Source organism: Sarcophilus harrisii, chromosome 3 (genome assembly GCF_902635505.1).
Source record: "Sarcophilus harrisii chromosome 3, mSarHar1.11, whole genome shotgun sequence".
Classification (NCBI taxonomy): Eukaryota; Metazoa; Chordata; class Mammalia; order Dasyuromorphia; family Dasyuridae; genus Sarcophilus; species Sarcophilus harrisii.
In genome coordinates, this window is record NC_045428.1 from 331,941,571 (window position 1) to 332,013,659 (window position 72,089).

General features: G+C 34.3%; 1 protein-coding gene across 4 annotated transcripts; it reads right to left on the reverse strand.

Moving 5' to 3' along the window:
* Positions 1-3,715: 3,715 nt before the first annotated feature.
* INSIG2 (insulin induced gene 2) lies at positions 3,716-38,786 on the reverse strand. 4 transcript variants are annotated; one of them, XR_004233021.1, is made up of 7 exons: positions 38,751-38,786; positions 32,482-32,818; positions 24,543-24,667; positions 20,408-20,574; positions 20,114-20,213; positions 15,954-16,103; positions 3,716-6,409 (listed from the first exon to the last, which is right to left on the reverse strand). XR_004233021.1 is itself a non-coding variant. In XM_031959978.1 (6 exons), the coding sequence occupies exons 2-6, from the start codon at positions 32,723-32,725 to the stop codon at positions 16,086-16,088; spliced, it is 654 nt and encodes a 217-aa protein (XP_031815838.1). In that variant the 5' UTR covers positions 32,726-32,818; positions 38,751-38,786; the 3' UTR covers positions 14,978-16,085. The 4 variants fall into 4 exon arrangements, 3 of the variants coding, with proteins under 3 accessions (XP_031815838.1, XP_031815837.1, XP_003763845.1); XM_031959978.1 differs by lacking the exon at positions 3,716-6,409 and having other exon boundaries at positions 14,978-16,103; XM_031959977.1 differs by lacking the exons at positions 3,716-6,409; positions 15,954-16,103 and adding an exon at positions 16,614-19,154.
* Between the last annotated feature and the right edge of the window lie 33,303 nt (positions 38,787-72,089).

The following is a 72,089-nucleotide window of genomic DNA, read 5'->3' on the forward strand; positions in this document are numbered from 1 at the left end:
CATGCCTACTAGATATCTCTATCTGAATGTCCTCCAGAACCTCAAATTCAACATGCTTAAAACTAAATTTCTCTCTCCTCCTACACGCTATATTTCTCCTTATGGTTATCCTCACCCTCTTCTTAATCCATAAATCTTGTAATCTTAAAGCTATCTTTGACACTTTTTTTCTTTCTCACTTCTTATATAAAAATACTTGCAAAACTACTATTGTTTTAACCTCTAAAGTAGCTTTCAAATCTAACCCATCCTTTCTACAGACCCAGCTTCCCTAATCTAGCCTTTACCAAATCTATTATCTTGACCTTATAATTACCTTATATTAGTTCTTCTATTCTTGTCTGTTATCTCTCCAATTCATCCTCCAGGCTACTGTTTAAGTAACACCCTGATGAATGGATAAGATCAGTAGAAATTAAATAAATAAATATTCAGTGGGGATTGCTTACCAAATAAAGAATAAACTCCTGATGATACCATTCAAGACCCTTCCAATGCAGTTCCAACTACTATTATGTTGTGCTATAGCTATTAATATGTTTTATTCCAATGCTTTGTAAAAAAAAAAAGGGGGGGGAGGGGAGGGGGATGTGGTAGTAAATAACAACTTACTGGGAAAAAATATGCACAACACACATTTAAGTTTAATCTTTATGATTATTTTCCCAACATTTTCTTAAGTTTAGACAACCAACAAAACAATAAAGCAAGTCCTGATTTGTGACTTTAACCAGTTCTTGAGATACAAAAAAGCAATGCAAAATGCTCACACTGAAAATTAACAATTATCTCTCATAAGCTATTATTGGTATTATCATTACATACAATGAGGGAAGTGAGGATTTGAAGATACCACTGAAGTTACAAACTTGGATTGGTAGGATAGAGATACTCTACAGAGAAATAGCAAAGTCCAGAAAAAGGGTAGATTTGGAGGGAAAGATGAGTTCTTTTTTTAGATATATTGACTTTGACTTTTCTATACAATACCTAGCTCAAGATACCTGGGGATAGTTAGTGATACCAACTAGAGAGAGACTAGGGCTAGATATTTAGGGCTGGAATAATTACCTTAAGAAGATAAGTAGATGAAGAATCAGATATGGCAGCAGTGAAGGAGGCAGGAGAGGAAGAATATAAATATAATAATATAATACACATAAAAGAGGAAGGGGTGGTTTAAAATGATAAATAAGTGAAGAGAAAATGAGATCGACTTTAAAACGGTGGAATGGTGGATGGAGTATTGGACTTAAAACCAGAAAAATCTCAATTTGGATCCTTACTCAGATATTCACTGCTGTTTAACTCTAGGCAAATTATTTAAAATCTTGGTGTCTTTTTTCCCTCATATATAAAAAATTAGATTAGACTAGATGGTCTCTAAGGCCCCTTCCAGCTCTCAATCTATGATACTACATGGATTTTGTGGAAAAAATTTACCCCCCAGAGATGAATAATCCCACACAAAACTTTTTTTTTCTTTGACTCCCTATACATGCTGACTGCTCCAGCCAGAGGAGTATTTACTGCCTAAATCTGTTGTCTTGGTGCATTTATTCAAGTTGTTCCTTATGTAATGTGATTTTGCTTCCTGAGGCAGATTCCAAAGCCAGAAGACCAAGGATTCATTTGAACAGAAGCCTCAAGGTTAGGGGACCTTAAATTCACATTACATCATTCCCTTTGCCGGAAAAATCCTTCATCTGAACTCTTTCCTTTCTTCAAGATCTTGTCCAAGTGGCCCACACTCTGTTCAGTCTTCCACAACACCCCAACCTACAGTATCCTCTCCTTCTTCCAAACTCTAATAGCACTTATTGTCTGCACAACTCATTTGGAACTTATATATTGCCTTATACTGTGATCTTTTTATAGATAAAGCATGTCAATTTAACAAACTTTTGTAAAGTAACTACTAGGAACAGAACAATGTGATAGCCCCCTTTCCAGAAAATAACCTCTATCAAAGCAGATAACATGTCTAGGTACTACTTATACTCCCTATAGCACAGAAAAAGTTCTGCTCTCCTCCCTTCCTACCTTAGCTGTCTACTCATTTTGAAACTTTCTTCAGTGATACCACTACACATTTCTCAGATTGGCTAAAATGACAGGAAAAGATAATAATGAATGTTGGAGGGGATGTGGGAAAACTGGGACACTGATGCATTGTTGGTGGAGTAGTGAACGGATCCAACCATTCTGGAGAGCAGTTTGGAACTATCCTCAAAAAGTTATCCAACTGTACCTAACCTTTGATCCAGCAGTGCTACTACTCAGCTTATATCCCAAAGAGATCTCAAAGAAGGAAAAGGGACCATATGTGCAAGAATGTTTGTGGCAGCCCTCTTTGTAGTGGCCAGAAACTGGAAATTGCAGGGATGCCCAACAATTGAAGAATGGCTGAATAAATTGTGGTATATGAATGTTATGGAATATTATTGTTCTATAAAAAATAACCAGCAGGATGAATACAGAGAGGCTTGGGGAGACACACATGAACTGATGCTAAGTAAAATGAGCAGAGAATCAGGCGATCATTATATACAGCAACAAGACTATAAGATGATCAATTCTGATGGATGTGGCTCTCTTCAACAATGAGAGGCCAAATAAGTTCCAATTGATCTGGAATGAACAGAACCAGCTACATCCAGAGAAGGAACACTGGGAAATGAGTGTGGACCACAACATAACATTTCTACTCTTTCTGTTATTGTTTGCTTGCATTTTTGTTTTTTCTTCTCAGGTTATTTTTACCTTCTTTCTTTTTTTTTTTTTATTTAATAGCCTTTTATTTACAGGTTATATGTATGGGTAACTTTACAGCATTAACAATTGCCAAACCTCTTGTTCCAATTTTTCACCTCTTACCCCTCCACCCCCTCCCCCAGATGGCAGGATGACCAGTAGATGTTAAACATATTAAAATATAAATTAGATACACAATAAGTATACATGACCAAACCGTTATTTTGCTGTACAAAAAGAATCAGACTCTGAAATATTGTACAATTAGCTTGTGAAGGAAATAAAAAATGCAGGTGGGCATAAATATAGGGATTGGGAATTCAATGTAATGGTTTTTAGTCATCACCCAGAGTTCTTTCTCTGGGCGTAGCTGGTTCAGTTCATTACTGCTCCATTGGAAATGATTTGGTTGATCTCATTGCTGAGGATGGCCAGGTCCATCAGAATTGGTCATCATCTAGTATTGTTGTTGAAGCATATAATGATCTCCTGGTCCTGCTCATTTCACTCAGCATCAGTTCGTGTAAGTCTCTCCAGGCCTTTCTGAAATCATCCTGTTGGTCATTTCTTACAGAACAATAATATTCCATAATATTCATATATCACAATTTATTCAGCCATTCTCCAACTGATGGGCATCCACTCAGTTTCCAGTTTATAGCCACTACAAAGAGGGCTGCCACAAACATTCGTGCACATACGGGTCCCTTTCCCTTCTTTATGATCTCTTTGGGATATAAGCCCAGTATTTTTACCTTCTTTCTAAATCCAATCTTTCTTGTGCAACAAGATAACTGTATAAATATGTATACATATATTGTATTTAACATATGCTTTAATATATTTAACATGTACGGGACTACCTGCCATCTAGGGGAGGGGGTGGGGTGGAGGGGAAAAGTTGGGACATTAGTTTTTGCAAGCATCAATGTTGAAAAATTACCCATGCATATGTTTTGTATATAAAAAGCTATATTAAAAAAAAGGAAGCTTACCTCAGTGCCTGGAATCTTCTCATCCTGGAATATCTTTTTCCTTGGCAGGCCCACTTTTCCCATTGGAGAGTTCCTCCAAAGGATTTCATATTAAGGACAACCCAATGCATTTATTATTATTCTTCCTGCCTACTTTTAGATCATTTGGACTTTGCCCGACCCCATGCAAGTAATTTTTTCCCTCTCTGCTCCCTCCCCCACCACCTGCTTTTCAATTCCCTTTTGTGTATTGTCTTTTATTAGAATCTAACATCGCTGAGAATTGGGTCTATCTCTCTTTTTGTTTGTATCTCCAGAGCTTAAGTACAGTGTGTAGAACATAGCAAAGAGTACTTAAGAAGTAATTGAAGCCATTGCTGCCATTAGAAGTTTAGTGATAAGTTTGAGACTGAAAATATGTATATAGCACTTTAAAGTTTACAAAGGGCTTTACAAATTTATATCATTTTATAATTTTACTTAGAACATTAGACTAAGCCTAAAAAACTTCAAAAATTAAAACCAGTAAGAATCTTAAGAAGTAATGAATGTCTCTCCTTTCTGTTTCAGATTTCTGCTTGAGAGTATACCTGAAGAGGATGTGAGAATGGAATTCACCACCACACAAAACTACTACGTCCAAACCAATTTAGGAAAGAAATCTAAATGGCAAACAGAGTAATTTATATTTGACCCTAGGAATAAGGAACTTTTTTAATGGAGAGGAAGAAGCAGAAGGGTCAGAACTGTGTTTTAGGAATTGCCAAATTCTGAAATAAATCAAAGCTATAAGTTGAGGAATAAAATGTCCTTAATTGAGATAACAAAGTACTGACCTGCTATCTCACCCCCTCTCCCAGGGATGTCCAGTGTATTTCCCAACCAAAGAAATCCATAAAAAACTTTTTATACTTTTAGGAGAAGGTGAGGTGAAAGGTGAGGTAGCAAGTTCTGGTCATGAGATCTCAGTGGCCTTGGTAATTGGAACAAGGAAAGACATTTCATTCTGGCTGTTTTGCACTTCATGTCATGAATCCCAATAGAAAATGAAAAGAATATCAGGAACTGAAATCCAGCTGAGCTGGGATCCCCACAGGGGGTGAATGGTGGGGGATGGGTGGGAAGGTTAAGAAGCAGGGAGAAATATAGCAGGTATGATTTGGCTCAACTTAATCAGGAGTAAATATCTTAAGAGCAGGAATGTAAGGATATTACTGAAATTCTGATTTAACAAGGATCATTTTAGGGAGTAGCAGTACATATTACACTTGGTATTAACAATTTTCTGTCATAATACTCAAATTCTTTTATTCTGAAATTCTTCATTCTACCATAATTCTATCCTTGTGTATCTTTCCCATTCCCTTACTTCGGCCTTGAGCGCAGGACCTCAGGTGAATAACCCTCACCTATTATTCTCCAAGTTCATCCCCACTTTTCTGGGTTTTTTACACAGTTCTGAAATCATGGTCAACTATGTCAGTCATTCATTGATCTTTGAATCCCTTCCCCTTAACATTTCATCATTTCTACTGGGCCAGCTTTCAAACTGGGTGACTCTCATTATCTTTTGCAATCCTACTGAAGAAAGTCACAAAATGCATTGGGTAAGTCTGTTATAATTTCATTTTAACCTCAGGTTTAGTTGCTGCTTTTATTCATCTCTTTTAAATTCTATATCACATACCATGCTTCTTTCTGTTCCCTACAATCCCTTGTGATTAGAGTCCTGGGCTTGGGAGTCAGAAGACCTGAGTTCAAATTTTGCCTCAGATACTTACAGACTGTGTAACCATGATCAAGTCACTTAATCTCTCTCATCTTCAGTTACTTTATGTGTAAAACAAAGGGTTGAACTGAATGCCTCTAAGGTCCTTTCTAGCTATAAATCTATGATTCTATGAGCTTATGTTCTTTCCTCTTTCTCTTCCAATTGTAGCATACATATACTCTTAAATGAACTTACTTCCTACTTTCTTTCATCACCTCAAAAATGTCTGTCTTCATCTATAGTTTTGCCCAAGTGGCATTCTCACCAAGATTTCTTTCTCTACTTGTGTACCTTTGATCATTGACATTGGCTTGCAATCATCTATTTTCATATTTTCTTTCTAAAGGTTCAGATATGACTTCCTCCAAAGATGTTATCTAGCATTGAGAGGATGTCAAAAATATGCTGATATGTGTTTACAAGCCCTAACAAAACAACCAGTACAAATTTCATGGTGATGTCAAGGGGAAAAGCAGAATGAAATGATGCATGTAATAAAATACTATTTTATACAGCAATTTTAAAATAATATTCCCTTAGTCATTCAAAAAATTATAATTAAAATTGTTTAGAGTAACTCTGCCAAGTTTCATTCCATTTAATTTCTTTCATCTGCTGTCTCTCATAGAGCAAAGTCACAGTTGCTTCAACTATGAAAGCTTATTTTATCCCAAAATCTAGTTTTTAAAAAATTCAATGGATGTTCTGCTCTTTTCAGTTTTTGTTAGCCTAATTATATTGTTTCATATTCTTCAAGAGATTAAATATAACTCAGGCTAAGAACAAAAACATATCTTCAAATCCAATATGACTAACACACTACTATTTCCATAGTTTTCAGTAGGTCATTTGTATCCGTCAGTTCATTTGTGAAATTAATCCAAACATGAAATTTCCACATCACGTTAACCTGAAATATAAAATAGAATCTTTAAAGTCACAGTACTTAGATCTGAAAAGAGATTATTTAGCCTAATCTTTTCATTTTACAAATAAGGAAACTGAGGCCCAGAAAGGTTATATATCTTTCCTAAGGTTAGACGGGTACTAAGTGTCAGAACCAGGATTTGAATCCAAGTGCTTGATTTTCAAATACAACTTTTCTTCACTGTACTACACTGCCTCTGACAACTTGACTCTGTGCCATGCCCTTATACCACCATGGGATGATACTAAAAACCTCTCTTTTAGATGCACTAAAAAATAATAAAAAGTATTATTTTTTCAACCTATAACTATTTCCAAATTTTTCCCTTTAGGAAATGTATAGGTCAAAGGAAAAACAAAACAAAACTAATGCTTTGGGAAAATGGTAACCAAAATTTTTTAAAAATACTACTTTTCTATTATAGATTATTATTTTTTCCCATTCTGGTATGTTTCAGAGAGATCCCTTTAATTATTCCACTTAAAAGAGATGGTCAAGGAAGTAACTGGTTAGTTACTGTTATTAATATGAACTAATATTGTTATATGCCACTAAGAACAAAGAACGATAGTTGGTTCTATTTGAAGGAATAAATGTTAACATTCTCTCAAACATTCTCTCCCCAGTCTCTCTCCATATGTGTGTGTGTGTACACATATGTATGCACACACCCTTTAAATTGTCATGGGTTAGGGAGATGTCTGAGGCCATGTGAGAACTGTGTGAGTTTGAACCTTTTTTTTTCTAAGATAGAGATAATTGGATTTAGAATACTAAATTTGTTTTAATTGTTTCTGGTGGATGTTTCTAAAATACAAAATTATGTATTAATATTTTTTCAACAGCCTAAACAGCTTCATTTAGTAAACCCAATCCCCAAAACTTAGTTCAATAAACTGAAGCAATATAAAATATTTTAAAACCATTTTTGAGATGCTAACTTGTGTTTTTCTAGGAACCATCTAAAATTCTTTAGATCTCAAGTGTTCAATTCTCTTTTTTGAAAGTCACACCCTTTTCAAAAAGGACTTAAAGGTTTCTTGATATCTACTTTGTCTCATTTGTTCTTGATTTCTGTATAGCCCTTTGCCATTACTGACCATCTCTTTATCTTCTCCCTTGGCTTCCTCATGGTTCTCTTCTAATTTCTCTGGACTACTTTTTCTCTTTCTTTGATTTCTCTTTGTTTTATCACAAATATAAAGTGTAGAGGGCTGAAACTCCAAAAAGGTATGCTTGAATCAGACAAGAGAGCACTTAAGACTAATTACCTATTCAATGTGAGACAATAACTCTATTAGCATATGTTTGGATAAATGGTTCTTCTCACAGTTGGTGCTTGCTGAATGTTTGGTGTTAATCATAGGCAAGGATTGGAGTGTGGAGGGAGAGAGGCCAGAGGGCCTTGGCAGCAGGATGAGGAGGAGAGAAGTTGGTGACTCTGGACTCCAGAATCCAGGATTTTGCTTGGCTGTCTCCTTTACTTTTCCCACTAAAGACCAAGGACTTTACTTTATCCTGACTCTGGCTGACCCGAGACCTTCCAGGGAGCTAGTCCATACTTTACATAAAGGCATATCCTACAGCTGTCTTTGCCCCTCTTCTATGTTCTTTTTGTGCAAATCTATTCCCACTAATTTAACAATTATCTTTATACCAAACACAAATCTGTACAACCTGCCATAACTTTTTCCTCTGTATTTCTGATCAAATAACTTCTAGGTTACTAGACATCTCCACTGGGCTCATCTCAAACTAGACATATCCCAAACCAAGCAATTCATCTTTTCACCAACCTGACCTCCTCTCCCTTCAAAGATTCTGTTAAATCACCTCCATCTTCCCAGTCACCAAAATCTTGAATCACCTCTCAGTCACTCCTCTCCCTCATCTTCTCACATCAGACCTATTGCCCCTGCTCTTATCTCCATATTTATTGTTTCCCACTCCCATTAGAACCAACCTAATCTCAGGACCTTCAGTTCTAGACTATTACAGGAACTTCCTTGCTTACCTAGTCAGTTGTATATAAGATTGCTAATGATTTGTGGGGTTTTTTTTTCCTAATGGAGATCCAATTAAAAACAATAATACTAGGGGAGAGGTAGGTGATGCAGTGGATAGAGCGCCAGCCCTGAAACAAGGAGAACCTGAGTTCAAATTTGATCTCAGACACTTAACACTTCCTAGCTATGTGACCCTGGACAAATCACTTAACCCCAATTGCCTCAGCAAAAAAAATAAAATAAAATAACACTACCACTCACTTGCTCAGTTAACTAAGCAACAAGCATTTATTAAGTTCTTACTATATGACATGCCCTGTATTAGGTGCTAAGGATACAAATACAAGCAATGAAACAATCTTTACTTTAAATCTTTACTTTACGGAGAGAATTTTAAAAACACAGTAGAATGCTAGGTAGGTTGAGAGGAAGGACACCTAATAATAGTCTTCTCCCTCCCCCTCCATATTATCCCTTGATAATTAAAAATGGAAATCTGGATTAATTCAAGATGACTGTTTATCCAAGCAATCACATTTTAAAAATATTTTTCCAATTACATGTAAAGTCAAATTTCTATTTCTTTTTTAAAATGTTATGTTCCAAAGTCTCTTCTTCCCTCACCACCCCACTGAGAAGGCAATTTGATATAGATTATACATGGGCATTCATGCAAAACTTATTTCTATATTTTAGTGATGTTAAAAAACAACCACCACCACCACCACAGACAAAAAAAAAAAGATAAACTTAAAAAAAAAAAAGTATGCCTCAATCTGCATTTAGACTTCATCATCTTTCTTGGAGGTGGATAGCATTTTTTATCATGAGTTTTTCAGAATTGTCTTGGATCACTGTATTGCTTAAGAACACCCAAGTCATTCACAGTTGATATCGTACAATATTGCTTTTACTTTGTACAAGGATCTGCTAATTTCACTCTGAAATTGTTCATTGAAGTCTTTCTAGGTTTTTCTGAAGTCATTCTATTTGTCATTTCTTATAGCATAGTAGTATTCCATCAAAATCATATACCACAACTTGTTAAGCCATTCTCCTGTTGATTGGGTTTCCCTTCAAATTCTTTGTCATCACAAAAAAGATGCTATATTTTTACACAAAGGTCCTTTTCCTTTTGGTGGAAGTGGGGAGGTGGAGAATGGGAGGGGGGAGGCAATCTCATTGGGATACAGACCTAATATTGGTATTTCTGGGTCAATGGGTATGCACTTATGTAGCCCTTTGGATATAGTTCCAAATTGTCCTCCTGAACAGTTAGATTAGTTCACAACTCCACCAACAGTGTTTTTAGTGTCCCAATTTTCCCACATTTTCCACATCTGTCATATTGGCTAATCTGATAAGAGTGAGGTGATACCTCACAGTTGGTTTAATTTATATTTCTCTAACGAATAAGGGATTTAAAACATTTTTCTTGTCTATAAAGAGCTTTAGTTTTTTTCATCTGAAAATTTCCTGTTCATATTCTTTGGCCATTTATCAACCAGTTTCAATGACCTTAGCATGCTCTGTAAGTAATTTTCAGTACACTTCCCACCCCACTTATCATGTGCACTTGTTATAACCCCTTTCATGAAGTACTAATGTACTTGAGTTTGGTGTTATTTTTAGAGGCAATCCAATCCTAATCTCTCTAAAAATGCATTATTCTATAGACAAACTCTTTGAATATAGGGAGTCTAGTCTTCAGGCAACAAATAAATGAGCAATCTGTCATTGGGTCCATTTTCTTAAAAAAATTAAGTTTAAAAAGTTTTTATTTCTTTCCAGTTTAGCTGAATCTAACAGCTTGATAAATCTTGCTCTCAGGTGACTTGCTCTTCAAAAAAACAAAGGTCACTTCTATGACATGATAATTCATCAATATAGGCATTTAATGAAGGAATTCTTACATTAAGATAGTCTTAGAAAACTAGAAAAGAGAATGGAATAACAAAAATGCTAAAATACCTTCAAATAATCTTGATGTTCCCCTAATTTTGCTTGTTAAAAAATAATGCAAGTCTGAAAAAAAACATTCATTTTGAATGTAATTCAGTAGCAATAAAAGTCATGGTTGGGAGTGCATTCTGAAAATCATTGCACATACTGCAACAGTTTAAACACTTTCAGATTATTTTTCAATAAAGGCTAAACCCTTCTTCACAAAGAAAAAGTGTGATTGGTATCATATTGTATTTTTAAAATTACAATTATTATTGTACAACAATTTAAAGGATTTGTGAGAAGAGTATGACAAAGTTACACCTTAGCGAGATCAGAAAAAAACAGCAGTGAGTAGCTCGGTGGTGATGCTAGTAGAGAGCAACAGATCCCAGCAGAGATAAGTCCAATAAAAATTCCAGTTCAACAGAGAAAAGAATCCTCTGGACAATGATGTTACCTGAGGACAGAGATGGTTCTCTGAGGAAACAAAAGAATATTGGAGGCAAAAGAGTTAATCCAGTTGAGAAGCCATCTAGAAATAAGTTCTGGTTTCATGTGTCCTCTTTCCCACTGTAGTATCATGAATTCTCACATGCATGTACATGTAATGCATGTGCAAAGAAGTCTATTTTCTCTTATTTTTGCTGGGTTTTGCTTTGAAATCATGTGTCTGGTTGGCCTAATAAAAGAAACCCATTGATGAAGGCTTCAATGAGCCATGGTTTTGAGCAGATGCTAATTCACATGCATTCAAGAGCAGTCCAGTATTCATATACTTTATTCCACTCTATGAAATTTATCATCCAGTTCTACTAGGTTAACTTGCTATTCTTTGCACATAACATACCACCTGCAATCTCTGAACTTTTAATCCAGCTATTCCCTAGACCTAGAAATCTCTCTCCACAGTTCTACATCTTAGAATACCTAGCTTCCTTCATAATTCTGCTCAAAGATCACCTTTGTCAGACACCTTCCCCCAAGGTTACTTTCCATCTACTGTGTATGTCTTGTAGATAGGAAGTTATTTCTGTAGTGAGGGACTAGCCACTTGAGCCCAATCCTGAGTATGTGCAGGATGCTACTAATGCAATTCTGTGCATTGAAGAGGCTGGGGAGTCTGCTTCCAGGAGAATGAGAAAGACACATAATGAAAGTGCTCTGGAGAGGCTTAGAGCATGTTCTGTGGTGGGTATTCGGCTGTTAGTCACATGGTGAACAAGCCTGAATAACTGAAACTGGAGGGGCATTCAAAAGTCACTAGCTGGCCTCATCTCTTTGGTTTGACTTCTGCCAGCCTAGAGAGACAATAATGGAACGAGAGAGAGCTTGGGTCCTGCCTGTGTTAGGCAGATTTGTAGCCTGTGAAGATAGGTCTCCATTCTTGATTATGAATTTGTTTTTTCATTTTAAGAAAAAGAGAATGAAGTTGTGTTACAACCTTATGAGTTTCTTACATTAAATTCCCAATCCCTATATTTATGCACACATGCATTTTTGATTTCCTTCACAAGCTAATTGTACAATAAATAATTCAGAGTCTGATTCTTTTTGTACAGCAAAATAATGTTTTGGTCATGTATACTTATTGTGTATCTAAGTTATATTTTAATATATTTAACATCTACTGGTCATCCTGCCATCTAGGGGAGGGGGGGGGGGGGAAGAGGTGAAAAATTGGAACAAGAGGTTTGGCAGTTGTTAATGCTGTAAAGTTACCCATGTATAAATCCTGTAAATAAAAGGCTATTAAATAAAAAATAAATAAATAAATAAATAAAAAAACAACCTTATGAGTTTCAAAAGGTCCCAAAGTCTAGGCCAGGTTCTACAACTAGTTTTAAGATCCCAAAGAATGGCCTTCAAGAAACACAGCTCCACAGCCTTAGAGACAAGGGCTTCAGCAGCTTTGTGATATGTGGACATGAATCTGGTAAGACTAAGGCTATGTAGAAATAATGGGAAATCTGAGCCTACTCTCCCCAAGTAGGAGGTAATATAGGAAAATGTCACTAAAGAGGTGAGGGGAGAGACCATTTATACTTTAATTCTTACTACCTCTTAGAAAGAGATTTTTTTTTGTAAAAAAAAATATATATTAAACAAGGGGAATTGGTGGCTAACAGTGAGGAACATAGCTAGAATGAAAGATCAAGCTTATGGATTTAAAAGAAATTCTAAAACCTCAAAGGTATCTCCAAAATCTTGAAGAGGTCAGGAAAAGTATTTGAAACATTTCAAGGATTGTTTTTATCTCTTTATTTGTAATTCCAAAACTAAAGCAGTGCTCACAGCACTTAGCACCTGATTGAATGAAATTAAACAACTGCTCTTGTTTCTATAACATTTTATAATTTACTTTCCTCATAGTAGTCCTTCGAAGTAAATAGGGAATTGCCCGCATGTGACTTCTATGGACTTCTCAAATTTATAATATTCAATACAGACTTCTTAAAATGCCCTTTGCATACTCTTACCTTTCAGCCAAATTGAATTAGTGGTTTTCCAAATGCTATATCCCATCTCAAGCTGTTCTCCCACTTGGAATGCCCTTTCTCATCTCTGCCTCTCACAACCTTTCTCTTACCCCTTCCCCTACTCTCACTACTTGTTAATAGTCTCTCCTTCTTCAAAGGACCTTATATTTATTTCTCTGTGCATCTGCTGTATTCTCCTAGTAAAAGGGAAGCTCAAGGGCAGAAAGGTTTACATTTTGTAAACTCTTTTGCTCCAGAGTGCAATTGGTGTCCTGCATATAGCAGGTACTTAAAACAGTATTTTACAGGTGAAGACACAGACTTCAGAAGTTAAATGACTTCCTTAATCACACAGGCTTGTAAGTGGCAGACTTGAAATTCAAACCCAGGTCTTTTGTCCTAGCTACAGAACCTGGCCTAGACTTTGGGATCTTTTGAAACTCACAAGGTTGTAACCTTCATTGTAACCTTTTGTATCCAGCATCCTTACATTATGCCACAATATTGCTACCTTAAAAGTAATTATCAAAAAAAATTTTACACATAGTTTTCTATTATTTGGTGGACTTTTGTTACTATGAAATGAGAAGCAATTAAATAATATGTGTAGTAGCATGTTTTAAATGAACAAACATGCACATTTATGAAAGTATGAAGTTATTTGTTTTTTGAACAAGATGCTATACTTGATTCTAAAAATTGATTCTTCTGAAGCAAAAAATTAATCAATTAGTTTATAATCAATAATACACATATTCTAGTTAGATTTTTGTCAATATAGAATCTCCCAGTGTCACTGCTGAAGGACACTGTTGACATTATCCAGGATAGGGACATGTTGATAATTCTACTAATAATTGTTTTTACAGACATTTTTGGTCATAATTTAAACCTGAATTTTTTAATTTCACAAGTCAAATCTACACAGAAAATACTTCCAAATACATCCATAGTTAAGACAATGGTGATGATGTGTCACTTACTAGCTCTTTAAAGTCCTCTTTTGTGGATCTCCAAGTTTGTACAATGCAAAAAGGATTGTTTCAAGAGAGTATACTCTTATATCACAGTGGACAGTCATTTCAAGAAACTCTTCAGTTGAAATGGGAAGATTATAAAGAGAATAAAAATGAGCTTCAATCTGCAGCACAAAATTTCTAAGGTATAGTTTGTAAGCTGTCCTTCTAAAAGGAAATAGTATCACTATGTTGTTCTGCCCCCTCTTTGTCTACCCAATTATATATAATGATAAATCAGTCTCTGATGACATTCTTTTTGCTTAAGTTGTATGGAACAATTCTTTACCTAAAAGGGATATTTCGTGAACAAATCAACTTCACAGTGGCACAATGTGAATCTACTACTTTCAGATAAAAAAAGAAATTATTTTAGAACAACAACATCACTTACTGTGTGAGCATTCCCTTTAAAACCTCTAAACTTTTGGGAAGGACATAAAGCACTTAAAAATATCTCTGAGAAGGCAAGGTCAGAAACAAAGAGATCATAATAGGGCTAAGTTTATATTTCCTGTTATTATATATTTCTGTTATATTACAACAGAAAACAAACCCTTCACCACAAACTTTTCACTAAATGTTCAACCAGTGAAACACTGAAGAGGAAAAATTGCACACACACAGCCATCAGTTTTGACAAGAGGTCCATCAATAGCTAAGTCTTTTACAGCCACATCATTATCAATCTGATCTGCCATATCTGATGCTTGACAACATTGTCTTCCCAACTGTTGACATACACTGGAAAAGTCTATCTTGTAAATCACAAAGAAAGATGACAGGTTTCATAGATTTCATAAGTGCTGATAGGAAGAAAGGCAGAAAAGTATAGATATTTTTCTCTTGAATATGTTGCAGAAGAAAATGTGCCATTTGCACACAGTGAAAAGGTTTATGACAACTTCATATTAATATAGTACTTTGCAGGAAGAAAACAAGAATTTATTAAATGTCTACTATGTCTGACACTGTACTAAGTGTTTTACAAATATTATTTGATTCTTTCAACAACCCTGGAAAATAGGTGCTATTATTATTATTCCCATATTATAGTTGAGGAAATTAAGACAACTAGCAGCTAAATGTCTTGCCCAGGGTCATAAGGTTAGAGTCTGAGACTAGATTTGAACTCAGACCTTCCTGACTCCAAACACAAGTACTCTATGCACTACACCACTAAACTATCTATACATAAACAAATTTGATTCCTACAACTATCCTGTGAGACATTAAGCAATGCAAAGATTATCTCTATCTTACAGATGAGAGAACTGAAGCTCAGATAGATAACAATCTCCCCAAGGTAACATAGCTATAATAATGAATTCAATTGGATAACCAAATTCTTGCTGTAGTAGAGTGCTAAGTTATTTGAAATTACTCTAGTTCAGAAATGGTGAAGACTGGCTATTTTGTAATGAAGTGCCCAAAAGTGATATAAATGTGTCGAAGTAGAAACACATTTCTATTTGCATTTTGAAAGCAAGAGGATTTGAATTTGAGTATCAGCTCTGCCTCTTAGTATCTGTATAACTTTGGACAAGTCAACTTCTCTGGTCTGTTTCCTCACCTGCAAAATGAGGGAGTTGAACTAAATAGTTTTTGAAGTTCCTTCAGCTCTAAATTTTCCACCTCAATTCTATATTGGGATGACAGTTATCAGTTAAAACAATTTGTGAAATTGTATTAAGCACCTAGTATTGTGATGGAACTATTGGGGAAAAGACACTGACTACAAAAAAATTATACAGTTGATTATCTCAGTAACAATTTCTTGAAGAAAAAAAAAATTTCCTTTTCCCTCTATATAGTGCGATTAAAGGGTATCCCAAAAATCTCAGCACCATTTTAAGCCTCAGCTATTAAGGATTAAAACTGTACTAAAATTTTAGAATACTCCATTAAAGGTGTGCTATTTATTGAAAATGAAAGTGATTACTACAGAAAGGCAGGAGTACTAAATTATTCAGTGCAGGGAATTGTTTGTAACTAGATCAACAAAATAAAGATACACCATGGAAAGTTTTCTTATAGATAACCATTCTTGCAATGGTATCCCCTTTCAAAGGGTTCTTACCTGAAGTTAGTGTTGGGGTGGGAGAGAGGAAGAAAAACATTTATGCTCTCCTTATTAATGGAGAGTCAACAAATTCATTAGCAGAAGTCTCTCAGTAGGAATCTCCACAGCAGGAATCTCCCACCACAGGATTTAAAGGAATAGCTTAGTCTGTTGGAAGTAAAGAGAATGTGAGTCTTTCCCAATTTCCTTTTATTTCCTTCTCCTCAATGTTACCCCTTCCTATCTCTCTGTATTATTTTATCTAGTATTGCTTGCTGGGATGAGACTAGGTAATGTTATAAGGCAAAAATGTAGAAATCATTTTCTCATGTAGGCATGGCAAATCAAACAAAGGAGAATCAAAATCTATTCATTCATTTATCCATCATCTAAATGTCTTAAAGCACCTGAGAAAGTGCTAGGGTGGATGCAAAGATGAAGAATACACAGTTCCTCTCCCTTTACTCCAAACAGAATAATACAACATGAAAACCATTTCTTGAAACTTAATTTATAGCTCCTTAAAAATTAAGAATACTAAGAAAATATAAAAGATAACAAGATATATATTATTGAAACCAATTATTTCTTAGACATTGACATTTTGAATTTTTTTTGTTAGTTCAACATAAAAAAATTTAGAATACTATCTTTAAATAAATGTACACTGTCACAAGATTTTACTGCATCATAAAGTTATCTATGCTGTCTTCTTTATTTTCACGTTTACAGTCTTCTTTTCAATATTTCAATATTCAATAGAAATCATATTTATTGTTGGCTTTCTTGACAAGTAGATATCATATACATTCTGAGTGAAAACATAAAATCCATAAGAAAATTACAGGGAAATGATTATTAAATGCTCAAGAGACTAATTTATGGGAAATGAGAAAGAACTAATGTTGGCACTTAGCTGAGAATTGACACTGACAAAGTAATCATCTACAGTGAATTGAAGATTATAAAAAAGCAAAAGGCTTTGGAATTAGAAATATGATAAAAATCACTTAAACAGAATGAAATATTTAAAAGTTGTTGGGGTAGCTTTGCCAACTTGAAGTGATCGTTCTGAAAGTCTAAAAAGTTAGCCACCTGTCTGATGAAGAAAATGTGATAGAGTTTTAATTTTGGATGCTAATTTCTCAATTAGGCCTATAGGCTATATACTGTATATGGCAGGTACTTCATAAATACTTAAAAGAATCTTCCAAGACTAATATATAATTATTAAGTATCTATACAAGATCTTAATGCCAAATTTTCATTACATTTTAGTTTTCAGACAATTTGCAAAACATTTTCTAAAAGCATGATGTCTTTGCAAATAATACTCTCTATTAATAGACTAATTTCCCCTTAATTATGTCTTTTTACAAGTTAAAACTTTGTAGGTTATTTGGCCCATCAGGCTGATTCACAGTATGATCACTTATTATTTACTGAGACAAAAAAGGACAAAAATGATAATCATATATTTAATACATATGTATCTTGCTTTTAAAAGCAACTTTTAAAGTTAAGTACAGAGATCTTTTAACTTTTTAGTAAAGTTTTCATAGTGCTTACAAAATTGTATCTAAAATATTGACTTATTTATTCTTACTTAATAACAGCTTCTTGAAGATAGAATAATAATTTATAGTAGCCTACACATGCTACTGTAGCAAAGGCTGGGTCCACACATTTAGTATGGATTTTTTTAGGATTTCATAATTCCCAGTCTTAAAATATGAAAGCAGATTAAAATTTGGCATAAAAGGTCTTAGTCTGGTAACAAGTTCATTAAACTAAAGTTTATTTTTTAAAAAGCTACTTAATATCATAGGAGAATGTGGGCGTATGTGTACCTACATACACATACACACGCACTCTATATATACACATATATACACACATATATATTTTGAAATACTATTTTGAAATATTTTCCATATACCAAAAATTATTATTGATTTCAAATATGAAATTTGGAAATAAATTAACTAATAATATGATTACAATTATTCTTAAATGATTATAATCTTAAAAAGCAGATAAAATGCAAAGAACTTTTAAACAAGACCTTTAATATGCATAAAACTCTCAATACATATTTAACCAATAGACTGGAACTCTTTACTATTGAGTATGTTAATACATAAAAAAAGTTACATGCCCCCAATTGCATAAAATGAGGCTGTAAATCCAAGGATTCCAATGACAAGTCAACCAAGCCAAAGCGGTTTGTTAACATTATCAGAACCCCCAAAATAGCATGAGAACCTTCATTTCTACAGATATGGGGGTTGTTTCATGTGCAAAAGAATTAAGAGGTGCTAAATTTCTTGTGACTATTAAAAAAGCCACTTTAAACGTTGCGTAGTTGCAGAAAGCCTTCTACCCCACCCCACCCCCCCAAAAAATTAACATTCATTCCAGTTTTGCTCTTTCATGGCCCTTATTTTTTTAACTATTCATCCTCTCCAAAATCAGATTGGAAAATAATAATGCTGATGATCTCTCACGGGCTTCACATACAATACTAGTAATATATGTCTAAATAGTAAAATTTGTCTAAATTCTTTGGATTCTCTCCAGACTTGCAGGTAGATATGTATTTCAAAACATTTCACAAAAAGTTCATTTTTATCACAAAAGACAAAAAATTCAAATACTCTAGGCTTTTGTTTACACATTAAGATAGAATCCCAACCACAAAGTAGGGTACCCATAACTCACACTGATGTTCATAGAAAAATAAAAGGCGAGAAAATAAAAAATAAAAGAGAAAATATCAGCTGATCAATTGAATTCTTGGCTTTCCTCTTTATATTATGCCATTTCAATAATTTTAATATGTTCATAATATACTCATATTCTGCATGACAGTAATATAATGTTTTGGCACATTAACATTGTGATAAAATATATGTTAAAAAAATTTTAAACTCATCTATTAACCAATATTCTTGTTTGTGGTGCGTCATTTTTTTACAGTTACTTAAAACAAATACACAAAGGTTTGTAACTGATTTACAGAAGTAGCAATCACAGATTGCAGAAATATATACCACTGAAGGGAAAAACTGCATCTTAGCAATTTTACAGTCCAATGTTTTTCTTGATGTCTCTATCATTTACATGCTTCTTAAAATCTTGGTTTTTTTTCTGTACAAAAACATATTTTTGCTTTCTTCATTCTTGATGAGATTTTTCTGCAGTGACTTTACATTCATACTGCAAAAAATTAAAAAATTAACAAATAAAGCTTTCTTTTACAAAACAGCTTTCAAATAACTATAATGCTAAAATGCTTTGCAAAATTATTAGAAAATGACAAAAGAATATGGAGAAAGAAACATCTACAATTAATTAGAGAGCTTAAAACCTTAAAAGGGCAGGAGGAAAGTACAATCTGTTCACATAAATAAGTATGACTTAAGATCAGAACTGCTAGTATGAAACAAAAAGGGTATGTAGGTCTTTTTTTTTTTTTAATGATCATAAAGTAAAGAACGCCAAATCAGAGCAAGTGAATTTAAGGACTAGAGTGCTTACATATCTTGAATATACATAGACATTTTGCATGTTTGAAGAAAATAGCATTACTAGGCATTAACACATTAGGAAACCAAACAATGGTATATAAAGAAAATACCCTTGAAAATTTAAGCACAGGTTTTGCATAACTGATTGGCGATAAGAGAAAGTACTAGAGATAACAATTAGATGACAATTACTAAAGAAAGTGAATTAATCTAATCTGCTCAAAAGCAAATGGAGATGGTCTCAGCATAGTATCTTTGTAAAACTCATAATATCCTAAAAACCTAAGAGAATGGCAGAAAAATATGGCATGGCAAAATTTGCCAATGAGGTTTTTTTCTTTTTTTTTTTTTTTAACTCAGAAACATTCTGAGTGTCCCATTACCTGGAATACTGTAAGCTACAAACACAAAAGTAAACTATAAATACATGAAAATAATGTATTGGTCACATAAATCTTTTTCAGTTTCTCATGTAATGATATTTATCTTTCTTACATCATTTCAACCCAAATTATTCATTTCAATGTATTCCTAAAGTAACAGAACTTTAAAAATTTTATCTTTACAAACTAGATTTCTTTAAATATGTGACCATGAAGGAAAATGTGCCACTTACAAAAATACTTATACAAATAACCTTTAACTTACCATAGCTAGTTGTCGACCAATGTTTCCCATCGTTATGCCACCAGCAAAAAATATGCATGGTAACCAAGAACGAACATAAAGAAAATCTGGAGACGTATATCTAGAATGAAAGAAATAATTTTTGGTGACACTCAGAAAAAGGAAAACTTAACTATCAGAAAAAAAATATGACTTGGCAAGAAAATGATCATGGAAACACTAAACTGGATGTACTCAATTTCCAAATATGTTTAAATTAAAAATCTATTCTTTTTTCATTCATTATAAATCTCCACCAAAAATACAAATACTTACTGATAAACCCCATTATAGACTAGTAGTTGAGTGACCAAGGTTGCCAAGAAAGCAATTCCTACTCCAAGGCCAAAACCACTTCGTGATCTATCAAAAGTCCACCACAGACCAATGGATAGTGCAGCTAGAGTGAGAGACAACTGTATATTGTTGTCAAAATCTACTTTCTGGGTTTGCTGTTAAGGATTCATTTTAAAATCTCCAAAGAAAGCAAAACAATGCATTTTTTATAAACCAACAGAAACCCCGTACTGGATGCTACTGGTAAGAAAGGAATATTAACTCTGTTTACTCTCAAATATATTGTTTTTCAGTTCAACAGAGAACACTTTAGTGCATAAAGAACAATTAGATCACTAATATTTATTGAGGAAAAAGAAGACATGGACAATTTAATAAACAGAATATGTAATCCTTTAATACCTTCCAAAAGTAAATAGTGTATTCCTTCTTCAATTATAAGATCTGGTCTAATTATAAGATATATTATTAAGAGAGAAAATCATGTATCTGAAAACTTCTTAACATGGGTCAAAAATTAATATACAGCTTTAAAGATTGTTTTTTTTTTGTTTGTTTTTTTAATTTTTTTGCTTTTTAAAAAATGTTCTCATGAGATTATTTCTGAAACTGGTTTAGAACTACTTGAGAATCATACGAGAATTTGAAAATAGAAGAGTTGACAGCTATTTAACAGGGTACCACATTTTCTATGTGATTTACTGACAGACACATTTTATAATAATGCAGTTCGGAAACAAGAGTACCAAGGACACAGGATGCCTTTCTATTATGTCAACTGTTCTAGTTTTAATTTGTTGTGGATAAAGCCTTGAAATGGGCATTATCTTGCAACCTGTCACGTTATTTTGGTGTCTGGGACTTTTTGGTATAGGACAGTTTGTTCAAGTGATATTTTATTTCAAGCACCTACTTAAACATCTATTCACAAATGTGTGGATTTTTTCTTCCCCAAATCTCTTTTTACAAAATAGAGCTTTGCAAATTCAATTTTCTCATTTCTTTGCTAAAGGATTATACTAAAGGTATTAATTTCAGATGTCATTAAAAGGGCATTATCTAGGTCCCACAAGGCCATACTGTGGCTCTTCAGACATATGAAGCTCTCTGGGGTTGGGGGCGGGGAGAGGTGTCCAGTGTTTCTCTTGAGACCATCTAGTTCTGCCTTCGCTGCAAAGAAAGACAAGCCCAGTAGACAGCATTAAAAATATCCCACAAGGAGCTCTCTTTTTCCTTTCTACATATCCTCTTGCTTCTCTTCTCCTCTCAGCAACCAGCATTTCTTCTACCTCACTTAGCCTGAACTGTTCAGAAACAAAGGATTAATCAGGTACAATTCTCCAAGGTTACTAAGTGTGGTCATTCATTGTCTAGGTTTAGATTGTACTATAACCTGGTTTATAGCTGTACTTGTTGGAAAAGCTTTTCTTATCCTTCAGTTGGCAATAAACTTAACAGTCCAAAATAAACCTCTGATTTCTAGGAAGCAGTAAACACACTGCTACAGTATGAAATCTGGCACTAGATGGATCCATTTTAGACTCATTGAAGGAGTTTGGTTAGGATATCATTGTAGGTCACTATCACAAAAAGACTTGGAAAAAAAGTAATAGAAGGATATGTCTCAGTGTATCTCAAAATGCAATATCTCTTTAGAAAGTTCAAGTGATTCAATATCACATTCCCTCATCATAAACAATGGTAGTAGACTTTAGGATAAAGATAAGGAAAAAAAGGAAAGAATTTTAAAATAAAAGGAAAAGTATTAGGAATAAGGAAGCCTCTGATAATATTCTCACTAAAAAAAAGGCAAGTGAAAAATTAGTTTAAAATAAAGGGGGATTATTAAGATTCAAAAGAGACCTTTAATCACTAAAAATGAGGAGATTGGACCTACATGATATCATTGGAACATAAGCTTCTTTAAGGCTGAGATTATTTCCCTTTTTGTCTTTTATCACTAGTAGAATGCTTTGCATGTAGTACTAAATTGCTAACTTTAAGGTCTCTTCAGGATAGCAAGGAAATGCAATGGATAGAATACTGGCTCTAATATTAGGAAGGCCTCAATTAAAATATTATCTCAAGACACTTACTAGTTGTGTGACCCTTGGCAAGTCATTTGACCCTATGTGCCTCAATTTCCTTATCTGTAAAAATAAACTGGAGAAGGAAGTGGCAAATCACTCCAGTATCTTTGCCAAGAAAACCCCACATGGGGTCATGGAAAGTTGGACACAACTGAAATGACTGAACAACATCAAAGTTTTAGAGCTCTAAAATTCTACTTTCTAAGTTTCTCCTAAGCCTATATGATTTATTTTCTACATGACCACAAAATTCAAAGGATTTAATAAAATTAATATATTACTTAATTAAATCTTCAAAATAGAAAGTATTATCAATGTAGAAATCAGAATAATGGTCCACAATGTTCTCTCAAAGATTTTCAATCATTCATATGTTTCTACATCCAAGGATGTATTTGCATAGCCAAGACATTTATTAGACCCAAAATAATAACATTTCTTAACCAAAAAAAAAAAAAAAAAAAAATTCTCATTTCGACCTTCCTCTAGTTACACTTTCATAGTTGACCTCTTATATAAATTGTAAAAAAATCACAATACAACCACTTTTCTCAACATTCCCAGACCAATGTTCTTGTGATTGCTATTCTCAAGCTCTACAACTTACAATGTTTGCAATATAAATACATAAAAAGCATTTTTTAAATATCTCTACTAGGATGGAATCAAGAACAACACATCGAGGTAGAATCTTAGGAGAAGAAAAAGTATTTAAGAGGTTGTTTAATTTGTTGGTCTCTGGGATAGGAAAGAGAGAACCAGGAAAACATAGGCTCACAGAATTACAGCTGGAAAGGACTCCAGAGGCTGTCTTTTCCAACCCCATCATTTTAATGATAAGAAAAACTAAAGAGGCCTAACTTGTGACTTGTACAAGAGTCACCCAGGTAATTAAGTCATAGAGGAAGTATTTGAACTCAGGTCCAATAAGTTCAAATCTAGGCCAAAATGATTCTTACAGCTCTGAAACTCCAAGGAGGTTCTAGAGGACAAGAGCTCATATAAGGAGGATCAGTCACATGATAAAACTGGGGTGGAGGTGAGGAATGAAGGAAAATACATAAGGGAAAAATAATAATAATATCAATATTAAATAATAAAAATAAAGAAAATGAAAAAATGGCTCATGAAAGGGACTAGCTAGCTCAGGATTACCCCCTACTACAATTCAATAATTAATGAAAATATTCTGCTTCTAGTACTGGGAAAGTATGAATGACAGGCCTGACATAACCTATTAGCAGTTAATAGGAAAAGGAAAAAGGCACATAAGAGTATAGTAGCCTTTGCTCATTATCCCCATACTTTTCTCTTTAATTTCCACTCACCAGAAAAAAAGGCTAAAACCAAAAATTGTGACTAACAATTACTTTAAAACTCTAAATTTATATTTATATTAGTGATTTTGTAGTGAGATGACACCCAAAATTAATGAAAATTACTAGAGTACTGATCCCAAAGAGCTAAGATGGAATGCATGTTTAAGGATTTTACCTGCTAATTCCTAGCTTCACTGTTTCAATTTATTCTTGTTTGAGGAAGGGGGGATAAATTACTTTTTTGGTGATTAGTTGTTATTTATTAAGACAAACAAGTAACAGTCTACTTTTCAAAAAACATTATAGCTTCAAGGTAAGTACCCAAACTCTATGCATTTCAGGATAAAATATAAAAGAAACATCATTCTAAAAAGAAAAGAAATTCAAAGAAATTCTTGAGAACATGATTTCACTCCTGAAGTTAACAAACTAGATAGAATAAATTTAATACAAAGAACTAAATACTAAAACTGTTAACAGTTTTAAAAGATACATCTGAAAAATACATATTTTAAGGTAATACTTTAACCTACATAACTATATAACTGCTCCTCTATGAGATTTTAACAATACATTTCAAATTCTCTTTATGAGTAAGTGGGAACATCAAATTTTGACAACAGTTACACTGAAAGGGGCTGTTTAACCTTTGGTTCATAGGAAGCTGCTTTGTTATTATGCATTTCATTATAGTGAAAAGGATACAGCACTGGCATGATTTATACCAACAAAGACTGCTACACATCGCATTACACTGGACCACTCTCTTTTAAATTTATGCGGCTCTCCCAGATGCCTGTCAATGCAGGGGTATAATAACCCAATCACAGCTGTGGAAAAAGGAGAGAGAAAATTAAGCCATCTTCAGTGTAGCACTGGGAGATACCTAAGCTAAAAGAGTTACTATAATCAACATAAACACCTTTTCAACAGCTTTTCATCAAATTAACATCAAACACTAAAATTTTAAATTTGACTACAAGAGTTACATAAAAATAAGGATAATGCCACTGAAGGAAACATTATTAACTACTATAGATCACTAAATTTTATCTGGCAAAACATTAACAATTTTCAAACTATGATTCACAGTTTAGCCAAGTGGACTAGACTTATTTGAGTTTTCTATTACTAAATACTATGATACTAAATAGTTTTAAAATTGTACAATGTACAATGTCCTCTGAGCAATGAATCTGTAGCATCAGATACTACATATTTGAAGTAAAACAAAATGGTATACATTACATTTACATAATGTGCTGATGACATGTCCTGTTTCTAATCACTATATTCTGATTTTTAAAGGACTATCCCACCCAATCTGTTTTGACAGTACTTGTTCCATTTCATCAATAAAGTGACAAAAATATGCATATAAAATTCATTACACACACAGAGATCTTTAAAAAATACATACATGGCTTAAGAACTGAATCTCTGGCTCAAATTTTAAAACTTTTTTTTTAATCTAGTAGACATTAACAAATATTTACTGATTGAAGTGAGTATAAAAAGACAAAATACACAATCATAGTAACATTTCTTAAGTCTGGAAAAGACAATCTCCAACACTAAGTAGACAACGACACAGAAAACTTACAAATGAGCAGATGAACCAAACACAAGGCAATTTGATGCAGAGAAAAGAACACTAAATCTGGAATGAGAAACCTGGCTGTGCTGCTACCTAGCCCAGTAAACTTTTAGGCAAGTCCCTCTCTGTGTTAGCTTCTTTAGCTATAAAGTGAGCATAAATGATACAATTCTCCTCCTCAGAAGACCATTGTGAAGAAAGTCTTTGTAAGCTTTTAAGTGCCATTGCACTTAAAAATGGAAAATATCACTTGGATATTTACTTGCCCTAACCTCAATACAAAACATTTGTCAAACATCAACAGTATGTATCAAATGGTAGCGAATTTATCACATTTCTGAAGGAAAAAACCCTAATAGATTTAAATTTCAGCAAGTTCTTAGAAGTATATATTTCCATGTACCAAATTCAAGTGGTAATAGATAAGCAGTTTAAATTTACTGATCTTCCCCAAAAGGGTCATTATTATGTATTTCCTTTGTAGTAATGAAGACACAACTGTCAGTAAAGAAATATGGTTACAATTTCAATACAACCCATGGTTTGTCATTAAAACACTGCACCAAAGTCTAAATGCCAGAGGTTCAAAAGCTCCTGCCTTACCTAGTTAGATATGTTTCACAGGTAATACATCTGATCTTAAAGGGGGAAAAAAATGGATCCATTAATAACTAAAATCACCTGCTAGCTGACCAGTGAAGCAGCATTTGGAAACAAGATGGTGTGACCACACCTCCCATCTGGAGATAAGATGTTGCAGCAATGAAAGGTTTGGGAGTTTTTTTTTGTTTGTTTTTGTTTTTTTTTTAAACACAGAGAAGTAATAGCTGTTATTTGACTTAGGTATCTAATGAGAACGTAGAAGATACATATCTAAGCTTCATACCAGTGGGAGAATTTCAACACCTGTTGGTAAATTTTAAAGTTAAAGATTATATTATTAAAAGTAAATTAAAAATCCTTAGAGATTGAATATTTCAGAAACCCTATATAATAAATTTGACAACAAAACATGGATTGATCCCTCCTAAGTAATTCAACTGCAACTCATAGGACATTGACTATTGTTCTCTCAGGAATTTATGAAATAAACTATTTTGCCTGTCTTCTTTTTGGTTTCTTCTTGTTTCTGAGTGAAATTGACTAAGACCAGGCATTCCCAGTCAACTTTCCTCAGCAGCTGATGCCATAGGTAAAGAATTTTTGCATGGAGAGTCCTGACATGTCTGTTGCAAAAGTACAAATAAGTAAAAATGACTATATTTTTATGTACGTGGTACAAGACTCCCAAGTGAGAGACTACTGAGAGAGAAGAAAAACACAAAAAAGGAATTTAGACTGCCACTCTGCCAACCTTGGGATTTGCCAATAAAAATCAAATCCATTGAGTATGCAAGACTCTCAGTTGTTCACTGCGAGAAGAATTCTAGGAAACTTGTCACTTCTCATTACATGTCTTCTTTCTTTTAAATAAAGGTATGGCAGAGTTGGATAGCAGAGATTTACAAAACTGTGAGCTGCCACTATTAAACAGTTTGAGAACTCAGTAAGAATGTACTTCCCTTGCTCCCATGCCACTTTAATTCCTATCTTAATAAGAACTACAGAAGTTATGTTTTGTTCATTACAATATAAAAATAAAGTCAGGCTAGTTGTTGTCTAGCAGATATTTCTCCTATTTGGAAAATATTCTCACTCCATCTTAATGAGATTTGTCAGTAGTCTTCATATTCTGCCAATTTATTAAAATGAAAGTTTTAACATTATTAAACCTGAATTTCTCCATAACCATGTAACTGAATCATAAGAAGCTACAGTTCTTTAATGAGAGAAAACAGCTTATTCAATTACATTAATGTGTTCAAAATCAAGTTCGAAAAACCAAAGCAAGTCATAGGGAAAAGGGCCTCATTGAAAAACCTTAGGACTAAAATGTTAGGAAACCTGACTTCAAACTACGACTGATTATACTGCCAAGGACAAATCATTTAGCCAATTTAAACCTCAGTTTTCTCAACTGTAGAATGGCGATAGTTTTTCTATTATTTACCTCTCAAGATTCTCTTAAGAACTTAGTAAACCTAAAAATAAGAAGTAAATATGAGTTGTCCTTGGGATAAAAAGACAGGAAATTCAACCTAGTAGGCACAGAAAAACAGCTGAGAGTGATTTCCCTTTCAGTGGGATAGGAAATTTGAAAAATTGTAGCACCTGTGGCTATTTCTCTTATAGTTGTATCACCCTCTGAAGACTTTCCTCACTATTGCCTAACAAAGAATACTAACAGAGTTCTCCAAAAAAAAAAAAAAAAAAGAGATAACCATATCATAAGAACACTTTATATAACTAAAAAATAAGAAAAGCCAATCAAACTAAGCTTTAAGGGGCTTCATCAACACACCCAGAAGACTAGCAAAAATGATAAAGAATGGAAATAATCATTGTTGAAAGGGAAGAAGGCCATACTAGTGCATTGTTGGTAGAGCTGTGAATCAGTACAATCATTTTGGAAAACAATTTAAAATTAGGCAAAAAAAGTGACTAAATCATACTCTCTGATTCATAGATTTTACTACTAGGCATATATCACCAGTAATTCATTGATAAGGAGAAAGCCCACATGTACACCAAATATTTCTAGCAGCACTTTAGAAGCAGCTAGTAGTAACACAGTGGATAAAAACAATGGTCCTGAAATCCAGAGACCCAAGTTCAAATCCAACCTGACACTTCTTAGCTATGTTATCTTGGGCTTAACCACTTAACCTCTGGCCTGTCAGAATTTCCTTAACAGAACATATCTCTCAGGGTTGTTGGGAGGGTTAAATGAGTTATCTGTGAAAGGCCAAGTACTGTGCCTGGTAAACTGAAGATGCTTAATAAATGTTTGTTTTCTTCTTTTTCCTTTATTTTTTATTTTCCTTTATTTTTTCCTTTCCTTCCTTCCTCCAAAGAGGTACAAATAAAGTTCACTGATTAAGGAATGACTAAGTTAATTGTGATATATTAATTTAATACAATACTGTACTGTAAGAAACATGCAATATGATGAATAAAGAAAAGCAAGGAAAGAATGACTTGAAGAGATACAAAGTAAAGTAAGCAGAGCCAAGAAAAATATTAATGGAAAGAATCATTACCAAGTAACCAAGTGAATTAAAATAACCCTGTGAATACGACAAAATTATAGAGAATAAATATGACCTTAAAGAGATGTGAAAAGACATCTATCTACCTCCATTCCTTTAAAGAGATATAAGTTCCATGGATATGGAACTCCATATAGATTTTCAGACTTTTTGAATGTGTTGATCCAATGTGCTGGCTGATTTTTCCCCTCTTTTTTCTTTGTTTTTTCCCCACTTTTAAAAAATCAAAATCAAAGATGTCAATAAAAATTTATTTTTGAAAAGATTTTCCTCATCATTCTGTTTTCCATATCTTTTCTTCCACTACTGTCTTCAGTAATGATTTTCAGCAAATGAGTCAATTTAATTCAACAAAACTTTATTAAACACCTACCATGTGCATATTATACTAGAACTTAGGGTTCAAAGACCTAGAGGAAATAGTTTATACTCAAGTAGATTATGTTCAATTGAAAGATATCATACACATATAGAGGAAGAAAATGTCAAGAACCTGGGAAAAGGGGGCAGTTATTGTAAAGATATTGGCACCAAATTAAGCCTTTATGAGACAAAAAAATAAGCAACATATTCTGGGTATGTAACTTTTGGAAATGTTGGTGATGTCACATTAAGTTTAGGAAACTATCCATAGCCTGTCTGGCCAGAATGTACTGTCAGTAAAGAAGTACAAGTCCAACTATGTCCCTATTCTATTCAAAGGCTTCCAGGAACTCCCTACTAACAACTCTAGGTCTAAATCTTATTTCTTCTTTAATTTCCAGTTTTTGTGTAATAGAGTAGTACATTCATATAACATAAGTAAAAATAGATATTCATGAGAGGGGTGCTCAAGTGTTTTACTGCTAAGAGTATATAATCAAAGATATTTAGAAACTCCTATTCAGGACAATGGGGAGTCCATAAGGTTTTTAAACAGGGTTGGTTCATGGTCAGATCAGCTAGAAAATAAAGACTCCCCTGATCTATGCCTTTCTTCCTGAGACATTCGGCCACAAAAACTGACCAATTTGGAATGGCTGGCGTTAAAAAGCAGAAAAAAAAGGAGAAAGGAAGGGAAAAGTTCTGGTAAACAAATGTATTCTTAGAAATTATGAAGGTTTCAGAAAAATTCAGAAAGTCTTGTATGAATTGATGCAGAGTAAACAGAACTAGAACAACTAGTTCAATGACAACACCATGGTAAAGATGATCAATTCTGAAAGACTTTAGGATTTCTGATCAGTGTTATGACATACCATGAATCCAAAGGACTAAATATATGCAACTCTATTCCATCTCCTCATAGTGGTAAAGAACTCAGAATGCAGAATGAGACCTTTTTTGGACACTACCAATACAAAAATTTGTTCTGTTTCACTATGTATGTTTATAATAAGAGTTGTTTTCCTTTTGTTCTCAATGGAGTGGGAAAGGCAGACAATTAATGATTAGAAGAAAATATAGGTCTGTGTGTGTGTGTGTGTGTGTGTATGTGTACACATATATACTATTTTTAAAGAAGTTAATTGGAATGTACATTTTCTAACTCTACTCCCTCTTTGTTCCAGATGCTTCCTCGATGCAGTATCTTCCCCAATGTGAAGTTGTCACAGGACATGTATATCAAGTGGTTTGCAAAAAGGGAGACCAACAGGGGGAGAGAGAAGAGAGAAAGGAGGATTGCAAAATAATTAAAGGCAATGTTCACACTTTAAATTTTATTTTCAGAATGTATATGAATGGATATAGAGTGAAGTAATAGCTAATACTGATACCAGCTAACATTTATATAGCATTTTAAGGTTGCAAAGTTCTTTACATATATTATCTCATTTGACTATCACAACAACCCTGTGATGGAGATGCTTTTATATTTTTAATTTTATATACTGGGAAACTGAAGCTTAGAAAGGTTAAGAGACCTATTAAAGGTCACACAGCTTGTGTCATAAACAGTGCTTCCTAACTCCAAATGTAGTACACTTGCTACTATGCCACAATACTACTTCAATAAGCAGAATCTAGGAAAAATTGTATACAATGATAATAATAATATAAATTGAAGGAAATTTTAAAATTGCTGAATGTTGTGTAATTAAAATGACCAAATTTAACTCCTGAGAAGACTTGAAAAAATACTGGTATCCTTTTTTTTTTACTCTCTATGACAAAGAATTAGATATGTCTCTCTTATATAAGAAGAGAGAAGAAAGTTAGATTTGGAAATAAAAGTGATCATAAAAAAAGATCAATTTTTAAATATTTTTAGGTTTAAGACACATATCTTTGCTACAGGGGGAAAAGGACCAAAGAATCAATGCTATCTCAGGTCACTCCAACTTTTCTTCTTGGAGTACAGTGGAAACTGAATGTTGCATACCTTATCAAATATGGTTGATAAGTCAGTGTCTTTGGCTTAGCTGTTTATCTTTGTAAGAAAGAAAGGTTCCATTCAGAGATGGGAAGTGGTATTAAGTAATGACAGATGTAAATAAGAAAAAAATTAGCATCAATAAAAAAAAAAAAAAAGTTACACTGGACAAATGTTTCTCTCCCTAACTTAGAGGCACTGACTGCACTAGTCAAGCTAGGTCCCAGATCTGTATAGAACAGCAGTGACTATTTATTCACTGTTCCCCTTCCACATCACAGGCAGAAGCAAGAAACTGGCTACTCCTTTAATTTAAACCTTGATCTATCCTGGAAAGAACAAAGCAGCCATGGCTGCCAGCAAATGCTTCTCTGGGCCTTTGTTCTTTCTAGTCACTACTAGAAACAATGTAGGTTAGCATTCAATCTGTTCCCTTGGTGAATTAGGGTCAAAAATTTAAAATTCTACATTGAAGAAACATCTAAATATGAATCAAACACATGGAAATATAAGCAAGCACTACAAAGACAGTACCACAGTACATTCGTTTATTAGCTATTGAGCCTAAAAGGTGGTGGGGGTGGGAGTAAGATTAGGCAACTGAGATAATGTAGGCTTGTAAATACAAGAGACTTACTGTAACATTGCCTTGGTTCTTCAGCAACTATATTCTTTGGAACAGCATTCAAGAGAACTTTAGTTTAGAATAAATTTTGTAACATATCAGAATCTTGCCAGACATTGTTTCTGGAATCTATGCAACAAGTCTGTGACACAATTGATCCCATTAAATAAAGAGATATTTCTGGTACTTTTAATAATTGGGTTCCCTTGAATGAAATACAAATCTCCATACTGTACTGAAAGATACCATTTTATTTTACATATATGAGAAGAATTTAAAAGACATTTAAATAGTCTTTACAATCTTTTACTATATTTACAGAAGGTATGATTCAGTAAGAATATTCAGTAATTCAAAAAGATTAAATTAAAAACCTAAAACCTATTCTTAATAAAAATTCAACACCAAATAAGCTGATATTAAAGAAGCCAGTTAATAAAGATAGCCATTTAATTAAAAAAAAGAAGGAATTTACTTTCCTTACTTATTCATTTATTTATTATTTTTAAGCTACACTAATTCCAACATTATTAGAAACATTATGCCTGAGGCCTGAGAAGAAAAAAAAAAAAACTTGCACACAAATTTCAAATACAATTATGTTTCAAATTTGAATAAAACTTTTCAATTCATTTTTAAAATCTCAATTCTTTGCTTTACTTCAAAAGCAATAACAAGACCAGATTACCATATATACAAAACCAATCAAAAAATTACACAACATGCATCTTCAAAATAAACTTAACACTCATGAACTAGATGTCACAACATCCATTTTAAAGGAAAAGTGAAACTGAAATTACTCAGGACACAAGGAGAATTGAAAGCAAATCTAGACTGAAAGGAAAATTATTTGTTCAAAGCACATTAATTTTCATTTAATTCCATGATAACGATTACAGATAACTCCTATAACCTACCTGAAGCTGTGCCACAGCATGGTGGTACCCACCATGCTGAAGAAAAGATGCTTGCAATCACATCAGGTGGAAAAAGTGTGACATTTCTCTGAATCTGAAGCAGATTTAATACTAATGCAAGAAACACTCCAATCAAAAACAGAACTACTCCACGAATCACCAAGTTCATACTTCGACTAGTGACAGAAGAAATATACGGCCCACACTTTGGGGGCACAGATGATGCCGTCTCTCTCTCTGCCATAGTTTCATAAGTTCAATAACTTCTAACAATTACAGTAGATAACAGTTTTCAGAAGAACTTCATCTTGTCCTAAATTAGAATCTACCAAAAATCCTGCCAAAAAAAAAAAAAAAAAAGATAAAGGTGAAAAATTAGCATGGATAATTGTTCAACCTTTTACTTTATTCAAAATTATTTATTGAAGAGATTAAGTTAAAAATAACTGGATCCCAACTCACAAATTGTAATTTTTTACTGAAGAAAGTTAATTTTAAAAGATGCAATGTAATAATTTTTCAGTTGTTTGAGGGGAATCTGATTCTTCATGATGCCACGTGGGATTTTCTTGAGAGAGATACTTTGGGCCAGAGTCTATCATTTCTAATTCTTTTGTTTCTCTTTAGTTACACAAATATTTGGTTATTAGATATTAGCACAAACGAATGAGATTGACATTTACTTCTTTTTTAATAATACAAACTGCTCTGCTCAGATATAACAACCTGTTAAGGTGTAAAAAAATTTTCTATCAGAAAGAAAAAATCTATCTTCAAATTTGATTTTCTTTAATAGCTAATGTGATATATTAGTTACTTAGTTACTGATATATACAGGACTTCATGAGCATGGACTCTAACAAATGAATATGGTCCTAGGATATTAGTTTTTCCATTTATAAAAGAATAAATCATCAGATTGTTCTGATTTCAATTTTTTTTCAAAATATAAATTCAAATGAAAACAAAAGCATATGTCTAAATACCTAAACAAGGATGTCTAAATCAAATAGTGTTTTCCCTAATTTTTATTGAAGCATTATCAACCACTAGAGGTGGTTTTATGGGGCAGTTGAAACATGTGTAACACATTTTAGAGCTGTCTCAATAAAACAAAATCAGCACATTATATAGTAAGCTATAATAAAGGCCTTTTCAACAGTATCAGGTGACACCATTTTTTTTCCCACCAGTTATCTGGAAGGAACCTAATGAACTAACTTTCAAATACAATCCAAAAAACTGTCTGAGAAGCTTCTGTAGAACTAATGTGGCTTTTTTCCTAGAAGAAAACAATGTAATTTACCTTTTAAAGACCAATATCAATATAGCTACTTGCAGCATTTTCAAGTTATAATACTGCCTTTCTTGCTTTTAGGAAAAAATACAGTACATGAGATTATTACAAAGGCATGCATTGCAAGACAACATCCACTCCCAAGTTCTGCACATGAATATTATAAAAATTTATTTTTAAGTTAGCAGTTTGGAAGTCTAATTGCACATTTCCTTATAGAAATATATTTTATATATCACAAATATATATCATAACATCATGATTACAAATATACAAAAACAAACATATAGTTATATGTTTATACCACCTAGTTAATCCATATTGTTCTACAGCTCAAAGCAGATACAAATTAGATCCTAACAAGTGGATTATTAGAGGCAGGAGAACTGGATTCCAATCCTGCTCTGAACAAAGTGACCAGAGCAAGTCACTTCAATTTTTGGTCTTTCTCATTCATAAAGTAGGAAATGAATATGTGGTATAAAAAAACATTAATAAACCTTATAGCACTAAATAAATGTTATGATCATAATTTAGAAGACTGATTTCATGGGGAAATGTGCTGCTTCCTTCTAACTGGGAATGTCAGGAATGAATCCTTAGCTGCCCCAGCATTGAAATGGGACAGGAGCAGAGCCACTCTCTAGAAGAAGATCCAAGGGAAGTTTCCAAAGATGGAACTCCAGGACTAACTGAACAAGTGATAAAATATGTGTTTATGACATGTAAAATATGCATTAAGGTATGGTCTCTACGGAGCAGAAATTAACAATTTTGTCATGCTCTGAATGAATTAGTTACCAAAAGCCCCAGAATATAACAATTTTAACAATATATTCCCCCACTGTATGGATCCCAAAATGATGTATTAATGTAAAAAAAAATTGTACTGAATAAATACTATGCTCCTAAAATGAATTCTTTTGAAAAGGAAAAAAGACACTGAAAAATACAACCTATGTTCAAACTAATATAGTTGATGGATATATATATATATACATATATGCATGTATTTCTATATATATGTATGTGTTCCACCTTTTAGAGTAAAGTGACATTCTAAAGCTTGAAAAAAAAAAAAAAACTGAGGACATACCTTATATTTGGATCTTGGTTGGTACCTTCTACCTTTCTGTGACTAAAAAAAGTTTTTTGTTCTCTGATCTAAAGGGCTAAGAGAACTGAGAAACAAAGTGATCTAATATCTTATTGATTTTCTGTGTCCAGATTTCTAAAAATGAAAACAAATGTTTTAAGTTAAGTAGTTCTTAAGAAAACAGCATAAATGCCAAATTTTTAAGGTAATTTCAAGCATGATAGCAACAGAATACTGTAAAAAAAAGAGTGCTGGTCAGAGAGCAAAGGTCTAAACTGCAAGCTTCATTACTGTGACCTTAGGCAACTACTTAGCCTACCCAACCCTCAATATCCTCATCTGTAAAACAAAGGAATTGGCCTAAACAAGGTTCAGTTCAGCTTCAACCCTATCATCCTGTAGTGACCAGTTAGGTGTTAACTTCTTTTTGTATCATGGAAGCCCTTTGGCAGAATGGTAAAAACTATGTACCGCTTCTCAGACTATTGTATTTAAATGCATAAAGAAACACAATATATTGGAATATAGTTTTCACAAGTTTAAGAATCCCACATTAAGAATTCTTTAAGAGTCTTTTCATCTCTTAGCAACTTCCTAAATTGTTTACTTATACTATTTTACTGCTGTTTACATAAACCTTACCTGCTGCATTGATATAATTCTACTTTTTCCTATATAATCTTTATAACTAGCAGAATTCATTTGTTTCATGTAATAATTTGAAAAAAGGTCGAAGAAACAACAGAAGACCAGCTCTCTGAGTAGCAAAATAAAAGTTCCAAAAAATTAATTAGAAGGTCAATATGATTTTTAAGATGTAAGGGAAAATTTAGGGATTTAATCCCAACCTTCTCATTTTAGAGATAAGGAAATCTGAAGCCCACAGGCCAGTTTGTAAAGAGAAAACAAAAGAAATCTACTAGCTCGCCAAAGAATGTACCATAAAGTCGGGCCAGGAGTCTCAAAAACAAACTATGTGGTTCACATGAGTAAAAAAGTTTAGATGGATCAAATGCTAATCCATAAATAGTATTTTTACTACTACAAAAACAAAGAATTCAAAGTATATGTGTAGTTCTTGATTGTGGATTAAGAGTATGATTTCACATATAAATATACAATATACTGAATAATAAAATATGGCTCATAGAATCACAGAAATCAATTTTGGAGGATCTTCAGTGACCAATTAGTCTTACCCCCTGATTTTATAAATGAGAAAACTAAGGTTTGGAGGTTAAGCAACCTGCGAAATGTCACATAGGTAGCTATTTCCAAAGTAGTCACATAAATTGTAATTAATTTTGGGATCCATTGGATTGTACATCTAGAATTTTCTTCCCATAAGTGAGAAAACTGAGGACCAAGAAAATGAAATAACGTCCCCAAGATTTTAAAACATAAGAATCACAGGCATAATTTGAATCCAGAATGTCTGACTCCCGATTCAGTATTCTTTCCAAGGTGCCAGGCTGCTTCCCACAGGTCATTAGCAAATCACTTAAATAAGATTAAAAGTTAAGTCTTTTCCACTTTACAACAAGGAGATAAGGCTTCCCAGAGCATAAAAAAAAAAATAGATATAGGATAGAATAGATTATATGATAGCTTCAAGATTAAGCTTTGCTATGAACCACCTCTCTTTTCAGAGTAACTTTTCTTATATAGTTCACCAAGGTGGGGTGAGAGTGGGGAGGAACAAAACTGAACTAAAATCCAGGAGATGTAGGCTTCTATCATTATCTTAACTAACATTAGCTAGACCAACTTACAAGACGTAAACTTTTTGAATTGTAAAAATTAGGAGTCTAGATGATAACTAAAAGTTTTTTTTTTTTCAGTAATGACTTTTGTAGTAAGTGACAACTTTATTAAGAGTAGAACACTTGTATTATTGCTAAAAATTTCTTCAAGTAATCAACCATATAATTTAAGATATAATCTACATCCTATGAATAGGAAGTCTCTTAAGACTTCAGAAAAAATGGATACTGCCAACAGGCAACTTTTAAGATATATATTTTTAAAAATCAGATTCATCTTAACAACTGTAATACAATTAATACAAATTCAATTCAAGCTTGAAATACAAATTCAAACCACAGTATTCTCCATTTCCAAACCATTACTGAAAAACCAATAAAATGTGTATTTCCTAAAATAGCCTGTATTCAGGATTTTCTGATAGAGAAGCTATAGTAATAATGAAGTCAAATTACTACCTCGCTCCTCTTTGGTTAATCACTGCCATGCTTTCTTAATTAGAACTGTATTCCTAAAATAGTAGTAACATTATCATTAGACTAATTCAGCAAGTCTAGTAAACCAAGCAGGTTAATTCTTCCTAAATTAAAGCAAATTCAATTCAGAAGATAGCTAAACAGGGTTAAATATTTTAACCTAAACACACCAAGGAAAAAGATATGCACCATATGCACCATAGAAAAATAATATACTGTTGTGTCCACTTCACATTAAAATCTATTAACAGGCTCTCAGGTGCAAAAGTACATATTAGGATACAATTAAAATACTAATAACTAAAAGACTTTCCGATTCCATTACTGTTTTTCAATGCCAAATGCCATTAACATTTGAATTTTTTTTCAGATACCACTTAAGTATTTCTTTTCAAATGAAAACATTTTACCCTTTTGATGTTCAATAAAGACATCTATAAAAACTACAGCTATCATATTTTGGAAATCTTCCTCCTTCGAAATAGACATAAGTCATGATCCACACACTTTACTCCAGAAGTGCTCTATAAACAACTTTGACAGAAAATGCTCCTGAAAAAAAAAAAAAAGTCCAAGCAAAGAAGAGGAGGAAATGAGTTAATACCTGATTTTCTCCTTCTCTGATCTTTACCAGTCTCCTCTTCTCCACTCTTTTTTGCCCTGTGGTTTATTAGCCAAACTGAAAGGCCTAAAATAATAATCTAATTAATCCTTGACCTTATTTCTCTCTCAAAAAAAAAAAAAAAAAGTGCATTGTCCTTTGCCATTCTGAATTCATCTTTTTCCTAAACCAATCTCAGTACTTCAGGACTCTACAGGAATCCCTATTCCACGCCTCCCCTTTTCAGCAATGTAGAAGAAAACACCTTAGAAACAATTTAAAAAAAAAAAAAAGTTAACTACCTTGACCGTTTCAGGGCTTCTAAAGTTTCTTTGGAAAAAGAACTGTTTCGAAGGACTAAGTTTCGACACTTCCTGGACAGTTACACTAATATAGTATCTACAAAGCATGTCAATTCCCGTGGATCATAAACCCCGTTCCTCTGAGTTATCAACATACAACTTAAAGGACCCATCGAGTACCTCAGACTTACCCATAGAGTTATCTCTGTGCACCCCCAGTCGCTCACCCATCCCATCGTATTCTGGTTTCCCACCCCCACACACACACCCTTCCTCATCCATCTACCGAGTCCGCAGTATCCCAAGCCTAAGCCAGGACGGAGGCTACCTGTGCGCATCCATCTCCGCAGCCCGACACCCAAGTGCACCCAGAGCTAAGGCAGCAGCATCCTGGGCTCGCAGCCTCCCGATCCCACTCCGCCCTCCGCCCGGTCACCTGCCACCAACAGCTGCAAGCCCCCACCTTTCTCCTTCTGGGTAGGGCCCCGAGCCCAGCACCGTCTCGCCCCCTCCTCCTCTCCAGGCCCCTGCGATCCGGCCTCATCCCCAGGCGCCACGGTGCGGGGCTCCCCGCCAAAGTCAAGCCTCTGGAATCACCCGGGCCTCCCACGAGCCGACGCGGCGCCAGGGGGGTCCCGTGGCAAGGGCCGCCTCTCTCCTCAGGCCATTCCCTCCGGTGCCCCGTGCTGCTGCCGAAGCCTCCCCCCGCCTCTCCCCGCCCCCAATAACTCACCCCAGCTTCCGCCATCTTCCACGGCCGGGCCCCCCCTAAGCCAGGACGGAGGCTACCTGTGCGCATCCATCTCCGTGAACTCCTCCCCCTTGTTCTCTCTCCTATGCCTGCGCAGCCGCACAAGCTTCGGGAAAGGCGCTTCCGGCCGGCGCGCGTTCTGACTTCAGAGCTGGAGGCTTGTGAGTCCTGGCACTGCAACTTCCGGTCCCCGCGGAGGCGGCGCTGGCGGGGCTCACGGGGTTGGTTCTGTCTGGGTTCTTGTGACTGGGCGGACGAGGGGATGAGAGAGCGGTCCGCTAGTCGTGGGCGGGCGCGAGGGAGACGTGCACGCGCACAGCTACACACCGGGCGGACTGCGGGCAGCTCGCCCCGCTCTGCTCCCTGCTGTGGAAGTGGAAGGCTCGGTTACCCAGACGGAGTCGGCGGCCGCAGCCGTCACCTTCCGGGTGGTCCCGGGGCGGGAGGGGGAAATGGTGGAGTCCTTTTCCCCTCCCTTTATAGGTGCGGAGATTTAGGACTAGCCCAAGATCGCGCAGCTGTAGCCAGGCCCGGGATGCCCACGTTTAGCTCTCTTAGAAATTGTTAAATACCTACTGTTTGTTAAGGGGGTAACTAGACGGGGCGGTGTGCCCCCTTTTTATCTCAATTGCTTTACGTGTAAAAATGGGAACGCACTGAATAAGAAAATCTCAAATCTTTCCATTATCTGCCAGGAAACTGCCTTGGATAAAGTCCTTGGGGTCACATAATAGGACACAACTGAACCACAAATGTTTGTTTGTTTGTTTTTTTTAATTTAATAGCCTTTTATTTACAGGATATATACATGGGTAACTTTACAGCATTAACAATTGCCAAACCTCTTTGAACCACAAATGTTAAGCACTCTAGGTGCAAGTAAAGTGAACTGCGCTAACCCCAGAGGCGGCTCTGAGATTTTAGAGCTGCTGGGGACCCTTAGTTGGGAGAAAAAGTCTATCAAATGAAATAACATGCAGGTTTCTTTGCAAATCTTGAATTCTCCTTACATAACTGCTAGCTTTTTTTTTTAAACCATTTCTTTTGATAGTTGGGAGATTTGTTCATTTTCTGCTGTCTTAGAACCATAAAATTAACAGGAAGGAACCAAATGGAAATCTAAATACATCAAATCATTAGAATATTAAAAGTTTAAAGCTACCCATGATTTCCTAAGTGAGAAATGAAATGATTTGCCAAAGGTCATGCAACCTGTCAGTGACACCCTTGAAAAACCTGGTTTCCTGATTCCCAGCCCTCTTTCCCATGTTACCTCACTTTAATTTGCCCTATGTTTGAAAGTACTCTCCAGTTGTTTTGTGTGTTTTGTCTTCTTAAACAAGGACTAAATTCTATTTTTTTTTTTATTTAATAGCCTTTTATTTACAGGATATATACATGGGTAACTTTACAGCATTAACAATTGCCAAACCTCTTGTTCCAATTTTTCACCTCTTACCCCCCCCACCCCCTCCCCTAAATGGCAGGATGACCAGTAGATGTTAAATATATTAAAATATAACTTAGATACACAATAAGTATACATGACCAAAACATTATTTTGCTGTACAAAGAGAATCAGACTCTGAATTATTGTACAATTAGCTTGTGAAGGAAATCAAAAATGCAGGTGTGCATAAATATAGGGATTGGGAATTCAATGTAATGGTTTTTAGCAAGGACTAAATTCTAAACAAGGACAGATTTTGTATTTAGGGACTATGATGGCATCCTTGTCAACAATAGGGAAGAGAAGGTTCTGGTGCTGCTTGAGGGCAGGAATTAGATGACTGGAGGGGAAGGTGAGGCAGGTGACTTTGCACAGCCCTCCCTCACTTAAATCCAGCTGACTTGTATGTCATGATACCATCTCCCTGATCTCATGCTCCCCTTCCAGAATGAAGGGCAAACAACAATATTCTATATCTTCCATAATTCTCCACACAATATAATAAAGTATAAAATGGAAGGTAAATAGAATATTGGAATTGTATTAAACTAAGCTGAGTTGGAATTTTAACTTTGCTATTTATGTCATGAACTAGTCTTCAGTCTCTTTTTAGTCATCGGTAAAGAGGAAGCAATTAAACTAGATATCAGAAAGAGCTTCCAGCTTTAAATCTATGATGCCATGACTATCACCTGATTAGAAACATAGAATGCCAGGTTTTGCAGAATCTGATTTTTAAATTTTATTTTATAATAACAGTACTTAAGTCCGTTGATATTCAGAAGTACAAGCTGTAAAGTGAGTTTTATGATATAATTACTTAACTTGTGTGACTGACTAAAGAGTATCCTGAGAAACTCAACCTCAAAATGAGTAAATAAAAAATACAAGAGAAATTTCTTTTATAGAATTTACAGATTATCTAGCAAATTGGCACATTGTCTTTTTATTGTGATTTACCTTTAGAATGTACTTAAAGGCTGTAATCTGTACTGGGCCCAGAAGAGTTAAATTTACACTAGTAATTTGTACAATTTCTGATAAGTTAATTGGGAAGTGTAGGAGGAGAGAGAAGGAGCAGAAGTTACTAATTTTCATATTTTTAGTTTTAAACAAGACTATCTTTCCTGAAAGATAAGGGTAAGACTAAATCAGACATCAGTACTCAATGAACTGGCTTAACAGATATTGTTGGCTCTTATTTTCTCTATTTTTTGAGTATTATGTAACTATGGCCTTTATATCATATGGTCTTAGTGCATGAGAATTCCTTAATGTATCAGGCCAGATAAACTACTACTAAGAAAAGAAAAAATATTAAAATAGTCTTATTAAGAATACATAAATAATATGCATACAAAGACAACTGTTCCTTTCTCTCCTTACCAATCCCCATTGCCTTAACCAAGGCTTTCATACATCTTAATAGGGCTTTCAGGAAATCTTAATGAAAATCAATAGATAATATAACTTCTCCATGTTCCTGAAGCCCTGTGTTTTATTTATTGCATTCTATGGTGATTGGGAATGGAAATGAGAAAATCTCAAGTCAGTTGCTGAAATTAACTTTATTATTTGGAAAACAGTACCATTCTAAGTAATCTATGACATATTTTAGAAGAGCCAGCCCTGGATTATGTTAGGAAAACTAGATTTTAATCCTGGCTCTGTCACTGAAGAACTGTGTAATCCCAGGGAAAAGTCATTTAACCTCATTGGGCCTCAGTTTTCTCATCTATAAAATGAAGAAATTGAATTAAATGATAATTATTTCTCCCCTGAAATTTAGCAAGTCCAAAACAAACCCTTCCCGAACCTTCTCTTCCCTATTGTTGACAAGGATGCCATCATACTCCCTAAATACAAAATCTTTTGCCAAATATTGCCATTTCTACTTTACCAGCATCTCTTAAATACTTCCACTTCATTCACAAAAGCACAAGTGTAGTTCTGATACTTATCACCTCTGACATGCACTACCATAATAAACTTCTAACCCAACTCCCTGCATCTTCTTTCCCTTTCCAATCTATCATCTACTCATCTGCCAAGGTGATTTTTCTAAATTGAAGGCTTGATGATGTCAACTCCTTCATTCCCACCTCCTCTCACCATGAATTCTAGTGTCACCATATTATTTCCACAATTAAATATAAATTCCTTTGTTTGACTTTTAAAGTTCTTTATAGTCAAATTTATTTAAAAAAAAAAATAAGAGCCATGCTCCAGTTAATAAATGATCAAAAGATATGATCTGTGCTCAAAGGATTGTAAATTCATGCATATCCTTTGTCCTAACAACAGCACTACTAGGCATGAATACCAAAAGAGATTAGGAAAAAACAAAAAAAGGAAAATGACCTAGAAGTAAATGTATATATTCATAGTAGCTCTCAGAGCAAAAAAATAATAATAAATTGAGGGGATGCCCATCAGTTGGGGAATGGCTCAATAAACTGGTTATTGTGACAGGATATTATCATTCTCTGGGAAATGATGAACAGGATGCTGGGGTGGGGAGAGGGGAGAAGGTGGTGCAACTTGGAAAGTCCTCCATGGACCTGTATATGCACGAATGTTTGTGGCAGCCCCTTTTTGTAGTGGCTAGAAACTGGAAACTGATGGATGCCCATCAGTTGGAGAATGGCTGAATAAATTGTGGTATATGAATATTATGGAATATTATTGTTCTGTAAGAAATGACCAACAGGATGATTTCAGAAAAGCCTGGAGAGACTTACACGAACTGATGCTGAATGAAATGAGCAGGACCAGGAGATCATTATATACTTCAACAACAATACTATATGATGACCAGTTCTGATGGACCTGGCCATCCTCAGCAACGAGATCAACCAAATCATTTCCAGTGGAGCAGTAATGAACTGAACCAGCTACGCCCAGAGAAAGAACTCTGGGAGATGACTAAAAACCATTACATTGAATTCCCAATCCCTATATTTATGCCCACCTGCATTTTTTATTTCCTTCACAAGCTAATTGTACAATATTTCAGAGTCTGATTCTTTTTGTACAGCAAAATAACGGTTTGGTCAGGTATACTTATTGTGTATCTAATTTATATTTTAATATATTTAACATCTACTGGTCATCCTGCCATCTGGGGGAGGTGGTGGGTGGTAAGAGGTGAAAAATTGGAATAAGAGGTTTGGCAATTGTTAATGCTGTAAAGTTACCCATGCATATAACCTGTAAATAAAAGGCTATTAAATAAATAAATAAAAAAAGGAAAGTCCTCCATGAACATAGTGAAATTTACTGTATACAAAGTAATAGCAATGTTCTGAAATAACCAGCTGCAAATGGCTTTGCTATTCTCAGTAATACAATCATCCATGACTACTCTTGTTGAGGTTGGAACAAATGTTGAGGTCTAGATTTGGGGTACCTAAATGAAATTAGGGTTTAGTTAAGGTCTAGTGGCAGGTTTGGGGTACAGGGAGTCAAACAGAGATCCCCTGCAACCCCCTTGGATTCGGCACAAGGATACTTTTAAGTCGGAGACTTAGCTTGAGGGGCTTTTGGGTGTAGCCCCAAAGTTGGCTCAGATCTGGGTGGGGCTGGGACAGGTCCGGATCTTCTATTGGAATTCAAAGGGACCAGGATTTGTGAGTCAAAGGGTAATTTACATTAACTTGGGAGGAATTGGGAATCAAAGATTGGAATCTTTCCCACATCACTCTGAAGGACTTAGAATGGAAATTACTATCTATAACCAGAGAAGAAACTCATTGTGTCTGAACAGATTGAAGCCTTCTCTCTCTATCTCTCTCCCTACCGCCCCCTCCCCCCCATCTTTCTTTTTTAACTCAATTTTTCTTGAGGGTTTTTATTTCCGTTAGGCAGGGAGATCTATATTTTCTTTCACAACTTGACTTTTATGGAAATGTCTTGCATAACTCCACATGTGGTTTCTTAATTGTGGGTGGGGATAAGGGAGAGAACCTAGAACTCAAAACTCTTTAAAAGATGTAAAAAAAAAAAATTGTTTTGAATGTAACTGGGGGAAATTATTAAATAAATTAATAAAAAAGTTCATGACTTTCCTCCCCCAACTTTCAATCTTCTTGTACTTCTATACATTCACTATATTTCAGCAACAATGAGTTTGCAATTGCAATAAAACAAAACACTACATTTCTCTTCTCCTTGACTTGGTACTTTCTGTCTTCTACATCTAGAATTCTTTGCCCCCTGTCCTCTGCCTCTTAATTTCCTTATTCAAGATTCAGCTAAAATCCCACCCACTCAAAGAGGTCTTTGCACATCTCCCTAAACCCTACCATGTCCTAATGCCTTCTCCTCTCAGATTACCTTCCAACTTTGATTTTTTTTTTTTTTTTTAATCAGCAAAAGTCTACCTTCTTAACCCACTGAACTTGGGAATTAAAAGGTTCCCATTACAAATATGTATAGTTAATCAAAACAAGCTTCCATATTGGCCATTAAAAAAAAATTGTCTCATTCTGTAATGAGTCCTTTATCTCTCAATCAAGAGGTTGGTCCCATGTTTCTTCATTAGTCCTTTGGAATCATGGTTAGTCATTATAATAAGGTTCCAAATTCTTAACTTGTTATTTGCCTTTACCATATTGTTATATAAGTGGCTCTGTTCACTTCATTTGGTATCGGATCATACAAGTATTTCCAGGTTTCTCTATAATCATCCCCTTCATCATCAGTTACAATAGTATTTCATCACATTTATATATATATATAATTTGTTCATCCATTTCCCTAAATTTATGGGTCCTACCTCAAAAGAATTGCAAATGTAAATATAAAATATATTATATATCTAAAGATGTATGAAAAAGTAAAATATTACTTAGAACATGATCCCTTTCTCAATGTACTATTCTTATTCCTTTCCTTGCTTCTCCTCTTTCCCTCCTGTTTCTTGTTGAATGAAATATATTTGTCTACCCAACTGTATATGCCAATGTGTATTCTTCCTTTCTTTAACCCGTTCAGTTAAGAATGAAGGTAAAGTGTCAGCTGTTCCCCCCATGTCCTTTTCACTTGGTAGATGTCTACTTGTATACCTTAATTATATAAGAGAACTTTTCCTAACCTTCCTTTTCCTTCCCTGTCCTCCAAGGCTATCTCTTTCCCCCTATCTTTCTGTTTTTCTTTTAAGATCAAGACAAAATAAAACCACTCCTGGGACATGTATATTTAGACTGCCTTAATGACTTATAGTGATGACAATACTCAGAGAGACACAGAAATCATCTTCCTTTATTAAAATGTAAGCAGTTTATACTAGTTTAGTCTATCATCAATGTTCATTTATATTCACCATTTTATGTTTCTATACAGTTCTTTTTGGGTTTTTGTTTTTGTTTTTATCAAGAATTCTTGGAAGTCCTCTTTTTTCCATTAAAAATCCATCCCTTCCCCCATATTATTATACTTAATCTTGTAGTATATATTAATTATTATACTTAATTATACTCGTTATTTTTGACTCTGACATAGTTTCCACTATAAAGTACTGGAAAACTAGGAATATAATCTTCTAGAAGGCAAAGAATATATTCCTAGTTTTCCAGTACTTTATAGTGGAAACTATGTCATGTTTGATCATGTGTGATCACTTGGCTCATTAGTACTTGAATTCTGGCTGCTTGAAGTATTTTTTCTTTGATTATAAAGTCCTGGAGTTTGGCTATAATGTTCCAGAAGTTTTCATTTGGTGGTTTCTTTCAGGAAGTGACTAGTGTGTTTTTCTATTTCTATTTTGCCTTCCGGTTCTAAGGGATCTGCAAGGTTTTCTTTCTTTTTTTTCTTTCTTCTTTTTTTTTTTTTCCCCTGAGACAATTGGGATTAAGTGACTTACCCAGCTCACACAGGAAGTATTAAGTGTCTGAGGCTAGATTTGAAATCATCTTCTTATTTCAGGGCCCATGTTCTCTCAATTACGCATCCAGCTGCCTCTCTGGAAAGTTTTCTTACATGTTTTTTTGAAGCATTATTCTAGGCTTTTTTTTTTTTTTTTAAATACATATCATTCAGATAGTTCAATTCTTAAATTTTTCCTTCTCAATCAATTATTTGGGTCAATTGTTTTTGCTATGAGAAACTTTACATATCTTCTTTTTTTTAGCCTTTTGACTTTGTTTTAATATTTCTTGTGGAATCATGGAATCATTGGCTTTGATTTAGTCCATTCTGATTTCAGGACATGTGTTATAGGATTTTTTCCTTTTGTGCCAAGCTGTTAATTCCCTTTCCAATTCTTTCTTCTATAGCTCATATTTTCTCTCATTTTTTTCCTTTGGCAATTTCATTTGTAAAGTGAACAAACAAAAACTTCTTATCTCTTCCTGGAATTTTCTCTGAAGTTTAACTGGTAGTTGTTATGGAGTCATTCTCTTCTGAACTTACCTTGAATATCCCTGCTACCATAACAGCTCATTATGGGGGGGAGGAGGGAAGAGGGATGGACAGCAGAGCTTCTTTTTCTTTGTTTGCTTGATTATTCTTTCAAACCCCCTTCTTCACTTTAAACCTGGGATTCCACTCTCCCGGAATCTGAGCCAAATAGGTGTTGCTTACTTTTAAATTCCTGTTTTCTTAGCATAACCACCCAGAAATGTCATCCCCATGTTCAGGTCCCCTTCTCAGTTTACCTTAGATCTGTGACTCAGAACCGGGTAATGGACAACATAGCTGTAGTCAACACCTCCCAAGCTATGCTCCAGTATGGATATGAGACCTCTGATATTCAGCCTCTGCATTGCAGTGGTTTTGTCCTCCTGCCCCAACCCAGTCCTCCAATATCAATACATTTTTCTGTTTTGCTATACTGATTTGGACAAAGAATTCATTGTAACTTTTTCTGGCTTTCCTCTAGGATTCATTCTGATTCATTTTGGAGGAGTTGTGGACAGGAGTTCAGCTATATTGGTTTTGTTGTTTTTCTTTTTTTTCTGGGTTTTGTTTTTTTTTTTGGCTTGCAAAGGATCTCGATTTCATCACCCCCTTTCATCTTTTAGTTACCCATTTGTTTACATGTTTTCTCCCCAGTTAGCATCCTTAAGGGTACATAATTGAATTTTTGCCTATGTTTGTATTCCCAGTACTTATACAGTCCCTGGTACATAGTTTTGTGATAAATATGATTAATAAATATTTGTTGACTTCTAAAGTCTTTTTCAGGCTCTAAAAATACTTGTGGCTCTATCAGTGTCTACCAGAGGAAGAAAAGACAATGAAGTGTTTGCTTTCTTATAATCATATTTTAACAATCACTCCAAACAGAAGGAACTAACAAATGAATCAAAATAAATTATTTTACTTAATTAATATAAACACTGACTGCAGTTTATTTGCCCAACTCAGGTGAGACATTGTTAGACTTGAACTAATGATAGCTCAGGGCCTCATGACTAAACCTAATTGATAGTAAGCTTCCTGAAACCTTGAGTTGGGGAATCTTACTTAAGAAAATAAAATACTATTAATTCTATAGAAAAGCACTATTGTCACAAGTGGGATCTATTTTAGAAACAACACAACACCCTTAAAAAACCAGCAAATTTTCCTTTGTTAAATCAGTAAGGTGATGGAGAAATTACTATTGTTCTTCTTCATGATGGACACTGCATTACAAAAAAGCAAACCTTCTAACATAGGAATAGAGCAGAACACCACATTGGGGTTTGAAGTGTTTAATAGGATAATATATCTGTGAACATGTTTTCTTAAGTATGCTTAACTTATAGTCATTTATAATTGGTTTTTATTATTGTAGAAACTTTTTCAGCTATCCGATATGTTGTTGAGCCATCCCTCAAATGATATGTAAGTAAACTTGTCATAAGTATTTTACCTTCTCCATGTCTAGCACAGTGCTTTGTATATATTAGGCACTTAATAAATGTTTTTTGAATGAAGTCTTTATTATTTAAATACTTTAAAGGATATGATCTCTTTGATTTGGTGACTCCCCCTCCTATCAGCTGCAGATCATATTCTATTCCTATCTTTGCATCCCATGCAATTTTTGTCCATATTTTTCTTTAAATCCTTCATAAAATGTCTATTCAACAAAATAGAAGTCTTTTTCTAAGTCTCTAGAGATTCATGTTAAATGATAATACCACATTGATCTCATTTAGCACCTCATTGAAGACCTCCTCAGTGAAATCCATGACCTATCAACATAGAATAAAAAAAGTAAATGAAGAGTTCATTTTGCCAACATTATAATATATAATTCGATGGGCATCTCATTGAGTTAATCCATCAGTGTGTGTGTGTGTGTGTATACATATATATATATATATATATACTCAAAATATACATACATACATACATACATATATGTATGTATGTATATTTTGAGTAAACTTTATAGAAGGAGAGTTGGGTTGAGACTAGCTGGGAAGAAAGTGTGCTAGATAGTATTTGGAAATTTACACTAGTGCTATCAATGATCTCAAACTGTACCCTTATATAGGACCCGTATTTTAGTCCTATTATCCTAGTGATGCTATCATGATGTGAATCATAGAATACCATACTCTCCAAAGAATCAAAAATGGTGGCTTCTCCAAAGGCTGTGGAGAGATGGGTACAGCACATTACTAGTAATGAATTACAGGTAAAAAGTCACATAAAAGGGACCTTCTAGGAATTTATATGACCAGAAAAGGAGGTGATATGATCACATAGTAAAAGTGAAAGTTACTATCTGGATAGCCCAAATCTTTGAATGAATGAAAACATAAAACTACAGTAATTTATGTGTTGTTATAAAGAAAATCTGGTACAAGAGAACTATATAATACCCCCCCCAAGCCTATTGAAATGATTTGCATTATCCATTATTTTATACTATTACAAACTCTAGTAGGTCCTACAAGATTGGTAAGTTTGGATATGTTCCTGATAATGTCTAAAAACCAGTATTAATACATTTTGAGTTGCTATAACAACTTGCAAAGATCATTTGCGAAGGTATAAAGTGATAGTGATCTCTATCCTTGGAAGGGATACTTAAAATGAAATAAAAATCAATGGAGTATTTGTATCCCTAAATATTTTCAATAATATATAATAATAAATAGGGATTAATATGAAATCCCTCCATATATTTCATCATTAAAAGATGAAAATATATGCACATATATACACATAAACATAAAAACATTCATTTCTAGATAAAGGTGAAGAAAAAGGAATGAAGTTGTGCATCCACAGAGCCATCCTTAACAACATCCATCATAGAAATTAAGAACCAGAAATCTCTTTAGCTGATTTCTTTAATTATTACAATAATGGTTCCTGACATTTTAATTTCATGGTTTCAGGAGACAGAGCAACAGTATATATTCAGGGAAGAAAGCAACTGGATCACAGACCAAGATCAGAAAACCATTTTTATATACAATGCCATACCAACTATTTGCTTTTTCAAGAGCATTCAACCCACTTTAGACTTAAATAAATTAATTTTCTAAAAACACTAGCAAATTGGCATTCAACTTAAAGTCAGGAGACTTTGTTTTAAATCTCAGCTTTGATACTATGTAACATTAGGTAAGTCACTTTAACCTTGCGGAGGCTTTTTGGTTTTTTAGTGCAAAATGGAGATAATAGTGCTTGAATATCACCATATAATATTGTTATTTTAAAAAAACACCTTAATAACTTTAAAATACCACATCAGTATGAATTATGTTAGAAGTTTAAAAGAAGGAGTATTAAACCATGGCCTCATATAAGTTCTTAATATCAAATTAATGTCTTTTTGTACTGCAGGAAATAGAATCCAGTAATATTAGGAGGAGGTCTAATGACTTTAGTTGTATTGTTTGGAAATGATGCCCTTGAAATTTGAGGCATCCTCTGCACATTATTTTAGCACTTACCCCCAGTTTCAAAATTTAATTCAAGTTTCATGTAAAACATTTTATGGGTAGCAGAGAGTGTATAGCTAAAGATAGTTCACAACAGAAGCAATTATTTTAATTGGGACTACCCCAATCACTATAAGACCATAGGTAATCCTATCTCTTTCTTCTGGCTGTCTGGCCAAGGTTCTAATGCCAAAATTTTATCAGAATAGGGGGGATAGGGAAGGAACAGCTTCCTTTCTTTCACTGTTCCTCTAAGAGTTAAATCAAGGGTACTAGCGACAATCTCTTACAAAGATTTTTTTCACCTAGAAGAAAAAAATCAGATCAATTTTTGTGATACTATCTGTTGGTTTTGTATTGTTGTGTTTATGTATGTGTTATAACTAAACTATAGACTTCTGGAGGCAAAGTATAGATTTTGGCTAACTTTCTTTCACATACTAGACACTCAACTGTTTATGACCAGAAAATTTTATTTTCCTTTTAGAAATTTGGATTTTGGTTCTCAAAGACTGAGTAAAATGAAAACACCATTGTATGTCCAAATAACGCCAATATTAAGAAAAGCAGAGTGGGTTTAGTGGCAAAAGAATATGAAGTTAAGGGTCTGGTTTAAATTCCAGTTTTGCTTCTCACTCCTTGTGTGGCTTCACTTGTTAAGGTTTCAAATCCTTATATATATATATTTTTTTTCTTTTTTTTTATTTATTTAATAGCCTTTTATTTACAAATTATATGCATGGGTAACTTTACAGCATTAACAATTGCCAAACCTCTTGTTCCAATTTTTCACCTCTTACCCCCCATCCCCTCCCCCAGATGGCAGGATGACTAGTAGATGTTAAATATATTAAATCAAATCCTTATATATAAAAACAAAGGGGTATTGGACTAGTGGATCCACGACTAGGATTCATTGAATCAAGTAGCATTTTTCTGTTCCTGGCTTATCTCTCCTATGAGGGTATAAGCCATATATTTATAAAATATTCTATTTTATGTTATGATTTTATATATGTATTATCTTCTCTACTACTTCATAATGCTCTCCTAGGTATAAAGAAATTGACTTCTTTATCTGTGGAGCTAAATGCTTGTTCAATGGTCCAGAATTTGTTGAATTTTGGTTAGCAATAATAGAGGCTTACTGTGGACCAAAGTAGGCTGTCACATATCATCAACAAGGATTTATTTACAGACAAAGTGGTTTAAAGAAGCTAGATCTTTCCAGAGATAATCATCAGATAGCTTATGTTCTTAGTTGTTCTGTCAATACTAAGAGATCCTAAAGTACTGAGAAGCTACTCTATGGAAGGCATGGGAGGGCATGAAAAAAGAGTCAGACAGGTTGAGAGAGCAAGAATAGATTGAAATCTGGACCACTGGAGGATCACTACTAAATTGATGATTCCAAATTCAGCAAAGTATTAAGAAGCAAGGTTGTAAAATCTTTGCAGATTAAAGGAATAGTATTTAACCTTTTAGAACATTGAAAGGAAACTTCTATGATCTAAATTTAACAGTTGGCACAATCTTCATACATTTGGTTACTATAACTGCCCAGAGTATTCTTTTGAGGATCTTCATTCAATCCACTTGCTCTGCTGGCAACAGTATTTGCCAAAACTTCCAAAGTAATTACAATTATTCAGTGATTTTGTAATAGTGGCTTTTCGTCTTGGAACTGAAATGAACCTATGAACTCATTTCTCCTAGGATACCAAATAGTAAAATGTTTAGATAATTTGTCCAGCTGTGATCTTGACCTGATTTTATTTCAAACCTGCATTAGTTAAACCACAGTCGAATCTAAAGTTTCACAACAGATTAAAAGGAATGAAAAGAGGAAATCTCACAGAGAAGCACCCAGCAAACACAGATAATGTCAACCCACTTTTCTCCTTGGGTTTTATAGCATCTTAGTTGTGGCTCTTTGCTATATATCTTTGTCTCCTTAGAAGACCTTTAGATGTCCTTTTCTCCCTAACCTGGATTCTCTTTCAGTGATCCCATCAACTTCCATGGATTCAATTACTAACTTTATGAAGATGACCCCTGAATCCATATATTCAGTCCTCATCTCTCTCCCAAGTGCTAATCCTGCATCTGTATACATTAGTATGACTTCAAGCAACTCAAACGAAACACATTTAAAACATAATTCATCATTTCCATTTTATTGTTGTTGTTGCCATTGTTTAGTTTTTTTAATGCCATTTAGAGATTTCTTGGCAAAGATACCAGATTGCTTTGCAATTTCCTTTTCCATATCATTTTATAGAGGAGGAACCTGAGGCGAACAGGGTTAAATGGACTTGTCCTGAGTCATGGAGCTAGTAAATATCTGAGACTGAATCTGAACTCAAGTCTTCCTGACTCCAGATCAAGTACTTGATCCATTGTACCACTTAGTTCTCCCTTTATTTCCCCCTAAATCCATCCTATTGTCTAACTTAGTACTTCTAGTAAGAGTACCACAGTCAAGGGCTGAAGCTCTTGAGTTGATGCACTGAGGTTGGTTAGAGCACTTACAGCTAATTACTGATTGGACAATACTCTATGGGCATGTGTTTGGGGAATGGCCCTTCCCATTATCCTGTGCTAGCTTGATAATTGGTGATTACAGAAGGTTGTAGGAGGGACGAGGGGGTGGAGTAAGACTAGCCAGGGTCATTTTGGTGATAGACAAGGAAGAAGGAAGGTTGTGGAGATTCTGCTTACATCCAATTCAATCCTACCTCTAAAGACCAAGAATAAAGACTGAGGACTTTTACTTATCCTGACTCTGGCTGATTCTAAGGTATCCAGGGTGCTAACTCGGTCATCACATACCACCACCCTTCCAGTCACCAGATAACCTCAGAACATCTTCAGTTCTTTATTTTTACTCACTACCCATAACCATTCAGCTGTCAAATCTTGTTAATACATCTCTAAAATTTAACTCCTTCTCTATGGGCATACCACAACCACTCTAGTCCATGTCTTCATCATTAAAGATACTTCCAACTCAGTCTCCCTACATCTACTCTTTTCCCTTCTCTAATCCATCCTCCAGAAAAGATGCCAAATTGATATTCTTCAAGCACAAGTCTGATCTTATTACTCCCCTATTCAACATGCTTCAATGTTTATGTTAAATGACAAATTCTTTTATATGACCTTACACACCTTCAAAATTTGTCTCTAATGTATGTTTCCACTTTGATCATACCTTATATCTTCTTACACACTGTCCAGTGCACTAGCCAAATGGACCTACTTGCTATTAGTGATATGTAACATATCATCTTTTTTCCTCCATAGCTTTGCATATTTTCTTCATATCTGTTTTTTGGAACCTTTAACTTCTTTTGAGATTGAACTTAAGGAATACTTTCTACAAGAAGCCTTTCTTGATTCCCTCAGTTGTCAGCATTTCTTATCCAAATCACTGTGTACTTATGATGTATATGTTCTATATTTCTATATAGGAGAATTTGCTATTCCTGTGAATAGCTAAACACTTAATAAATTTATCACCAACATAATGTAAACTCCTTGATTGTAGAAACTATCTTACTTATGTCTTTGCATTCTGAACTCCTAGCACAATGCCTAGCACAGAGTAGATAATTACTAAATGTTTATTAATTGATTGATGTATAACCTCTACTCAATGAATATCATTAAAATGATTATTAGAAAAGTAATGTTACTGAAACTACAGTTTTCCTCTCAGTTCATTTACTCAGACTGCCTTTTACCACTTAGTACTAATTAATACAATATATTGTATCCTAGTCTACCCATAATAGTGTTCTATTATTGCTAACCAACAATCAACAAATTAAATTAAATTCAACAAACATTTAGATCCAAGAAAGAGGATAAAATCCCATGCTTCTGGGGGGCAATCAACATATTGTTTATTTAAAGGCTCAAGGCCCTGTTCTTAAATACCCGGCAATGATAAATACATGGAATACCTACATCAGACACCATAGATCTTATGCATTTCTGATTCTATGCCCACTTAACAAGCACCTATAATAATCCTCTTGAACCAGATATTGGTTGTAGGAAGTCCTTACTTGGAATTCACATGATATTTGGTATTTCTTTTATGATAATATATTCTGCATTTCAAAATGTGTAAGAACATCATTTTTTCCATGCTAGATGAATTTTTCAATAACAGTGCCTACACAGTTTTCATATGCCCTTCCTCCAAAATACCCGGCACAAAACCTTGCCCAATACTAGGTATCCACTAAATATTGGTTGAGTCAATATAAACAGAGAAGAAACAAAGCAGTTTATGGCCACAGGGAGGGAAAAAAAAACCCTCTTCTAGTAGTAACTCTATCAAGAGCCTTAACTAGAGTAATTGATTGATACTTTGCCTCAAAATCTGCCAGGTGATGCAGGAGATAGAGAACTGGGCCTGGAATCAAGAAGACCTGAGTTCAAATTTGGTTTCAGACACTGATTACTTGTATGACCCCAGGGAAGTCACTTAATTTCTGTCTGCCTCAGTTTCTTCAACTCTATCACAGGATTACTGTGAATATAATGAGATTATGTTCATAAAGTGCTTAGCACAGTGCCTGGCATATAGTAAGCACTTAATAAATACATTTTCCCTCCCTCTCTTTTCAAGGCACCATCATTCAGAAAGTTGTGCTTTTTATTTCCCCCACCAGTAGCCCCCAACTCCCTACCAGTGGTTGCACAAAAATTATGATTCTGGTTATATTTTTAATGTGAATACCTCAAAGGATCATGAACTTACAATACTTCATTAGAATGTAAGCTCTTTGAGGGAAGGTACCCATTTTTGCCTTCTTTTGTTATCCAGAACTTAATTCAGAACTTGGCTTCTAGTTAGCACTAAATAAAGACTTGTTGACTGACTTACTAATATCCTTCCTTAGACACAACAAAATGAATCAAAAAATGAACTTATAGTTCTTTAAAAGAGCATTGATGTTACAAACATAACTTCTACAAAATTAAAAAGTATATATGCCATATACTTAATATATCCTTTCTCCACCAGTTGGTCATTCATGAATCAGTCTTGATAGAAACTCACAAGGCTTTTATTACCACTTTTTGGCCATATAACTAAAGAGCAAAAATTGAAAACTGAACTAAGCCACAGATTTTGCCACTCTGGAAAGAAGGAGAAGAAATAGAATTCTACCTTTGGAGGTGATGACCTTGATTTAATTCCCTGTGATTTGACAGTTAATGTCTTAGATCAAAAAATAGAAGAGAACAGAGGATATAAAAGGAAAGGATAGGAAATCAAATAAACAACTCCTGGAAAGTTTTGTGACAACAGATAACTAAAAATGTTAACTCAAAACAAAGTAATTTTGGATGAATAAATAAATGCAAAATACAACTGGAAGAAAAAGTTAATGAAATATAAAATGGTCAGGGAATGATTACAGACAAACTGTCAGAGAGGCAATGATAAAAAATATAGAATATAAGACACCTTTTAGTTGTTAAAAGGATATGTAATTTGAGGTTAAAAAAAAAAGGTAACAGTTTCTTAAAATAGTTTCTTTATCCATTCACTATATTGTTGTATAATGCCAGAGAAACTGAGGCAAGAGAGAGATTAGAGAGTATTTCATAATTTATTAAATGGGAGAGATTTACTGGGACTAAATGGATCCATGGTTTGGTCCCAGGGCTGAATGAAACTATCAGTCTCCAAAAATCCAGCAAACAATGTGAGTTCTCAATGACCTATATTCACATGGCTCAGACTGGGGGGGCGGGGGGGAGGGTAGATTGAGGCAGAGGCAGAGTGCTGAGAGTGGGAATGGGGCTCTGACAGGGTGGGATCAGTCTCTGGAGATGAGATGACATAACAGGAGGAGGCATTCTGGACATCTTAATAAGACAGTATCTGACATTCCCGTAGCTTGGGATGGGGAGAGACAGTCTGATATTCTAAAACATAATATCTTTTATCCTTATCAAATATTCTGATAAAGAGAGAAGGGAGGTTTTTCAGGACTGAGCTTTGAGAAGCAGAGAAACTGAGTCAGGACTGGGTCACGATAATTAGAGAAACAGAACTGTGGCATAACAGTTGTTCTTTGTACTTTCAGAATGTGAATGTTTTTCATCTCTCTGAGATAAATTTGCAATCCTATTGGCATTCTTAAAAGCAATCTACCATTTTAATAGCTGTTGTAATTTCTTTTAGAATCCCAGTTCTCTTAGTGAATGTATTTTTTTTTAAGAGTGATTGAAATACTAGAGAAATCTTTAGTTTATTAACACTGTGTCTACATAGAGGGATACAGAGTGGCAGTGTATTTGGTCTGATAAATTGAGTACAATTTCCTCCAGTGAAATCCGCACTAGTATACTTATATACAAACTGAATATCAGTCCTTGATAATTTAGTTATCATAATCATCACTGTTGTCACTACCAAATAATTATTGAGTGTTCAACAGGTATATTGTATTCCAGGAACCAAGAGATAATTAAAATATGTATATGGAATATAATACTTTGGAAAAGGAGAATTATTTAAAGTTAGTGACTTGCTAAAAAAAAAAAATACATATAATATTAGTTTTCAGCAGCAATTACAAATTCTATGAGGTGGTGAGAATAATTTTCTGACCCCTCACCTCCATATTTTTCCCCTAATTCTTCCTTGAAAGGTATTGAAACCATTCTGAAGACTAGCTCAGAGATCAAAAGGGTCAGGGTACTGTCAGCACTTCTTTGGTTGCCTGAATACAAAACAACCACCAGGAGCTTCTGATGCTGGCAAATCACATGGGCAACCAAGAAACTGGGAGCTTCTTTCAGCCAAATCAGTTCTCAGTGTCCTCAATGCATATGCTTGTTGAATATTCTTCCCGGGGTATTACTAGGCAAATTTCTTTTTGTTTACTGTTGAAAGACCTACAAGTATCTTGTTTCATCCCACTATCAAACGTAAATTTCCAGGATATTGGCCTGAGTCAAGCCTAGCCCATAAGACAGTTTGTAAATATACTCTTAATAGAAAATAAGGAAACCATGGCTATAACATAGATTATATATGATTATATATGTATATTATATGTATAGAAAAAAAAGATTAGATTTTTTCAGAAATAGATTCTAGTTTTAGATAAGTTGATTTAGAAATTAAAAGTACCAACTTTCAAAAAAATCTAAAACTGAGAAGGATCATTTGTACTTAATGTTTTAGGAAATTTATATATGTTTAGTAAACCAAAAAAGGGATAATTAAGCCCCTTGACCTAATAAACTGTATTTTTCTTCCCTCCTAAAGAAATATAGTGAATCACAACTGTGGTCCCTTATTCTTTCAGTAGCTAATCAAATCTCACTTTTTTTTTTTTTTGGTCAGAATGGATAATAACATTTTAGAAATGAAATCACTGTATTAAAACACTATATTGTTTTCCATTAAAAATATAAATCATTAGATGTTTTCATTTTGTTTAATTCAACAAATGCTTATTTTAGCATTTATTTGTAAGGCATAGCAATAAAAATGGGGATAAAAAGACACAGAATGGGGAAGTTCAAAAGCTTACATTTTACTGATAGGACATAAATTCTTAAATATTCAAATAGATATGATCTCATTGATTTGAATATTCCCAATAAAAGGCAATCCATTCATGCTTGCCCACTCTGTGTGACCCTTTTTCATGTCCAAGTTCACAGGGTATGAGGATAGATAAGCAAACAATTGCAAAGATGCCTAGTATCCTGGGAGCCTTCATTATTTTTCACAAAATATTTCTAGCATTAAGTATGTCCATCAGATTATATAGAAGGCCACAGATAGTAGGGGAACTCTGAGTGAGGTATAAGACCCTTCAACCCAGAAGGAACCTGCTAATAATGTCTCGTTCAGCTCCCAATCTCCCCTAAGAGCTCTCAACCTTCCTCAAAAGTCAGGAGGTGGTGATAACCTGTGTTGTAGTTGAAGCACAGTGATACCAAGTGGCAAAGAGTCATTTACATACAATAGCAAGTTGTTTATGTGGTCCCCCATGTGCAGTATATAGTTAGCATATGCTGTATTGCTTTGGTTATATAAGGGTATTGGGGGAGATAAAGCTGAGAGAATTTGGAATGAATGCACTCCATGTTTGACATATGAGTCTCACCTCATCACTCCTCCACTAACACCAAGCACTCGGGCTGGTCCCCAGATCCTCCAGAGAGCTAGTCTGGATGGTATATTTTGGCACCCTGGCATGGGGTCTCTAGAAAGCATAATACATTTTGGCATACCAATTTGGGGGGTTCTAGAAAGCATACAAGTTTATCTCTAATCTTTGCTACATGATCAGACCATAGTGTGTTGTTTGTTTTTGTTTTTGTTTTTTGGGGGGAGTGTTATTTGTTTTGTGGTCATATATTTCACTGATGATATCCTTTAGTCTGATGTTCTTTCCACAGAGGCCTCCTCTGATGTTTCATCATAGTGTAGAGATGACAGTAGATTCTTAAAGTCTATATCAGGTGAGCATTAGTTCTGGCAAATTTTACCATGCTGGAAAGAATCTGAATAAGATACCGATGACAGAGTTTTTCTTTCCTTCTTTCTTTTTCTGTCTTTCTTTTTTTGGAAGATAAGCTCTGTTAAATATATAAAAGCTCATCACTAATAAGTTGACCATTTAATGATGAATTCTAAGATAACACATACACAAATGGAAGAGAGCATTCATCACTCAGAAGTTCAGAAAATGAGTTTTCCTAGGAGATGGCACCTGAGTTAAGCATAGAAGGGAAGTAGAGTTTTAAGAGGTTGAGTTAAAGAGGGATCACCTATACTCTCAGTGTGAGAAAACACCTCTTCTATCAATCAGTCTATTTAAAGAGCATTTATTAGAGGCCCAGTAGGTAATAGTCACTGCTACATATTAGAAATACAAATATAAAAGTGAGCTAGTTCTTACCTTCCAGAAGCTTATCTTTTATTTGGGAATTATTTTAGATAAATAGGGAATTATACAAAATAAATACAAAGTGTTTTGGGGAATGGGTAAAGTGCCTCATCCTATCAACCAAAAAATTCAGAAAAGACCTCTCTGCAGTAAAGTAAATGTTGAGTTAAGGGAACTAGTTAGTAAACCAGTTTCCCTAAAAAACAGAGTACATAAAAATGTTATTGCATTGTTTCAATGTAGCACTATATAGTTTATAGATCAGACTTGTTTGTTCTTTAGAGACCAGATTTATTGGTTAATCTAAGATGTGTGGGGCATCCCCAGAAACTTTTCAGGGGAGTTAAGAAATAGCTAAAGGAATGTAAGGAGTTTCCTGCCGTTATATATCTCAAGTAACCTTTGTATCTTATTTGGAAACTGCCTGTGTGCTAGCCATTTGGTCATTGTTTCCTTGTTCTACTGTTTAAATTTTTTTTATCATATTAAATTTACAGAGACTCAGGGGAGTGGGCCATATATTTGGTTTTCCTTTCTGCTGGATAACAATAAATTTCTTTCTAAAAACTTTTTTTTCAGGTTTAGGTTTATTCTCAACCAACAGCAATAATATGAGAGTAATTTTCCCCCCCTGAGGCAACTGGGGTTAAGTGACTTGCTCAGGTCACACAGCTAGGAAGTGTTATGTGTCTGAGACCAGATTTGAACTCAGGTCCTCCTGATTTCAGGGCTGGTGCTCTATCTACCTAGCTGTCCCCCAACAGCAATACTATGAAATGAACCTATATAGCCTAGTGGCTACTAGACTAGGGAGCTTTAAATGCCAGTATCTGAATTTTTTTGGAGAGAGATATATGACATGATCAAATATGTTTTAGGAACATTAATTAGGCAGTTATATGGATGATGGACTAGAGAAGGAGAGACTGGAGGCACAGAGATCTTAAGATAGGAGACTTTGCAATAGACCTTCCAAAACTGTCTAAATGTGAGATTATGAGAGCCTGAACTGGGGTCATGGCCAGGAGAGAAGAGAGAAAGAGGAAAGATATGAGAGACACTATAGAGAACCAATGAATCTTAGCCACCTTTTGGATGTGAGAAGAGAGGTATGAGTCAAGGATGATTCCAAGGTAGCAAATCTGGATGACAATTAAAATGGTGCTACTTTTAGCTCTCTACCTTCTTTGCATTCAGTGGGTCAATAAATATTTATTAACCACCCACTATGTCCCAGGCAATGTGCTAAATGCCAGAGGAACAAAGAAAGATAGAAAATATTCCTTGTTCTCAAAGAGTTCATCATTGAATGGGAGAAAAGACATGCAAACAACTACATATAAACAAGTTCTTTATAGGACCAATTTGGGGAAAAAATAGAAAGAAGACACTAAAATTATGAGGGGTTGGGAAAAGTTTCTTCTAGAAGGTGGACTTTTATCTGGGACTTGAAGAAATCCAGGAAAACTTGAAGGTAGAGATGAAGATGCATTCCTAGCAGGGAGGAAATCTGGTGAAATGCCCACATTCAGAAGATGGAGTGTCTTGTTCAAGGAACATTAAGGAAACCAGCATTACTGGACTAAAGAATATATGAGGATGGAAAGGGAAATAAAAGGGAGTGGTAATAATGTGTAAGAAGACCCCATAGGTGAGGAGGCAAGTAATGAATAGCTTTGAATGCTAAACACAAAATGTTACATTACATCCTAGAGGTGAAAAGGTGTCATTAGAGTTTACCAAGTAGGACACAGGTACACTAATTGGCTATTGCAATAGTCTAGTCATGAAGAAATGAGGACCTGCACCAGGAGAGTATTGCATAGAAAGGAGCTTATTCAAGAGATGTTATAAAGGTGAAATGGACAGGTCTTGGCAACAGATTAGATATGGGAAATGAGATTGAGAAATTCAGGATTACTCTTACACCATAATCATAGAAGGATTTTGTTGTGTTCTGCAGTAACAGGGAAGGTAGGAGGGAGAGGAGTTTGGGAGAACATAAAAGAATTCTATGGTGATAAAGACATTCAAAACACAAACTCAGAAGAAGGTAGTGATTTGAAAATATATACAAGTAAAATCTCAAAGAAAAATGTAGATTGTACACAAGCTCAATGAGAATTCCTAGAAGAGCTAAAGAAAGATTTTTTTAAAAAGAAAGCAAAAATATTATTTTAAAAATTAAATAAGCAGTAAAAGATAACTGGGGAAAGAAGTGAAAGTTATACAAAAAAAAAATTATGAAGAGAATTACCAGCTTGGTTAAAAAAAAAAAAAAAGCACAAAAATATTAAAGACAACAACTCTGTAAAAATCATAATTGGCTAAATTGTAAAAGAAGCAAATATTTCATTGACTAAAATATCTCCTTAAAAATTAGAATTATTCAAGTGGAAGTTAATGACTCCATGAAAAAGAAGAAAATAAAATAAAATAAAAAGGAAAAATAACAGAAAATGTGAACTATCCCACAGGAAAAACAACTGACTTGGAAAATAGATTGAAGAATTACTGTACTCTCTGAAAACCATGGTCAAAAAAAGAGCTTAGATATCATACATCTAGATATTATGAAGGAAAACTGCCCAGATATTTTAGAACTAGAAGATAAAGTAGAAATGAAAATAATCTACCAGTCACCTCCTAAAAGAAATCCCAAAATGGAAACTCCCAGCAATATTGCAACCAAAATCTAGAGCTCTCAAGGTAAGGAAAACATTTTGAAAGCAGCCAGCAAGAAATAATTTAAAAATGTGAACCATACTCGGGAACATACAAGATTTAGCAGGCACCACTTTAAAGGAGCAAAGGATTTAGAATATGATATTCCGAAGGTAAAGGAACTTGGGGTTACAATCAAGAAGAATCTACCCATTAAAATTTAGTATAATCCTATAGGAGAAAAAAATTATATTTAATGAAATAGAGGATTTTCAAGCATTCCTGTTAAAAAGAGCAAACCTGAATAGAAAAGTTGACATTCAAATGTATGATTCATAGAAAGGTAAACATGATTGAGTAACCATAAGTGATTTAATAAGTATAAACTGTTTACATTCCTATATGGTGGGAAGATGATTGGATTAGACAATTAACCACTGATATCTTTGAAAAAAGTAGTTTCTATGGAATGATGAGAATAGAAGATAGATATAAAGAGTTAAGAGGATTAGAAGAGAGAAAGTAGAGGCAGGCATCTATTGCAGACAACCTTTTCAAGGTATTTAGCTACAAAGGGCAGAAGAGATATAGGGAAATATTGAGGACGGAAGGATCAAGTGACTTTTTTTTGGAAAATGAGAGAGACATAGGTATGTTTGTAGAAAAGGAGCCAGTAAACAGGAAGAGATTGAATGTAAGTGAAAGAGTAGGGATGATAGTAAGGGAAATCTGTTGAAGAAAATGGAATGGGATTGTTGAGCCAGTTTCATATTCATTCAAATGTAGAAATAATACATCTTTAAAATAAAATAAGAATGTTTTCTCTAGACCAGTTCCCCTATTAATGATCTGGACTTTAGTTCTATTTCATTCATTATGCAGGTAATTTTAAAATTGAAAATCATATCAAAAAATCATCTAGCAAATTTATTATACATACTGCTTTTCATAATTGTAAATATTTTATTTCTTAATCAGGGTATGAATTGGAATATTTATTTAAAACACTTGTTTAAAATATCTACTGATATGTAAGATTTGGGTGGGAGGGATTTTTTGTTCTAAAATGAATTTACTTCATTTTTATGGTCATCATTAAGAAACAATAGCAATTTCTTCTTCTTCTTCTTCTTCTTCTTCTTTTTTATTTAATAGCCTTTTATTTACAGGTTATATGTATGGGTAACTTTCCAGCATTAATAATTGCCAAACCTCTTGTTCCAATTTTTCACCTCTTACCCCCCACCCCCTCCCCCAGATGGCAGGATGACCAGTAGATGTTAAATATATTAAAATATAAATTAGATACACAATAAGTATACATGACCAAACCATTATTTTGCTGTACAAAAAGAATCAGACTCTGAAATATTGTACAATTAGCTTGTGAAGGAAATCAAAAATGCAGGTGGGCATAAATATAGGGATTGGGAATTCAATGTAATGGTTTTTAGTCATCTCCTAGAGTTCTTTCTCTGGGTGGAGCTGGTTCAGTTCATTACTGCTCCACTGGAAATGATTTGGTTGATCTCAAGCAATTTCTTCTTTTGGTTTAATCACTCTTCAGAGTATTCTGGCACAGAAGATCTAGCATGATGTACTGTGACATAAAAGCACTATTATATTGTACAATTTTGAAAATACCCTTTCTTCTAATGGAATATTTTCCATTAATTTGGTTGCTCTTGTGACAAATTAGGAAACTATATGTTGCTCCTTACATATTTTTAAAATATAAAGTAATTGCTAAAGTAATTGTTGCAGTGTGTCAAAATTTCATGACAGATTTCATTTTAACTATTGTTTGTAGATTATGGTTCATTCTATTTTTGAATGATGTAGTGAAGTAACTGTCTCAATAGATAAGCATTAGATTTGAAATCAGAAAACCCTGAGTTCAAATTTGTTCTACTTACTAGTGTGTGACCCTAGACAAATCACTTAACCTTATGAAGTATAAGTTTTCTCATCTGTAAATGGGCATAATAATAGCATCTGCCTCTCAGGATTGTGAGGAAGCATCCACTCAGCTCTAGCAGTACAGAACCCCATATGCTTCTTCCATATTACTTCATTAGAAAAAAACTATTACACTAAATATTTCCCTTGATCTGTCATTGTAACCAATAAACTTACAAAGTACAAAATTTTCTCTAACAGTATTAACAAAATATCTGATACATAATAATAGCTAACGTGTATTGTGTGTGAAGATTTCCAAAGCACTAGGTGGTATAGTGGAGAGAGTGCTGGCTCGGAGTCAGAAAGATATAAGTTCAAATATGAGTTCAGACACTATCAGCTGTGTGACCCTAGGAAAGTCATTTAAGGAAGTTCTTCTACTTCCTTGTCTATGAAATGGGCATACTAATATCATCTACCTTACAAGGTTATAATATTGAAATGAGAAGTGCTTGAAAATCTTAAATCTCTAAATGCTAGCTATTATGATTATTTTCACCATGTAATAGCTTCTTCTAGCATCACTGCTTAAGCATAAGTAGTCCTATAAACAAACATTTGATACAAACAAAATATTTTGTATCACAGACATGATTTTTAAAAATCTTTTTCTTGTTAAAGTATTTCATTTTTTTCTTTTCCAATTTATAGATTTCATGGTAAAGGAATCATGCAAAGCAAACACAAGAAAGACAAAAGGTTTTACCTCTCCATTAATAATGGTATATATAAATTTCCAGTGATAAATAGAATGCATCTTATTTCTAGGTTTGAGATTTATATTTTGTGCTACTATTTCTCTGCTATTTAAGCTGTCTCCTTGGTCTTTGCTTGTACTAGTTCCAATTCAAGTAAATCTTGTCTTTAAACTGGCTATGTCTCTATTCATCAAAAAGGTATAGTATTTCACTTAGAAAAAATGCTAGAGAGCAAAAAGAAAATTTTTTAAAATTAGATTTAAATCTAATAGTTACATTTTAAAAAATCATCTATGACTGTTATCTAGTTATCTAGTAATTTTTTTTACTGTTTTGTGGACCTTACATTCCTCCCTCCCGATTCCCAACACACACAAACACACACACACACACACACACACACACACACCTCCTAACCTTCCCCTGCCACATAAACCCATATACTTTTGGTATCTCCACAGTTTAGAAATCTCTAACCTAAGAAAAAGAAACAGGCTCAAGACAGAGCCTGAAGGGACAGCCATAGTGATGAGCTAGAGATGCCTTTTTATACCACAAATAATCTGTCAACTGGTTATATGTAGTCTTAGATTATTTTTTGGTTATTTCATGTGATATTTCATTTAAAAAGTATAGTATTTAGTTTTTAAATCTCTTCATTAACCTGACTCCTTTCTACCTTTCCAGTCTTTTTTTCCCCTTTTTTTGAATAAGATACTACTGGTTTTCCTAGTCTTGTCAGGGCTTGCAGTAACTATTCATAGGCTCCATCCCAATGAAGACCTTTGTGGACACTTTAACCTGCTGTTTTCTGACCCATTCACTCCTGAAGACAGTCTGTAATCCTTCACTGTGAGAGTTCACAAAATTAATTCTGAATTTAGTGTAAATACACAATGAGATTTTTAGCCCTACTAAAGCTCAGAACTTTTCATAATCCTCAGCCTCTCTCAGTAGCAGGGATCATATGTATGGACTTCAACATCCGGAATTTTCCTATCTTTTTATACTAAACTCCTCTCTAAATACTCTAAATACTACAAGCTAGCTACACTAGTATACTTGCTATTCCTTACCCATAACACTTCATTTCTGTGCCTTTGAACTAGCCATCCCCCATTCCTGGAATTCCTGGACTCTTAGATTCTTTGGCTTTCTTTAAGACAGCTCGAAGGTCATTGTTTGAAAGAGGACTTTTCCAATTCCCACTTCCAAACTGCTAATGTCTTACCCTATGAGACTGCTATCCATCTATTTAGCTTATATTCTGTATATACCTAGTTGTTGATATGTTGTTTCTCCTATTTTAATGTGAGCTTCTTGATAGCAAGGAATATTTTTGCCTTTTTTGGAATCCCCAGCACAGTGTCTGGCACATAGTACCCACTAAATAAGTGCTTGTTGACTTCTGACTGAAAAAATAAATCCCAGCTCAGATATCTATAATATGACATTGGACAAGTTCCTTAACCATAAGGGACTAAATTCTCTTATTTGTAATGCAGGAATAATCACTCTTTAATTTCTTTTTTTCCGAGGACTGTTTTGAGGAATGTCTTCTATAATCTGTAAGTATAAAACTGTAACCAAAGCAAACCTGTTTTTATTATCTCCTTAAATATATAAAGTCCTTGAGAACAAAAATCTTTTGTAATGCTTACATCATCTAGCCCAGTCCTGCAAAAACAGTAGTTTTGTATCCAGAAGTACAACGTAAGATTATGTAAACCAGTCACTGAGCAATTGAGTGACAAAGCCAAAAACAGTCCTTAGGTTCCCTATGCAAACAGCTTGAAAACACCCTCCTCCACAGAACCTAATGTAATGGAATGTTGCTTGTCCAGAATGATTTCAGGGTTTGCAGGTATATAATCACTCACTAGTCAGTTTGTAAATACTTTGCAAATTGCCTTATTTGTTAATGTGAAAAGCACTGTAGAAATACAAGGTATTATAGTAACCAGGGCTGAACACGGGAGATAAGGTATTGTGGAAATATGAACAAGTGAGTGAGGCATCAGTGTGTGTCATGTATCCCTCTGCTGGGAAGAAGCTTATAGGTTCTCTTCTCACATTTTCTAAGAACACCGACTCCCCTGGGTGAATAATTTGAAGGACAAATTACCACTCTTCTGGGTACCAAAGCCAGCTATAAGCTGAAATTAAATTAAATCATAAAGCACTACAAGAAACGGAGGGAAGAGTCAGAAATATAAAACCAAGGGAATCCAAAGTTAAGCATGAAATATTAGAGTCAGGGCTATGTCCTTGCCTTCAGTGCTGATGAAGTAAAAAATGAAATGCGCCCTGCTTTGAGCTTAAAGGACCACCATCAAATACCCATTGTTAAGCACTTACTCACCAACTACTGTAATGACTTTAATTCTAAAGGGGTGGGGGGGAGTCCTTTGGGGGAAAGTCTGTGATTGTGAAAGTGAAAAGAACACTCAAGCTGGTTCAGCCACTAACTAATTGAGTGACCTTGGGCAAGCCTCTCTGGATCTTAAGTTTCCTCGTTTAGAGAACGAGGGAATTGGATTTCTTGGTTCTGTTCCAGATCTTAAATTCTGTGATTCTTATCTTCTTTTGGATGGTTCCAAAGGTCAAAGTGGTGAAGCACGAGGGTTTACAAGATTTAGCCCTTAAACCAGAGAAAGCTCCTTAAGACCCTTCCCGACACTGGCCCAAATCATCCCATCAGAATTTTCTCTGCCGCTCTCTCTCCTTCCTAGTTTCTACCTCAAACACATAGGGATCAGAATGGATAAAAATAGCAGTGGTAATAATACAGGTCACAAAGCTTTATTTAAAGAAAGATCAAATGTAAAATCCTCTGTTTGGCTTTTAAAGCCCTTTGAAACCTGACCCTTTCGTCTTACCCTTTACTGCCCTTTGGATACTTCATGATCCACCAACATTGGCCTCCTTACTGTTCCTCCCATATGACACTGCATTATTCAACCCATTCATTGCCTTTTCTCTGGCTGTCCTCTGTGCCTGAAGTATTCTCCTTCCTCACATCTGCCTCTTGGTTTCCCTTTGAGATTTCCTTCTATTTATATGATATATATTTGTACAATTTTTAAAAAACTCCATACATAGTTGTTTTCATGTTGTCTCCTCTTTTAGAACGGAAGTTCCCTGATGGCAGGAGTGTGGTTTTTGCCTTTTTTTTGTATCTATGGTAATTGACACAGTACTTGACATTTAATAAATCCTTATTGATCAATTTATTAAATAACCTTGTCCTTAAACTCTTCTTAGGGTTAGATTCCGCCCCCCCCCCATTTTCCCCAAAGGATAATTTATTATTTGTAGATATCTGGAGGTTTTAGCAGCTATGACAAGCCTGGTCAGTTTATTCCACCAGAAGGCTTAGATCCATTCAAGGTTGTGGATACTTTTAAGCTGAAGAGCTATTAGGAATTGTAGATTTAATGTCCAAGAGATTCAGAAGCCAATTACTCTTTCAGACCTTGCTCTGACTTCATACTCTGGTTCTTTACTTGGAGAGCCATCACTTCCCTTTTGGAACTCCTGGCTTTCTATAGGCTTAGTTAAAGAACTACCTTTTTAAAGAGTTCCTTCCTGATTCTACCAGTTGGTACTTTTCCCAGAAATAATTTTGTACTAAGTTGTTTATCAGTTGATAAATGGTCAAAGGATATGAACAGACTATTTTCAGATGATGAAATTAAAGCCATCTATGATCATATGAAAAATGCTCTAAATCACTATTGATCAGAGAAATGAAAATTAAGACAACTTTGTGGTACTCCTTCACACCTCTCAGATTGGCTAAAGATATTGGGGAAAATAATGATAAATGTTGGAGAGAAGTAGGAAAACTGAAATAATAATGCATTGTTGGTGGAGTTGTGAAATGATCCAAACATTCTGGAGAGCATTTGGAACTATGACCAAAGTATGCATACCCTTTGATCCAGTAATAACACTACTATGTCTGCATCCCAAAGAGATCATAAAAGAGCAGAAAAGACCCCATGTACAAAGGTATTTGTAGCAGCTCTTTTTGTAGTGGCAAAGAATTGGAAATTGAATGGATGCTAGGGAATGGCTGGAAAAGTTATGGTATATGAGTGTAATGAAATATTGTTCTATAAGAAATGATAAGCAGGATGATTTCAGAAAAGCCTGGAAAGACTTACATGAACTGTTGTTGAATGAACTGAGCATAACTAGAATATTTTACACAGTAATTTCAAGATTATGTGATAATTAGTTGTGATGGACTTGGCTCTTAACAACACAATGATAGAGGTGCCATCTGCATCCAGAGAGAAAACTATGAGGACTGAATGTACATCGAAACATATAATATTTTCAGCATTTTTATTTGTTTCTTTCTTTTTTCCCCTTTTGGTCTGATTTTTTTGGACAAATATGGAAATAGAGTTAAAAGACTTGCACATATTTTATCTATATTAGATTGCTTTCTCTCCTGAGGGAGGGGGAGTTAAAGGAGATAAGAGAAAAATTTCGAAAACAAAATCTTGCAAAAATGAATGTTGAAAACTATCTTTACATGTATTTGGAAAAATAAAATACTATTGATAAAAATAACTGTGTACTTCCTTGTATATATCCTATATTAACTTCTCTGGTAACATGCATTCTTCAAGGTAGGGACTATCTTATTTATCTATCCATATTTCCAGAGTCTAATGTAGAGTCTAATATTTATTTTACACTTAATAAATGTTTGGTCAGTTGATCAAATGTTATACCAGTTCAATATCCAATTTCATATATGTGGAAATTAAGGCACAGAGAAGTATTCTTAGCCAGTGAGTAGCAAAATCAAAACTCAAATCCAGGTTTTCTGATGCCTTTCCAGTATACTTTCTTCTATGCAACATTCTGCTTAGAACTACAGTTTTTACCCTTTATTTCTTCATTGTATCCCAAGTTACTCCTTTTACACCTGGGATGTGGGCTTGGTCTTCTATGTCTAAAAACTTTCATGTTGATTTTGCCTGCTTATGCCTCTGTCTATTGACTGATGCTATATTCTTTTGTTTCCTGGTACACCTTGTTCATACTTCCTCTTAGCACTTACTGCTAGTTCTCTTTCCTTGCTTTTTGGCTCATTCACCATATGACATATCTGTTGCCCACTGAAGTCTGGTACTAATAACTATACTTTCTATATTTTTCTTGTGTTTGGAAAGTAACTCCAGTGCCTACCCTGAATCTATAATAGTCATCCTCTAAACTAGCAATATTTAGAAAAGCATATAGAAAAGATAAATATAACTCTAGTCATGTCTGAGAAAAGCAGAGGGATCAACCCTTTGGCATCTCCAGTCTTTCTTGGAGAGAAGTTATATTACTAAGATAATCTCTCAAAGCTTTCTTGAGGATAGCATTGGATAAACCCATAAGAATACATAGATAACTTACATGGGCAACACTCCCTGCCCCTACACTTCAAAAAGGTATTTAAAAATTATATTACCTCTCCCTTAGATTATTTGTGTTTTAGTAGACAAGTGATCTTAATCCAAAAGCAAAAAAAAACAAAACAAAAAAAAACAATCTAGTGATTCAGTAGAAAGTATCCCAGATTTAGAATCAGAGAAACTGGGTTCAAATTCTGATTCTATCATTTATTATTTATATGCCCATGGACAACACTTTTAAACTTTCTGGGGCTTCCTTTTCTTCCCCTCTTAAAATAATAGCAATAATTAATATATGTCATATGTTACAGATGTTATTTAATTTCATCTTCACAGCAGCCTTGGAATATAGGTGCTATTTTCAGACCCATTTTATGGATGAAAAAAAGTAAGACAGATAGTAGTTAATTTGCCCAGAATCACACTTGAACTCAGGTCTTATTGATTCCAAGCCCAGCAATAAATCCTCTGCACCACTTAGCGGTATAGCTTATGTGTTATAATGAAGCATTAGAGTAGGCCTCTAATGGAGGCATAAACATACAATATTGGTGTTATCTAGCTACTTGGGGAAATAACATAAATTAAGACAGAAGAAAGCAACATAATTCACATAGAATACTGATGTACCACCTCTTCAGATGATAAATGTTGTACATTGATACTACTCAAAAGGCTGATTTTTTTTTCTCTTGCATTTTGGCTGTTTTATAAGTAAGCTTTTAAAAAAATTTAGAAAGACTTGTCCTGAGGATGATTTTCTGTAGTCTTTTTGCTAATATTTTATTTAAGATTTTAGCTTCAATATTCATTAGTGAGATTGGTCTATAATTTTCTTTCCCTGTTTTCAACCTACCTGGTTTAGGTGTCAGTACCATGTCTGTGTCATAAAAGGAATTTGGTAGGACTCCTTCAATCCCTATTTTTTCCAAATGTTTTATATAGCATTGGAATTAATTGTCCTTTAAATGTTTGGTACATATAAATCCATCTGACACCTAAACTAGGATAATACACCATGACCAAGTAGGATTTATACAAGGAATGCAGGGATAGTTCATTATTAGGAGAACTATTAGCATAATAGACTACATCAATAACCAAATTAACAAAAACCATGTAATCATCTCAATAGATGCAGAAAAAGCATTTGATAAAATCCAACATCCATTCCTAATAAAAACACTAGAGAGTATAGAAATAAATGGACTTTTCCTTAAAACAGTCAGAAGCATCTATTTAACACCATCAGTAAGCATCATATGTAATGGGGATAAACTGGAACCATTCCCAGTAAGCTCAGGAGTGAAACAAGATTGACCATTATCACCATTATTATTCAATATTGTATTAGAAACGCTAGCCTTGGCGATAAGAGTTGAGAAAGAGATTAAAGGAATTAGAGTAGGTAATGAGGAAACCAAATTATCACTCTTTGCAAATGATATGATGGTATACTTAGAGAACCCTAGACATACTACTAAAAAGCTATTAGAAATAATTCACAACTTTAGCAAAGTGGCAGGATACAAAATAAATCTACATAAAAACTCAGCATTTTTATACATCACCAAGAAAATCCAACAGCAAGAGATACAAAGAGAAATTCTATTCAAAATAACTGTCGATAGCATAAAATATTTGGGAACCTATCTACCAAAGGAAAGTCAGGAATTACATGAGCAAAATTACAAAACACTTTCCACACAAATAAAGTCAGATTTAAACAATTGGAAAAATATTAAGTGCTCTTGGATAGGCCGAGCAAATATAATAAAGATGACAATACTACCTAAACTAATCTATTTATTTAGTGCTATACCAATCAGACTCCCAAGAAACTATTTTAATGACCTAGAAAAAATAACAACAAAATTCATCTGGAAGAACAAAAGGTCAAGAATTTCAAGGGAACTAATGAAAAAAAAAATCAAATGAAGGTGGCCTAGCTGTACCTGATCTAAAACTATATTATAAAGCAGCGGTTACCAAAACCATTTGGTATTGGCTAAGAAATAGATTAGTTGATCAGTGGAATAGGTTAGGTTCACAGGACAAAATAGTCAATAACTATAGCAATCTAGTGTTTGACAAACCCAAAGATTCCAACTTTTGGGATAAGAATTCACTATTTGACAAAAACTGCTGGGAAAACTGGAAATTAGTATGGCAGAAACTAGTCATGGACCCACACTTAACACTGTACACCAAAATAAGGTCAAAATGGGTTCATGATTTAGGCATAAAGAATGAGATTATAAATAAATTAGAGGAACATAGGATAGTTTACCTCTC

Coding starts and splice junctions, on each gene's coding strand:
- INSIG2 (XM_031959977.1), bottom strand. CDS start 32,725: ATGGCAGAGAGAGAGACGGCATCATCTGTGCCCCCAAAGTGTGGGCCG. Junction 24,668..32,481: donor ATGCTGTGGCACAGCTTCAG/GTAGGTTATAGG, acceptor CTTTTTCCACAG/CTGTGATTGGGTTATTATAC. Junction 20,214..20,407: donor GTCTATAATGGGGTTTATCA/GTAAGTATTTGT, acceptor CTTTCATTCTAG/ATATACGTCTCCAGATTTTC.